This window comes from Malus sylvestris, chromosome 1 (assembly GCF_916048215.2).
Source record: "Malus sylvestris chromosome 1, drMalSylv7.2, whole genome shotgun sequence".
Lineage (NCBI taxonomy): Eukaryota > Viridiplantae > Streptophyta > Magnoliopsida > Rosales > Rosaceae > Malus > Malus sylvestris.
The window spans coordinates 3,421,431-3,482,378 of NC_062260.1; the positions used below are offsets into that span (position 1 = coordinate 3,421,431).

The 60,948-nt window shown below is 38.8% G+C and overlaps 1 protein-coding gene across 3 annotated transcripts; it reads right to left on the reverse strand.

The window, feature by feature from the left end:
• Positions 1 to 33,154: 33,154 nt before the first annotated feature.
• LOC126624043 (uncharacterized) lies at positions 33,155 to 42,304 on the reverse strand. 3 transcript variants are annotated; one of them, XM_050293215.1, is made up of 9 exons: positions 42,108 to 42,301; positions 41,842 to 41,972; positions 41,037 to 41,117; positions 40,836 to 40,924; positions 40,664 to 40,738; positions 34,892 to 34,953; positions 34,742 to 34,801; positions 34,369 to 34,542; positions 33,155 to 33,514 (listed from the first exon to the last, which is right to left on the reverse strand). In XM_050293215.1, exons 2-9 carry the CDS (start codon positions 41,965 to 41,967, stop codon positions 33,438 to 33,440), a joined length of 744 nt encoding a protein of 247 aa, XP_050149172.1. In that variant the 5' UTR covers positions 41,968 to 41,972; positions 42,108 to 42,301; the 3' UTR covers positions 33,155 to 33,437. The 3 variants fall into 3 exon arrangements, with proteins under 3 accessions (XP_050149172.1, XP_050149100.1, XP_050149029.1); XM_050293143.1 differs by having other exon boundaries at positions 33,155 to 33,523; positions 42,108 to 42,298; XM_050293072.1 differs by lacking the exon at positions 33,155 to 33,514 and adding an exon at positions 33,719 to 34,047 and having other exon boundaries at positions 42,108 to 42,304.
• Positions 42,305 to 60,948: the final 18,644 nt, after the last annotated feature.

Sequence of the window (60,948 nt, forward strand, 5' to 3'; positions counted from 1 at the left end):
CTCTTTAATCTGTCTCGAGCTCAGAGTCAGCCAACAACTTCCTGCTTTTCATTAAATCCCGAGCCAAACGGCTCTTTATTTCCCTAGTTCAAAACCACGTTCTCGGACAGACAAGAAAAATGCCAGAATTGGACACGTGTCGTGCATCCGTGTGACCACTCCATAGGATTGCTAGGTGATGGTGGAACCCTAGTGCTTTCTTAATTTGATTCTTCCAAAACTGTTTTCTTTTCTCTCTAGTTTTAATATTGCAAATTGTTTATTTTAATTCATTAATTTCGTTTTTTATTTTAATTAGGTTACAAAATCAATCACTTCAATTTCTACTTTACAATAATTAAATGGAATCTGATTAGTTCGAATTATTTAATAATCCCTGTGGAGATGACCTTGCAAAATCCGTTTATACTACAATAACCTTGTGATTCTTGCAAGTAAAATAGGAGATTTAAGCCCAAAAACGTCATTTTCCAGCACTGCGCACTGCTTCTTTATTTCATCGCCAGAAAATAACCGCTTGGTGAAAAAATCCCAAATTTTGATACGATCAAGCTAAGTGACTCACGAACGTCCTCCAATTGGATTTACTCCAAATTTCGTCCATTTGGTTCTGTTTTGCTCCAGAGGAAGTCGAAAGTCCTATATTGAAAATACAATTCAAAGTATCAAAATTCTTCCAATATATTAACCAAAATATACTAAGATTAGGGTAAAATATATAATATAAAATCTACTCATCACTTCTTTCCTTGATATCTTTCAAGGAAACTGTTCTAAAGTGTTACCTTTCCTTGGATCAAATCTAAGGAGGTAAATACTTTAGACGTCTTACTCATCAACTTACATTCTTGAATTCTTTGAAACATTTTGCAAAGTATTCGGACTTGTGTTTATTCAAAATAAACAATAGTCCAACCGAGAGCGATCTTCGGTGAATGTCATACAACATGAGTAGTATTATGTTGTGGACAAGTGCCACTAACATCTAAGTGAATAAATCTCAACAACTTTGTGATTCTTTTTTCCTTTTCAAAAGAATAAAGATTCAAACATTTTGCCTCTATACAATTTTAACAAGAAGGCATTGGATCCGGATCTAACGATCCAAAGCATCCATCTATGACCAACTCGTAATTTATGTTTTAGAGGTATCACAACTCAGTTGGGATTAGTCACTACCTTGCAACCTTTTGGGTTTTAACCATCGTTATATTCTAAATAGTTAACACTACCATATCATCTCTACTATACAGATAATCAATTACATTACAATAATCTAATCATTCATTAATAAAGAACAATGTTTTGTCAAACAAAACATTCATCCATCTCTCATAGTGACGGAATTAAGTTCCTTAAAATTGGAATGTAAAGACAATCTTTGGTTTTTCCAATTTTTTTGGTAGTTCATATGAGGAAGTAAGTACGATATGTTTTCGCAGAGATCTACATTTGATTCACGTTCCGAATGTGAAGTACTTTCTCTTCTCTCATTAATCTTCTACTTCTTATTAGCCACACTTTTACAACGATTGTAAAACATAGTTACTAATACAGAATCAAGCATTCAAGTAGAAGAACCAACTGTTTTGAACTTTTCAAGAACAATTTACAACACCTTCGAAAGGTGTATTCTTGACACTTGCAAGACATTTCTTGCAAATACCCCTTCCAATGTCCATCATTTCATAAAGAAAGTTTGTTCCCTTGGAGTTATTTCCCCTTCTTCATTTGACTTCTCCTTTGACTACAATAGTCATGGTCCCTAAACTCCCACTATCTCTCTTGAAACTTATTTCAATTGTGTTATACACATCAAACGATTTGGAGAGCGTGCGGTTATTGTTCACTATATAGTTTACAATAAACTTAGTGAACCATTTGCATAGGGACACAAAGGTGAAGTCCTTGCCTAGTTTCCGTCTCTAGAAGTGGTTTAACACTTCAACACTCAATTATTCAAAATCATCATAAGTCCATGTTGATGGACTATTTTTGTCAACCAACCATTATGTTCTAAACATAATTACAAACTTTCAAGAGTTGTTCAAGGCAACTCTCATTTCTTCATACAACAATTTGTAAGTGAAGAATCATGGCACATAAAGTGTACATGCCCTTGTGCTTACTTCTCAAGTTCCTTGTTCATGTAACAAAGAAACAAGCACTAATGTTTGCGTTAACTAAGAGTTGTTCAAAGCAACTCTTACTTCTTCATACAACAATTTGTAATTGAAGAATTATGACATTAAAAGTGTTGTCCTCTTTATGATAGACTTATCTAACATGTTCTTCCAATGATACATTATCAATAGGAAGATTGTGAGGATGAGACTACTTAGGTACATATACAATCCATTTAAGACAATCTATGGGATTATGGTACCAAGTCCGGAAACTAAAGCTTTCGGCTTTTTCTTTGTCAAGTTTTGGATAGCGTTTGCAAATATATTGGCAAATAAATACATAACGAATATAAATTGATTGATTTTAAGCCATTTGATCCGGGTCTTTAAATCAAATAGCAGCACCCACTAATTTTGGCAAATTCCATATCCCTCATCGGAATTTGAGATTTTTGGAGGAAACTCTTAGTAGGGTATGAGAGACTCATCATTACCAAGCCCACCTCACAATGATATGATGTTGGCTAGCATGAATAATAATGAGAGAGTACGCTTACTCATTTGCATCTCTTGCAAGTACCCATCTTATTTGACCTCTAGAGAATGAAGCCTCATAATGATATGATGTTGGCTCCATTGCACTTAGTTAAGTCACTCCCACCATGCAAGTTCGAGTAGGGGTTCAAGAACAACCTCACAATGATATGATGTTGATCATTCTCGTTGCCTACCTTCACAACATCATGTATGCATATAGAACTCCTCTTGAGTGTAAGCACGCACTTTGTACTCCCCCATGATAGGGTGAAGTCGGTGTACGAGTCACAAACAATTGGAGCCTACCACGGTGGAAGGCCATGAAAGAGTGTTCAAAGCACTCTCGCGCTTATCAACTTAATAATGGTTTGGTTGAGGATTTTAGGTCTCATCACATATAAGCATGCATTTTAATCTTATTAAAACAATTTGGTCCTATTACAACTATTGGTCCATGTGATTGATTTAGTTGTATATAATACTCCCACTATGCTTGTAAAATGGTTTTTATAGCAAGAGTATATGGTACTACTAACATAAGGTTTGCATTCATTGATGGACTATATAGTTGCCTTAGGGTCTTAGGATGACTATGAACCTTTGATTCGATCCAACACGAGCCTAGTGTTGAATCTCGGTCTAGGGATGGTGATTGATTTTAGTTATTCGTTTAATCATATTAAGGCGTCTTTTTCCTATTGGGAGTTGGACCCAACTACTCCAATTTCATGCATATCAAATAAAACAAGAAATGAGTACTTCAAAGTAAAGAAGAGCTTATGCTCTTTTACAACATTTGATCAAAACAAATTACTTGTACGATTCTCAAATGTTTGTAGTCTAATGAATGCCAAAATGGAAAAGGGGACATCGGTCCATAAACATGGACAAAAGATGGAAAAGATATTTAAAGATCTTAAAAGTTTAGGAACTTCCATCGATGGGAAAATGGCCCAAGACTTTTTCCTTGCATCTCTCTCGGATGATTTCACTAAGTTTATTGTAAACTATAAAGTGAATAGATTCGATCATGCTTTAACCGAGATGATTGACATGTGCTGTAAATTTGAAAAAGGTTTCAAAAGGGACAGTGGGAGTGAGAATGCAATCACAAGGAAAAGGTTGCATAAGAAGAAGGCAAAGAAATCCAAAGGAACATGCTTTCATTGTGGAAAGGATGAACGTTGGAAGAAGAAATACAGGGTGCGCATTGCGAGCCTTATGACACGAACTTTTGAAGAGACTATTTCTATCATAGAGAGTGCTTTTACAGTAAGCTCCAATTCCTGGATATTTGATTCAGGCGCTAGTCAACATATCTGTAATACGATGCAGGGACTAGCGGGGAGCAAGTCACTGCGCAATGGGGAGATGGTTGTGCGAGTTGGGAACGGCACTAAAATCTCTGCAAAAGCAATAGGCACCTACATGCTTAACCTACCCTCTGGGGAAGTCCTGGAACTTAAAAATTGTTTATATTTTCCTTCATGTATAAAGAATTTGATTTCCATCTCTAAGCTTTTACGAGATGGGCACTCATTATTGTTTGACAAAATGAGTTGCACTTTATACTTGAACGGTCGTATTATCTCTCATGGTAATATGATAGAGGGACTTTTTCACCTAGGGACAAATAGTGGGATGCACTGTATTGCAAGCGAGAATACCTCAAAACCCAAAAGGGCTAGAGAAGAAGTTAACCAAGAAAAGATGTGGCATCTTAAACTTGGACATGTGAACCTTGATAAGATTCACAAGATGTCGAAAGACGGATATATCCGCCCATTAGGTAATGACCAGATGGGTACTTGTGAATGTTGCTTGAAAGGGAAGATGACCAAATCTCCATTTACTGGAAAAGGAGAGCGTGCCACTGAAATTCTAGGGTTAATCCACACTGACGTATGTGGACCTATGTCTACTACGTCGAGAAGAGGCTTCTCCTACTATATCACATTCACCGACGATCACTCTCGGTTTGGCTATGTGTATCTTATGAAGTACAAGTCAGAATCCTTTGAAAGGTTCAAGGAATTCAAGAATGAAGTTGAGAAGCAAACTGGGAAACAGATAAAGATCCTAAGATCGGATCGAGGGGGTGAATATCTGAGTAATGAGTTCCTAGATTATCTCAAAGAGTGTGGAATAATATCACAGTGGACTCCACCAGGAACTCCACAACTTAATGGAGTTTCTGAAAGGAGAAATCGAACCTTGATGAACATGGTTCGTTCTATGATGAGTTCCGCTAATCTACCAGTAACATTCTGGGGATACGCTCTATATACAGCAGCTTACTTGCTTAATAGAGTACCTTCTAAGTCAGTTTCACAAACGCCCTATGAGATATGGCATGGAAGAAAGCCAAGTCTTAATCATATTAAGATTTGGGGTTGTGAAGCATATGTCAAGAAGCTTGAGGCTACTAAGCTTGAAGCGAGATCAGTAAGATGCTATTTTGTGGGATATCCTAGAGAAACTATGGGATATGAGTTCTACCATCCAGACGACCAGAAAGTCTTTGTCGCCAGAACTGCTAAGTTTCTAGAGAACGAATTTGTTCTCAAAGGAACTATAAACAAAGAGATGGAAATTAATGAGATTAATAATGAACCACAAACAAGCACTCGACAAGTTGACAACCCTGTTCCTGAACCCTTAGCTCCACATAGATCTAAACGGGTTAGTAAGCCACCTAAGAGGTATGGCTTAGACAATGACTTTGCAGAATTGCACCTTCTAGGTGACAATGACACAAAGGATGACCCTAGGGACTACACTGAAGCAATGTCCGACATTGATTCAAGGAGATGGCAAGAGGCCATGAAATCCGAGATGGATTCCATGTATCAAAATCAGGTCTGGACTCTTGTAGACCCTCTAGAAGGTATTGTACCTGTTGGAAACAAATGGGTCTTCAAGAGGAAGATAGGCGTTGATGGGAACGTGGAGACTTATAAGGCTAGATTAGTAGCCAAGGGTTACAGGCAAAGAGAAGGGATTGACTATGAAGAAACTTTCTCTCCTGTAGCCATGATTAAGTCCATTCGGATTTTGCTTGGTATAGTTACGTACCATGATTATGAGATATGGCAAATGGACGTGAAGACGGCCTTTCTGAACGGCTACCTAGAGGAAGAGCTTTACATGGCTCAACCCGAAGGTTTCGTGTCCAAGTCTGAAAAGACTAAAGTATGCAAGCTTCAAAGGTCCATTTATGGACTTAAGCAAGCCTCCAGGAGCTGGAACATTCGTTTGGACACTAAAATCAAAACGTTTGGTTTTACTCAAAACGAAGACGACAATTGTGTTTATCAAAAGGTCGTTGGGGATGCAGTTGTATTCCTAGTGTTATATGTAGATGACATATTACTATTCGGGAATGACACTGCAGTACTTTCTTCTGTAAAAGTGTGGTTGTCCAAAACCTTCCACATGAAAGATTTAGGAGATGCATCTTATGTACTTGGGATAAAGCTCTATCGTGATAGATCCAGAAGACTAATTGGATTATCCCAATCTATGTACATTGATAAGGTGCTAAGTAGGTTCCAGATGGAACAATCTAAGAAAGGTTTTCTTCCTATTAGACATGGAATTCACCTTTCTAAGTCCATGGGACCTAAGACTCCTGAAGAGATACAGCAAATGAATATTATTCCTTATGCTTCCGTCATAGGAAGTCTCATGTATGCCATGATATGCACAAGGCCTGATATCGCATATGCTGTGAGCATTACTAGTCGATATCAAACTAACCCAGGATCAGAACACTAGGCAGTTGTCAAGACGGTCCTTAAGTACTTAAGAAGAACTAAGGACATGTTCCTCGTTTATGGAGGAGCGACAGAGTTGCGAGTGGAAGCCTATACAGACGCAGATTTCCAATCTGACATCGATGATAGAAGTTCCAACTCAGGATATGTATTTACTCTGAATGGTGAGTCTGTTAGCTGGAAAAGCAAGAAACAAAGTGTGATTGCTGATTCCACGACGGAGGCAGAATATGTCGCTGCAGCTGAAACCGGCAAAGAAGCGTTCTGGATGAAGAAGTTCATCACTAAACTTGGAGTGGTTCCAACCATTACATCACCAGTAACTTTGTACTGTGATAATAGTGGGGCGATAGCTCAAGCCAAGGAACCCAAGGCTTATCAAAAGAACAAACATTTTGACAGGCGCTTTAATATCATTAGAAGATATGCTGCTGAGGGGAAAGTAAACATCCTCAAAGTTGCCTCAGCCGATAACGTAGCAGATCCACTGACGAAGCCAATGTCTCAAATCCAACTTGACCGCCATATGGAAAAGATGGGTATTAGATACATGGGAGGATGGCTTTGAGTGCAACTGGGAGATTGTTGGAAGTATGCCCACAAAGCCACTCATTTGATGTAATAGCTTTTGGAATACTTATTGTATTAAACTTTTATATGTTTAATGAAGGGCAAAGCTTATTGTTAATCACTATTTATTGTATCATGTGTTTAAGCAATAAGGGAATCCAAGGAATGTATTTGATCTAAGAGATAAGTGATTTAAGTAAGTTAGATTAACGAGACCTTTCTCTTATGTTCATTCCTAAAACGTTCCTAGCCATAGGATTGCCAATTGGGCATTGACAATCCGCTAAGGTTAGTATGTGTTATGTTGACTTAAGCGCGAGTATGACAAGTCTCAAGTCATTTAGTGTTGGACACTAAGACAAACACATAGGTGCTCGAAAGAGTAATCGAGTACACTGAACTACGATCAAAAGAGAGTTCAAACATACATGTCATGTAAGAACTCGATAGTTGCAATATGCAAAGTAGTCCTTTGACCTGAGGCATCATAGATGTCTAATGGTTAGGTCCTTGATCTTTGATCATGTTAAATGGCATTCCATTGGAGTGTCCACGGCATTGTTGGGATCAAGCTATCTAGTCATGTAGGCATATGAATGCACAACAAGGGATCTCTAACCTTCTATGGTGGAAAGAGAATACTCTAAGATATGATTCGGGAGTCTTTGGCCAAAACATTTGAATATGACTTAGGAAATTTGTTTCAAATCATATTTAATCGAATCATATAGAGAAGTATCACATTGGATAGTAGACATGAAACAAACTATCATTCAAACAATGTGATTAAGAGTATTGTATTAGAGAATGACCGTATTGCATTGTAGTTGTAACTGGATAGGTTCTCCAACCACTTCTACTTAGCTTAGGTAACCATGATATGCTGCTAGGTGTCACTCATGGTTTGTGGAAGCCTTGAAGATTAGCCAACACAAATCAAAGGGAGAATTGAAATGTTGTTTCAATTCACAATCGATCGTTAAGAGTAACAATCGCCCACTGCCTCGCTAATTGGAACCTAATGGATCGTACACCGAGTAAGGGTGAAAGTGAAGAAATATAAATGAGATGGATAAGCAATTAAATGGTTTAATTGAGAATGGTCAAGATTAATTAATTAGTTAATTAATTTTACGAAAGGTTCGTATTGGGCTTTTAAGTTGGTTTTGGGCTTCGAGGCTCAAAAGCGTTTTGGTCCACAAGGCCCATTATGTTTAAGTTGTATGACAACTAAAACAAAATGGGCAATTAGCCCAATAACAAAGGTAAGGCCGGCCATAAGGGTGAGGGTAGCAAACTTGGATTAATTACAAGTTTGCCACTCACTTGAAATGAAGTATAAAATCAACTTTATAGCTTTATTTCTGATTAGGGTTTTTTCTTGGTGAAATGAGGTGAAACACTTTCTCTCATTTTCTCTAAAGAGGCCGGCCACTTAGAGGGGAATTAGCTAGCAATCTTTTCTTCTCTAAGTCATCCATTTCATCTTCACACTTCATCCTTGGTGTGGAGACTTAGAGACATCAAGCTTTTGATGTTTTTGGAGAACTAATCCTCAAATCCTCAAAGAAGCAAAGGAGCACTAAAAGGAGGAAAATCACAAGGAAGATCCAAGGAGCAAGGAGGTGACTTGAAGGCCCTCCACTTGGGTGAATCCCTTGTGTAAACAAGGATGAGCTTCAAGGGTAAAGAAACTCTAAATCTTTCCTTCTCTTTAATGTTGTTAAAGAGTTTATTGGTTCACCATATACTAGGCTTTGAAAGTCATGGGTTTAATGAATTGTTTTTTAATGCATGCCTACTTTAAAGTGTTAATAGTTTGCATATGTATTCAAATGTTCTTACATGTTCTTAGCTAGGACAAAATTTTTCCTTCACCAACATTATCATGGATTGATTTGTGAGTCATGCAAGTTGCATTATACAACCCCTACTCATGTGTTATCATAGATTGATTTATGAGTCAAATAGGTTGCGTTAGGCAACTCCAACTCGTGTGTTATCATAGATTGATGAGCACCTGATTTTTTTTATGCTGCTGCTGATTTGTAGTGATTTGGAATATTCCTGGATTTACTATTGATTTACATTTGATTTCATACTTATACATAGTATGATTTCCTGGAAACTATACAGGTATTACAACGAGTGATTATAACGTTTAGAAGGTCTTTATTAATGCATTATTTTCAGGCCCACTCACTCTTGTTTTTATCCCTCCAGGTTTTAGTAGCAGAGTTTTCATATCGACGAGGATTAGTGGAAAATCTTGGTATTAGAGATTTCCTTCGATGGTATAATTTTCAATCCACTCTACTGTACTTTACTTATGCTCTAACGTCACGTGTAAAATGGGTTCTTTTCCGCTCATAGCGCACTGTCGTATTTACGCACTTTTAGGTTTAAATTTATTCACATATTCCACATCACTATACTTTATGGCTTCGTCACCTTCCAAGTGTCGGCTAACACAACTCGATCCGAAGTCTTAGTGGACAATCCGGGTCGGGATGTGTCAGTTTGGTATCAGAGCATAGGTTAGACAGTATCGCGTTCATCGCACGCGTGATGTAAGCATTCTTGATTCTTGAACCTAATTTCCGAATCTTGCCACCTCGTTGAATACAAAAAATGTGTTAGTTTTTCCTAAGATTTGGGCAGCTTTGTTGACTTGTCAACGTTTTAGAAGATCATTTTGGCGAATGCCTCTAAACTATAAGAGAAGAATTTTCCTGCCAAGGAAAGATATTGATTTGATATCAGTTGATACCCCTAAGGTAGGGCTACTATATTGATAGTTGTGTATCCCGGGGGAGAATTTCCTACCAATTCCACTATTATCTGGTCATTTCTTCCAAACTTTTCGAGTTAGGAAGCCATCGATAGTCTTGATTCCTTGGTAGTACCCGTTAATGTTCCACTTATTAGAATCCTTACGAAGTTTTAATTTTTGTCAAAATTTCCAGATAGCACTCGATGATAGAACATCTTGGGATAAACACTTCTGGTCCCCGATAGCACAAATTTTTCCAAACACACTAGTGATCATTCCAGATCTTCAAGAGTAGATTACTAGAAAATTTTATTTTCTTTAGAACACTTCAACCAATACAAATTTCCCACATTACTTTTGGTGCTATACTCGTCATTTTGATGAGCATTGGCATGGGACTAAGAATTATTATATCTACGGTCAGTAGAAATCTCCGAAGTAGAAAGTATATTCCCTAAAATTATGTCACTAGTTCCTAGTACTAGTTCTTTACCAAAAGACTGACTAACAGTTACTGCTAAAGCTTAAGAAACTAAATCTCGGAAAGTTAGGGGCAAACTCTATTTTAAGACAGTAAACCCATAGTTATGTTAATCATATTACCTATTTGGGTAATCAAACCTTCTTCAACTAGCCACCTCTTGATCACTTCCATAGATAGACAGTAGAATTGAAATATGAGTTGATGTCTCACTGTTAGGGTGATTTGAGTGTTGAGAAAGCTGCGAAGACCTTTTTAGTTCGTGTCGTAAAGTTGGTTAGTAATATAGTACGTTTTGAGGATGTATACTGATAGGAGCATATTTATGCGACTGAGTTAGCTTGTTCTCATGCATTTATGTTGTTATTTCTTAGTTAATTATGTATTTTAAGCTATTTTCATGTGTTTGTAGGTCCATAGGCCTTATGAAGCAATAAGATGCATTTTGGTGCATTTTGGAGCAGTTTTGGGCTTGGAATGAATAGCACATGCATGGAGCAAGGTGGATGGACGGAATTGAAGACTAAAGAGGCTAGGAATGTGTTAAAGAGAAAGAAGAAGTAATGTAAAAAGGACAAAGAGCTCAGCCACAAAGGGGTGTCACTCCACCATTCACCTTTCCATCATTGTCGTGCACCACCATTGCACTCCCTTTGGATTCCTATGCCATGCATCATCATCCATGTTCCCTCCATTGACTCATTTGTTGCATCATTCCACCTCCCTTTCCTTTCTCTACCATGTGCACTATCATTCATGTTCCTTAGCTGCAACGCTACTCCATTTTACCCTCATGCTTTGCATCATCACTTCACTTTCACCTTTGAATCATTTCAAACACCACTCATTGCACTCAATTGCTACACCATTCCTTGTTCCCTCCATCATTTCAGATTCATGCATCATTACATTGAATCATTGCACTTAATTGCTACAACATTCCTTGTTCCCTCCATCATTTCAGATTTCATGCATCATTACATTGAATCATTACACTCAATTGCTACACCATTCCTTGTTCCCTCCATCATTTCAGATTTCATGCATCATTGCACTCAATTGCTACACCACTCCATGTTCCCCTCCATTGCCATGCACTTCCTCTATAAAAGGAAGTGTGTGTAACATAAATTGAGTTCATACTTGGTTAGATCATTCACTCCCATTTCAACACAACCTTCATCCAAACACATCCATTCATCTTCACACCCATTCCTCCATACAAACAAACCTTCAAACACTCACCAACACCTTGTGCCGTAGCAAAGGAAGGGAAGGAAAGTGCTTGGACGTGCTTGCTGTCCAACTTGGATCGTTGGAGCGTTTAGGTGTTTTCTTTCTTTTGTTTCTAATGTTTAAATTCATTTCCTTTCGTTTTGTTGTAAATATGAGTGGCTAAACCCCTCTTGGCTAGGGGTGATTTGAAAGCCATGATTATGTGTGCAATATAATTTGACAAATTCCAGTTATGAACTCTTGAATCGTGAATGCAATTGGCTTAACTATTTGATTCATAACTTATTTGTATTTATTAATTAAGGGTCGACACTTAATTGGCACGCATAAATCTGTTGCTAGAATATAAGGAAGTTTCACATAATTGTTACAAACTTATATTCACATATAGTGAAGGTCGCTTATAAACGATCGCGTTAAGTTCAATTCCTAGCATGAGTGACATGATGTCATAGTTGCAAGTGCTTTGTCAATGCTTATGATTTTCATTAAACGTAATGATCTTTGATAGTATCTCTATTATGATGTCATGTAGGGAACTTTTGAAGAATGTTTTGGGTTGTCGAATGATGTCATCCAATCCAATAAAACAAGGAAAATCTGAGAGTTAACTAGTGATGTCACGATTAATTTGGGGCATTGTCATTCATAATTCAATGAAGTAGTAACTAGAAATCGAGTTATTTGCATACATGTCATGTGTGGAGAAAAAGCCTCTAGCTATCCCATCCATATCTTATTTCTCAAATTTGTTTTACAATCTGTCTAGTTTTTCATACTTGTTTGTTTGTTTCAACTTCGTCCAAAACTCAATCCCCCTTTACTTTAGTGTGTCTAATTAGTTAGAATCTGTTTTAATTTGTGTTTTTAAATGTTTTGATTCAAGTAAAAGTCAATTTTCGTCCAAAGTCATTCCTAGTGTCTAGTTTAAGTTTATTTAGTTGTTTTAAGCTGTTTTGAGTATTTTAAGTTTGCATTGAGTCTTGTGAGTCTTGTTAAGTGTTTTTAAGTTTAGTTTTATGTTTTTGAGTCAGTTCAGAGGCTATTAGCAAGCCTTCTTAATCGTCGATCCAGAACGATCCCTACTTATACTTGTACTACAATTGTCAAAAGAGGGTTAAATTTGTGTGTTAAGATAATTGACGATCAGACCGTTCGATCGTCACCAAACCTTAGTACCTTATAGTACGTAATATTTGAGGACCATAGGAACTTACAAATCAGGAATCCGATATATGGATCTTTCCGAATCAGATTTGTAAGTTCTTAAAATAAAACATCGGTCGCCAGTTAGTTTTAGCAATTACCGGAGATCTGACTGTTGGATCGTTCCAAAACTTTAGGATGTTGTTCTAGAAGCATAATGTGGATCTTTGGAAGTTACGGATCGGAAATCCGAAGTACGGATCTTCTGGATCGAGTTACGTAAGGTTGTGGACCCTACCATTGATCTTTGACTGACGGTTGACTCTTCGTGAATGGGTCTCAAATCATTCTAGAACGTCCTTGGGATGTGTTTTATTCATAAGAGTTCTGAGATGCGATTGAATATTTTTTCTAGGTCATGATCGTTCGTGACGTCTCAATATTTGTGCTCGGGAGTCGTAGCGCGAACCTCAGATGAGTGGATCTTTTCCTTTTTATTGTATATATATAACTGATAGTTCCACAAACGCTTTCAAATTGATTTATGCATTTTATGCCATGTTATATATATATATATATATATATATATATTCTAAAATACTATGACATGGTTAAGTTTTAGATTGCATCATGGTATATCCATATGCATATTACCTATATATAATTGTTGTGAATACTTTGAAGTGTTAAGGTGAACGCAAGACATGCAGGTAAGTTCAGGTGAGTTTATGGTGTTATCTGAAATGATTGAGTTATGGCATGACTATATTTGTGTTTTATGCAACTTCCACACTATCTTACAGGTTGCAATACTAGGCAACTCCGACACTGTCATACAGGTTGCAAAACTAGGCAACTCCGACATTGTCATACAGGTTGCAATACTAGGCAACTCCAACACTGTCGTACTGGTTGCCTATGAGTCGTATAGGTTGCATTAGACAACTTTGACTTATGTGTTATCATAGATTGATTTATGAGTCATGCAGGTTGCATTAGACAACTCCGATTCATGTGTTATCATAGATTGATTTATGAGTCAAATAGGTTGCATTAGGCAACTCCGACTCATGTGTGATCATAGATTGATGAGCACCTAATTTTGTTTTATGCTGCTGTCGATATGTAGTGATTTGGAATATTCCCGTATTTACTATTTATTTACATTTGATTTCATAATTATACATAGTATGATTTCCTGGAAACTATACAGGTATTACAGAAAGGGATTATAACATTTAGAAGTTCTTTATTAAAGCGTTATTTTTAGGCCCACTCACTCTTGTTTTTATCCCTCTAGGTTCTAGTAGCAGAGTTTTCGTATCGACAAGGATTCGTGGCAAATCTTGGTATTGGAGATTTCCTTCGATGATTTGATTTTCAATCTACTCTACTGTACTTTACTTATGCTCTGCCGTCATGTGTGAAATGGGTTCATATCCGCTCATAGCGCACTCTCACATTTGGGTACATTTAGGCTCAAATGTATTCACATATTCCACATCACTATACTTTATGGCTTCGTCACCTTCCAGGTGTCGGCCAGCACAATTCGATCCAAAGTCCTAGTGGACAATCCAGGTCGAGATGTGTCAGTTTTATTTCCCCTCTCTTTCTCTCTTCTCTACAACAAATCCCATTTTCTCTGTAGCAAAACCCCATCATCTTCTCAATCTACTTGAGGTGTCGTGAATTCTTGTTTTCTTCTTCAATTTTTTTTTTAATATTAGTAGGTTTATCGATTGATGTTGGGTGCAAGAGTGCGGGTTTGAGGATTTGGGTTGTGGGTGGTGGATCTTAAGGATGGGAGGTGAGATTTGCAACAACATTGGGAGTTGCATCATCTGGCCCTTAAACCACTAGCTAGCGCCACCTTGAGTGCCTAGGCAGCCGCCTAAATCCTCCCCACCTTACCTAAACATCTTAGCCTAAATCGGGTCGGAGCTCCACCACCGAGAGCCTAGGCGCCACCTAGGCCAATTTTTAGAACACTGTTATTTCTTAAAATGAACACTGACTAATTTCTTAAAATGAACACTGACTATCTCTAGAACTAAACATGGATACTATCACTATTCTTAAACTGAACATGGGTACTATCACTAGTTCTTAAACTGAGCAATCAAATCAACTAGCAAAACTGCTTACCAGTTGAGCAATCATGAAAGCTCCAAGTTAGGGAAGTCATGGGCGTTCAACAAAAGATCAGCTACGAGACCTTGTGATAAAATAAGGCTTGGCTCACAATATTCACTTGTAAGTACAACGCTGCCATCATTTGCTTGGGCCTATTCCTCAAAGATCTTACATGAAATTTGTCCTACATTATGAAAAAAAGTAAATAAAATCATAAGAATGAACATACTTACTAAAATAACTGTGAACTGAATAGCTTATATATTAATGGAACATAAAGAATTATATTCCCATCAAGAAGAAGTCAGTATAATTCATAAGCCAGAAGAAGAGTACTATTATTAGTGCCATGTAACATCTAAGGACAACGCCAATAGCAAAGATCTCCATCAATTTCTAGTTGTCTGGCTGTAGAGATGGCTTTACTCGATCCTTTGATATTGTCATGACAGTTCCTAGCAAAACTGTAAAAACATAGTCAGGCTCATTTAGAACTATAGTGTTCTAATGGTAACCTATGTTTGTACCATACTTGACCAATCCCGAAACTACTAAGCACCGGTCAATGTCATACCTTAAATGACCCACTAAGGGGTTCATGATAAGGCACCCCTGCTGAAGCACAAGAGTTTCCCTCTAACCAGGAGGTCAATCACAGCACGACACATGTCAATGTCAAAATAAAGCTCATAAAGTCCAACATCGACTGCAGATAAAAGCTGGAAACTCTCTTCAACTATAAAAGAAGACCATTCTCCTACAATTAATCCATAATGTCATTATTGTACTTAAACTAGTCATTAAAACCCACTAATGATGATTATTCTTGAACCTATGTATTTGTGTAAATCCTTCACTATTAATGAGAATTCCTCTACTCCGTGGACGCAGCCAAACTTAGGGTGAACCATGTACATCTTGTGTTTGCTTCCCTATCTCTATCGCTTTACATAATATCTTCACTAGTCGATCAGAGCAGTCGGGTGAGGTCATAAATTTGACACTTTACGTTGTTCCAAAGTCACATCGATTTTGTGCATCAACATTTGGCACCATCTGTGGGAAGCAAAACTTATTCCTACTTTATCCAGCTTTGTCAAGCTAGTTTCCATCGTTCGTATACACGCCTTTGATCAGGCATCCCTCTCTAACATGAGGAGTGAAGGAAGCCACAGCACACAGGATAACACTCCCCTCGTGCCTAGTGTGAAGCAGGGAAGGAATGAACGAGAGAAGTTTACTCTTCAAACTAAGGTCGAAGAGCTGGAGGCTCAGAACAACAAGATAGCAATGAAGAATAAGATCCTCCAGGAGTAGTATAAGAAGCTCTTCTAGATGCTCCATGAGGCTAGGCAAACTTAATCACATGAGCCTATCACCCTTATGGATGTCAACCATCACCTGGGTGCCCCCCAACATGGAGGGTCACCGGTCTTCAACATGTATATTCCAAGTGAGAAGCGAGCTACTCATCAATGGTTGATCAACGCGAGACTTCTCTCAACCCAGCTACTTTGACTCGAAGTAGAAGAAGTGGAGGGAGTCACCTCCTTGCAAACGGAGAGGAAGGATCGAAGGCTGTTTATCGTGACTGTCGAGACTTCTTGAGGAAGCATTGAGAGAACCCTATCCACATTAGGTCAAAGATCAATGATCCAAGGGTTTCTAAAAGACTCGGTCATCTACCATGGCCCAGGCTAGCTACCAATGTATGGAATGAACAACAGGTCCTGGAGGAACATAAGGTTGTAGGAGAGTTGAATGACTTCCGACAGACACGCCCTAAAAGCCAGTATTATGAGTCCAAGGAAAAATGACATGCCCTTGATCAAACTTCCCTACTTCCAATAGGTAATGGAAGCTTACAAAGGAAGGCTCCAGTAGTACATGACTCTACTCAAGACCCCCTTGTCCTGCAGCTCCTTAAGGAAGTAAACAAGTTGAAGGCCGAACATCATACCGAGATACCTGATTGGAATCGACCAAGGCCCAGCCCTCTTACAAGAAGGATCCTTAACACACATCTCCAAGCAAAGACAAAGCAAAAGCTCGGCTTACAACTATATATTGGAATAGAGGATCCGATTGAACACCTTAACCTCTTTGAGTCCATCATGGCATACTGGATGCATACTGGTGAAGAAAGATGTCTTCTCTTCCACTCCACCTACTCTAGTGGAACCCTGAACTGGTATTGCCACCTTCCACCTAAGGCAGTAGATTCCTTTTACGAGCTAAGGAAACTGTTTATCTCTCAACACATTTTCTAGACCAATTGCTTGTACTCTGCAGATGACTTGTACATTATTTGCCAGAAGTCAAACGAGTGACTCTGTGAGTATGTCGGCCACTTCAGCCATCAGTATTCTCGTTATGCTGAAGCAGATGACAAGACTACCCTTAAAGCCTTCACGGCAAGCCTATGTGACTGTTTCTTTAAATACATGATGAATGCCAACACTTTGAAGACTTACTCTGAGGTGATGGCACTAGCTTACAACCATGCATCTGCCGAAGCAAGGACATATCAAGGGAAACCCTTGCGGCCATCCCTTACCAACAAAAGGGAAGTGCGAGCCAAATCCAACCAAGTGAGAAAACCTCAACATTCTAAACGACTGTTGCATCTCCCCCTGACTTACTTAATGATTCACTAGGATAACAGACATATCAATCTTAGGGTAAGATGAAGGATTTCCATCCTCAACAATCTCATTTTAATAAGAATAGTAAGGGACACTATCGCGATAACCAAGGGTATCGCTATGATAATGCCCGCCCTTAGGCAGTCAATGTAGGCTTGGTAAACGAGTCGTGCTTGTCATGTTCGTGTTGTTTTCGTGTAACATCTATTATCTTAACTGGTCGTGGGTCACTTTACCCAGGGTAAAGTGACCCGACCTGTTATGGCCCATCATGACCTATTAAGAAAAATATATTTTTTTCCTTAAATTTGCACATACCACACATTGCCACATAAATATTACTTCAAAACATTAAAACACATTTGTCGTTAAGTACTACATCTACACTCCAAAATAAGAGCCTAATAAAAAAACATCCATACACTGCTACTCTATTACAAAATATTAAATGTGCAAGGATATGCAAAATGAAAGAGTTTTTGTTTTCAAGGTTGTGAAGCCTTTCTCAAAAGTTTAAACCTTGACAATGGAACTCAAAGCTTGCATGTTATTCATTTTACAAAATCCTCAATTTTCATCAATCATCATGAGGAAATTGTATTGGAACTTTGGCTTGATCTATTGCCTTCAAGAGTTAGGTTGAGGATGTTTTCAGTAAGGTTTTTCACGTCAGAACTCTCTTCCGCATAAACTAAGTATAGAAAAACCAAACATTAAAAACCATTCAAATTATGAGAAATTTACCAAAATAATTATGAAAAGAAATAAAACAATAGTACTATACCATATAAAAATATATTACCTCATTTCCCAGCCATTAGTTTTAATTTTAACGAAAACCCCAAATCACTAGTTTTTGAAAAAAACGTGGAATACCCAAAAATACAAAATTCATACATTTAGCTTGTGCTTGCCTGTGTGTGGTTTTCTTGAGGTTACTAGAGTCGAGTTGAAGGAAGTTAACGGAGGAGGATGCGAGAGAGATACCGATTAAGGAGACGGCGTAGGAGTAAATATGGACTGGAGAGATCATAGTGAATGAGAGAGAAAAGAAGGATAGCCTCCAACCTAATGCACAATGGACGGATGAGATTAAATCTCAGCCAATCCAATGGTCACCAATTTTTTAAATTTAATATATATATATATATATTCTATTGCGAGCAGGGTTTGTCAACTTTTTGCCCCCTTTTTTTCAATTTTTTCCTCACTTTTGAATACACAATGTTGACATTGGAGGGTAAAATAGTAATTTTGTACATTTTCACAAAATGACAATCATATCCCCATTTATCTTATTTTGCCCTTACTTTTGATACACAATATTTTCATGAGGAGGGCAAAATGGTAATTTTGTATCAAAATATTTACATAAGATAAAAATATGCACTTATTAAGAGAAATTGTCCCACCATCATTTTTTCATACAGGTACGTGAAATCATGATGTTTTTTGGATAGTTTTAATGAACTGAAGCGCTTGCGCTTGAGTAGAACGTGGGAGGAGGTGGGTGTGTCAACTTTTTGCCACCTTTTTCCAATTTTGACCTCACTTTTGAATACACAATGTTGACATAAGAAGGGAAAAATAGTAATTTTGTACATTTTGACAAAATGACAATCATATCCCAATTTTCCCTATTTTACCCTCTTTTTTTTTCCAAAATGACAATCACATCCCTATTTTTCCTATTTTACCCTTACTTTTGATATATTTACATAAGGAGGACAAAAGACAATAAAATGTGCACTTATTAAGAGAAATTGTCCAACCATCATTTTTTCATACTCCTTTTAAAATTTTAAAAACTAATCACTGTAACATCCCACATCGCCTATGGGTAAGGATCCTGTAAGCCTAATATGTATATTCTCATCTCTACCTAGCACGATGCCTTTTGGGAGCTCACTAGCTTCGGGTTCCATCGGAACTCCGAAGTTAAGCGACTTCGCGAGAGAGCAATCCCAAGATGGGTGACCTATCGTGCTACAGTGGAGTTGAGTCTGGGATATGGTGGGGGTCTGGGCCGCGATGTGACAATTTGGTATCAGAGACAATCTATGGTCGGATGTGTACCGACGAGGACGTCGGGCCCCTAAGGGGGGTGGATTGGAACATCCCACATCGCCCATGGGTGAGGATCCTATAAGCCTTATATGTATATTTTCATCTCTACCTAGCACGAGGCCTTTTGGGAGCTCACTGGCTTCGGGTTCCATCGGAACTCTAAAGTTAAGTGAGTTCGCGCGAGAGCAATCCCAGAATGGGTGACCCACTGGGAAGTTCTCATGTGAATTCCTATAAACAAAACCGTGAGGGCGTGGTTGGGGCCCAAAGCGGACAATATCGTGCTACTGTGCAGTTGAGCATGGAATATGGTGGGGGCCCGAGCCGGGATGTGACAATCACACTCCTTAATAAATAAACAAAACAAAATGAAATTGTTCACACACACAGAGTGTGTGCTCACATATATATACATAATTATTATAGTTTTTTGGGGTATAAAATTGTCGAATTAATATATATATAATCATTATAGTATTTTTTTTAGGGTTATAAAATTATTAAATGAATATTTTGCTTATCGTGTATCGTGTTACCCACGTGTATATCTGAACCAACCCGTTATCTTAACAGGTGCTTATCGGGTTACCCGATAACGACCCGATTCATTATCATGTCGACCTGAACACCTGTTAATTTTGTGTCGTGTCGTGTCGTGTCAAGTTATCGAGTCGTGTCTGGAATTGTTAGGCCTAAGTCAATGCAGTAGACCAAGCGATGGTCAAAACAGGCCCTACCCCAAGGTATGAGACATACACACCTTTGAATGTCACATACGCAGCCATTTACCCCATTATAGCTCAATTGATACCAAAGCCAAAGCTGAGACAGCCAAATTATAAGTCCACGAAGAACACAAGCATGTTTTGTTGTATCATGAGTATACTGGCCATGACAACGAGAAATGTATCACCCTCCATGACCATATTGAAGTTTTGGCACGCAAAGGGAAAATTGATCAATTCCTTTTTCACCCTCCAAATGATAACCATAACCAACATCAGGTGAACGTGATATATTCTATCAATGGTGGCACACCCATCTCTAAATCTTCCAACATGGCCATGAAAAATAGTGAATGAACTTTGAGGTCTAGCCACCAAGTGTTTCATGTGGAAGACATCAGGAGAGGCAAGTATAAAAAGCCTAACTGGGATCCGATCTGTTTCCACCCAGAGGAGGAAAGAGGCATCATCTACCCTCATAATGACCCACTGATCATGGAGGCTCACATAGCCAACTTTGATGTGCAACAAATCCTTGTAGACATAGGTGCTTCGATCAATATCATGTTCGCTGAAGCTTTCAAGGTACTTAATGTAGCTTAACACTTGCTCAATACCTCAATTACTTTCCTGATAAGCTTTTCTGGTGATATCATATAACCTTAAGCATACACTTACCACTCACCATTGGTACAGGCCCTTACATAGCTACTATTACCAATAACTTCCATGTGGTCGACTGTCAGACGACATACAATGTCATCTTTGGGCGCACGGGCATCAATGATCTTAAGGCCATGGTACCCACACATATGTTGTTGATGAAGTTTTCGACACCTTTTGGCAATGGTTACATCAGAAAATATCCACTTAGTGCATGATCATGCTACAACACTTCAATCAAGCAACAACACTTGCATATGCCCAAGGAAACCCTCTCTATACATGACCAAGTCATCAAGACCAGTGATAACTCATATATTTCATGCATTTATACCATCCATTTCTAGTCTCTTTGTGGTGTTTTTGAGTTAAATTGGTTGCATTTTACCCAATTTTGTGTTAGTGTGCAGTTACATGTACTTTAGGATCAATTTGAGGGAAAAATAAGTGAAAACATGCCCTTTTTGGAGCTGATCCTTATTCAAACGTGGAGAGAAGTTTTGTGGCCTGTTTTGGAGCCCAAATAAAGTTGTTACTTGTTTTGAAGTCCAAATAAAGAATCCAAGATGAATCTGGCTTATTAGAAGATCAGGAACAGAATGGGAAAGGAATTGGGATATCTAGCCTGATTTGGAGGTGCCAAAAAGGCAAAAACATGCAAAATAAAGGCTAAGTTGCTGGGATCACTTTGGGATATCTTCCAGCCTTTTTTACCCCATAAAAACTTACCTTTTAGCCACTTTTACATGCCTTTTTTATTCTAGGCGAATTACACAATTCTGGTTATCTTTTTTTCCTCTCTTTTTCATTCACTCTTAAAAAACCCTAGCCGTTCCATACACTTTCACCACTACTGAAGACTCATTGCAAAAGGCTATTCTTGGAGAAGTTCTACATCAGAATTGCTTTAAGGGTTTCCTCTCCTGAATTTATTTTCACTCATGTTGTGTATTTTTGTTTTAATTTCTGTGAACATGATATGTAACTAAGTTCATAGCTAGGGATTTCAATGTAGCCTTGCAAAATTGATCCATGTTTTTAAGTTGAAGTATTCAATTCATCAATCTGCTTCATGTTTCATTCACTGAATCTATTGTTAAATTTGTTTATTGATTTTAATGTTTGATCACCACTAGGGTTGACTACAGATCATTTAATCAAGATTATAGTAAACTTCATGCTTAATCTTGGTAAACATGTGAATGAATGAAGAGAATGCTATGAAAACATCCTGCCATGTATTTTCTTTGGTTCTTTAATGTTTTCTTGCATGCTAAAGACTCTTAATTAGGAACCAAAGTTGAACATCCCAATTAGGTTGCAGATTAGGAGAATTTGATCAAAACCACACATCATATGGCTGATCATATATATGTAAAACAAACTCAGGAAATAGGTTGGTAGTTGAATACGACATAACTTTATAAACATGGAATTGGTTTTGTAATGATGAATTCGAATCCCTAGCCTTATCTCCATTACTTTTGCATCAATATATTATTCGAATACCCGACCTTATCTTCACATCTCATCCTTGGTGTGGAGACTTAGAGAGACCAAACCTTTGGTGTTCTTGGAGATCCTTTCCTCACATCCTCAAGGAGCAAAGGAGTATCAAAAGGAAGAAAATCACAAGGAAGATCTAAGGAGCTACGAGGTGACTTGAAGGCCCTCCACTTGGGTGAATCCCTTGTGTAAACAAGGATGAGCTTCAAGGGTAATGATTCTCAAAATCCTTTCTTCTCTTTAATGTTGTTAAAGAGTCTTGTGGTTCACCATTCACTAGGCTTTGAAACTCATGGGTTTTAGAATTGTTTTTTAATGCATGCCTACTTTAAAGTGTTATTAGTTTGCATATATGTTCAAATGTTCTCACATGTTCTTAGATAGGACAAAAATTTTCCTTCAGTACTCTAAGTCGCCACTCAGCGCTCACTTTCCAATTCAACATGACGTGAGATGTCATGAAAGTTCTTAATTTGATCATTGTGTGTCATGATCTATTTCAGGGCATCCCACGAGTCTATGAGGGACCTAATCACAGCTTGAACTTGCTACTCATCAGTGAGGATACTCCCAGCAGCTTTCAAATCTCATATCATACTGGACATCTTTCTCAGATGTTCAGATGCAGAGTGCTTGGGATCCATCCTATAAACCTCAAACTGCAACACCAAACTTCTTAGCCTAGTAGTTGAGGTACCACTGAAAGAAAATTTCAGCTGGTCCCGCAACTCCTTGGCGGTCGAGTACCCTTCATACTTACCAATAAGATCATCCTGCATGTTGCTTAACATAGTAAAGCGCGCACTTCGATCTTTCTTGAACTAAGCATCATAAAACCTTACTCTAGTCATATGTTGAGTCGCAGTGGTTCCATCTATCTCCATGTCATGTTCAACCAGCGAAGCCTCCAAAGGCTCCAAGAGCTCTTGTTCATTAAGAAGATATCAAATCTTCCTATGCCAGATATCATAGTTGGTTCCAACCAGCTTTTCACCTTTGGTCAAATCAGCAACAACATTCTTTGCAACCATTTCTTTCTACAAGGGTGAAATAATTTATAACATCATTTTACACATCCTTCGTTTATTTATTTCAAAACCCCATTAGAAAACATTTCACTTTTCTCCTAGGTTGAAATCCAAAAATCCGCTAAGTCGCTCGTAATTACTATTCAATTTTAAGAGTCAAGATCATATTTTCCTAAATTATTTTAGCAATAAATCTTAGTTAAAACATAATTACATTTTATGTTTTAAGCTAATCCAATTTCATGCATCATCCAATTGAGTGCAAGAAAAAATAATTATATGCAAAGACACAAACAATCACATAGTATTCATTCAAATAATGGACCTTTCGTTGGGATTAAGTTAGAGTTTCAGACAATAGGCTCGAAAGTGGGCCTCCGTAAGTGTGGCCAGGTCAAATCCAAAAAGGGTGGTTGCGCAAAGCTTTTAAAAACCGACCCTCTTTGCCACCGAAAATGTCTCCTTAAAGATTTTTCCTAGACACTACATCAAGTAAGAGGTGACCATTAGTGAATGGTTTAATTTTAAAACAAAATTAAAATTAATATAATAAAGTAAAAATGTTTCTTTAATTTCGGCAAATTAAAAAACGTCTAAAGTATATCCTATTAGATTCGACTGCCTGAGACGAGTTCAATGGTGTAAACAATATCCCCGTATACCTAGCGGTACCAGTGTACTTGCCTAGCCCAAGAGTGGAAGAGAACAAACCACTATTCATCTTCTTCCTCATGAAATCTGGAATTTTCAGATTTCGTGTTCTCACGAAGCCTATTTACAGAGGTCATAACTTTGTCAATATTAACACACCCCGACCTAAATTGAGGCATGTTGGCCGTCACGTGAGGGTGACGTAGCCATGTGCACAGTGCGAAAGTGAAGGTGATAAGATCATATGGGTAAATAAAAAATCAAACTAACTAACTTACACTAGACTAGTATATAAGTATGAGTGAAAGTGTTAAGAGTGTAGATACACATAATTAGAGTGTAGGTACCAAAGTGCAGTCCAGCAGGCTAAATACTAATTATACAGGATATGAAAGAAAAGCCTACATTGATGGATGTCTATCAGAATCGCCGTAGAGTCCTCATGAGCCACCAACACGAACTTCTAATGAGAACATGGAGGGGCGCAAAACAGAAAACGTGAGTGGACAAAAACAAAGCTTTTCAAAACCATTTCTCTTTTCAAAAGTAATAACCCCTCACCGTAAAACCCGTATAGTTTCCTAGAAAATAATAATACATAAGTATATAAAAATCACACTCGAGAGTAGTGAAAATCAAAAATATATATACCATGTCAAGTGTCTCAACATGGAAATAAGTAAGCCAAGTGAAATAAATCAATGTGAAATGATATGCTAGCCGGAATCACCTAACGTGACCTATACGGCCGAACCTATAGCTCATCAAGTATGTCTACACACGAGTCGGAACCACTTATTGTGCTCTGTATGACAAGACTAGGTGCAAATAAGTACTCTCAAGTGCTACGATCACATGAAGGCTGTGCGAATAATTGCGGGTCACCTACGAGTCAGAACCACCTAATGTGGTTTTTACAACAGGGATGTGCACCAAACTTGGATCCAAGGTGAGCGTGCTGTGCGGGAGGTGAACATCACATGAAGGACAGTACCCTGGCCACGAGCAGGAGCAATAGCACCGGGGTGCAGGATAATGAGCTCTAAATGCATCTACGTAAAACCACAAACAATGCATCCATTATCATTGATATATACTCACCTGAACCTTACCTGGGCATCCGCAGTATCAAGCAACAATATGCATATTTATTATTATACTAATGCATACTTTAAAGCATAATGCAATTGACATGGCATTTAAATCCATTTAAAACAAATTTCTGGGAAAATGCAAAGCATATATATACGTATATATAGAAAACCAAAAGCCCACTCACTGGTATGTAGCTGGATCGTAACCCCTGAGTCTCGCCTGGCTGCGCTCGTTCTCCGGAAACGTCTCACCTATATGTGAAACCACTATTTTAACATTAATTTTAAGTACATAACCAAAACTGTGTAATAACTTCTCATACGTTGTTCAATTGGGGTGTTTGAATATACCATCGTGACCTACTCAACACCATGAGCATATCCAAATTTTTAGAATAATTTTCTGACGTCCCACATACCCTCACGCACCGGCCAAGGCACGACCACACGCGCCGACCACACACAAGCACGTGCCTGGCACACTGACGGAAGGTATTGGATCCGGATCTAACGATTCGAACATTTCGCCTCCATACAATTTTAACAAGAAGGTATTGGATCCGAATCTAACGATCCAAAGCGTCCATCTATGACCAACTCGTAATTTATGTTTTAGAGGTATCACAACTTTAGTTGGGATTAGTCACTACCTTGCAACCTTTTGGGTTTTAAGCATCATTATTTTCTAAACAGTTAACACTACCATATTATCTCTACTATAGAGATAATTAATCAGATTACCATAATCCAATCATTGATTAATAAAGAACATTGTTTTGTCAAACAAAACATTGATCCATTTCACATAGTGACGGAATTTAGTTCCTTAAAATTGGAATATAAAGACAATCTATGTTTTTCCAATTTCTTTGGTAGTTCATATGAGGAAGTAAGTACCATCTGCTTTCGCAGAGATCTGTATTTGATTCACGTTTCCGAATGTGAAGCACCTTTTCTTCACTCATATATCTTCTACTTCTTATTAGTCACACTTTTACAACGATTTGTAAAACATAGTTACTAATACGGAATCAAGCATTCAAGTAGAAGAACCAACTGTTTTCAACTATTCAAGAACAATTTACAACACCTTCGAAAGGTGTGTTCTTGACACTTGCAAGACATTTCTTGCAAATACCCCTTCCAATATCCATCATTTCATAAAGAAAGTTTGTTCCCTTGGAGTTATTTATCTTCTTTATCTGACTTCTCCTTTTTGACTACAATAGTCATGGTCCCTAAACTCCCACTATCTCTCTTGAAACCTTTTTCAATTGTGTTATACACATCAAACATTTTGGAGAGCATGTGGTTATTTTTCACTACATAGTTTACAATAAACTTAGTGAACGATTAGGATAGGGAAACAAAGGTGAAGTCCTTGCCTAGTTTCCGTCTCATTAAGTGGTTTTATCACTTCAACACTTAATGATTCAAAATCATTATAAATCCATGTTAATGGACTATTTTTGTCAACCAACCATTATGTTCTAAACACAATTACAAACTTTAAAGAGTTGTACAAGGCAACTCTTATTTCTTCACACAACAAATTGTAAGTGAAGAATCATGGCACATAAAGTGTCCATGCCTTTGTGCTTTCTTCTCAAGTTCCTTGTTCATGTAACAAAGAAACAAGCACTAAGTGTTTGCATTGACTAAGGGTTGTTCAAAGCAACTCCTATTTCTTCATACAACAATTTGTAATTGAAGAATTATGACATTAAAAGTGTTGTCCTCTTTATGATAGACCTTTTCTAACATATTCTTCTAATGATACATTATCAATAGGAAGATTGTGAGGATGAGACTACTTTGGTACTTTTACAAGCCATTAAAGACAATCTATGGTTTTGTAGTACCAAGTCCGTAAACTAAACGTTCGGCTTTTATTTGTCAAGTGTTGGATAGCGTTTGCAAATATATTGGTAATCAAATACATAACGAATATAAATTGATTGATTTTAAGCCATTTGATTCGGGGTCTTTAAATCAAATAGCACCACCCACTATTTTTGGCAAATTCCATATCCCTCATTGGAATTCGAGAGTTTTGGATGAAACTCCTAGTAGGTTATGGGAGGCTCACTATTACCAAGCCCACCTCACGATGATACGATGTATGGCTAGCAACAATAATAATGAGAGAGTACGCTTACTCATTTGCAACTAATGCAAGTACCCATCTTATTTGGCCTCTAGAGAATGTCACCTCACAATGATATGATGTTGGCTCCATTTCACTTAGTTAAGTCATTCCCACCATGCTTAGTTCGTGAAGGGGTTCAAGAATAGCCTCACGATGATACGATGTCGGCCATCCTCGTTGCCTACACCAACCTCATCATATGTATATGGATTCCTCCTGAGTATAAGCATGCACTTTGTACTCCCCCATGATAGGGTGAAGCCGGTGTACAAGTCATAAACGATTGGATCCCACCACGGTGGAAGGCCACGAAGAGATATTCTAAACATCTCTCGCTTATCAACTTAATATTGATTTGGTTGAGGGTTTTAGGTCTCATCACATATAAATATTCATTTTAATCTCTATTAAAACAATTTTGGTCCTCTTACAACTATTGGTCCATTTGATTGTTTTAGTTGTATATAATACTCCCACTATGCTTATAAAACGATTTTTAAAGCAAGAGTATATGATACTACTAACATAAACTTTGCATTCATTTGATGGACTATATAGTTGCCTTAGGGCCTTAGGATGATTATGAACCTTGGTTTAGATTCAACACGAGCCTTGTGTTGAATCTCGGTCTAGGGATGGTGATTGATTTTAGTTACGCGTTTAATCACATTAAGGCGTGTTGTCTTAGGGGCGTTGGACCCAACTACTTCATTTTCATGCATATCATATAAAGCAAGAAAGAAGTACTTCAAAGTAAAGGTGAGTTTATGCTCATTACAACATTTGCATATAACAAATTACTTTAAAGTAAAGAAGAGCTTAAGCCCTTTTACAACATTTGATCAAATCAAATTACAACCAAAATCTAATCTACACATTCCCATGGTTCAAACAAATTTGAAATGCCTTTCACATAGCTCAATTATATTAGGCTTAGGTTCATAATCACCCTTTAATTAATTAACACTTTAACTAATTAATTGAATGCAACATTTTCATTTGGTTTTTTTATCCATAAAATTGATTTAAATGGAGCTAAACAAAATGAAAATCCAATTCTCATTTAAAGAGACAAAACAATTTTGTTCTCATCCTATTTGGGCCATCATGCAATTAACCTCAACTTTTGGGCCATATTGCAATAACAAAAACTTTTGGGGTCACTTTGTACAATACACAAAAGTCACAACTTCATGTAAATACAACTAGAACCCAAACTTTTAATAATGCAAAAACTTCATTAAAGGAACAAAACAATTTGTCCTTTAGCGTTTTTGGACCTAAACGTAAAAACGTAAACTTTTGGGCCAAAGTGCAAATACACAAAAGTATCAAAACTTTATGTAATTGCATAAAAGCCCCAAAAGTACTCCCTTTGAGGGAGTGGCTGGTTTTGGGGAGGGATAAGATTGGTGTGTGTGTTGATTTGTGAGTTTTGTCAAAAACAATCAAGTGGTGTAAGATAAGAAATTCTTATCACCATTATTTCTATCACCTTTCATAAAAATAATATAAGTTTTGATGATAGATTTTTCTATTGCCATTTAATCAAATATTTAACACTTTAAATACATGATAAATCATTTGAAAAACATATCACATAAACTTTATGAAATAAATCAAAACTTTGAATCAAAACACCAAACCTTTTTGTTCTTGGCAAGAACATCAAGAACAATGAAGAACATCCATGAAAAACCCAAATTTTTCCATGAACCTTTTTCACCCAAAAACATTCCAAAACCATTCTTACTTAAGGGAAATAACATCTAACCAAACTAGGGTACTTAGGGGTTCCAAAGAACACATTAAAACACTTTTAACAAATCAAACAAGAACCCAAAAAACCACCCTTTGGTTTTGGCCGAATTTTCCCAAAAGCATGGCACCAAATTTTAGCTCCAATATTCATGCTCATATGAACAACATCTACAACATTTGAGATAGCAAATTTTCCAACAAAATTTACTTTCAAAGAAGCAAGAATAAAGCTTGTAACAATTACAACTTTTAAATCACAAACTTATGAACTACAAAACACAAAAGGATTCACCAACTACTAGACCTAGGCTCTGATACCACTTGAAGGAAATCTTTTGGGAAAACATGTTCATTTGAGCAACATCATATAGCATGCAATTAACAATTAAAAGGCGGAATCATGCTTGTATGCACTCAAAAACAAAACATTACCATGAAATTCAAAGCCTAGTAGATTGGTGAACCAATAATCAACTCAAAACAAAGTGAGTTGAAATTAATACCTTTGTAGATTCCTCTTTGCATAAGCAAAGGCTAATCACCCAAAGAGATAGGGCCTTCATTCCTTGCTTCTTAGATCCATGGATTTGGATGGAAGAATAGGTTCTCCAAGTTCCCAAAATTGAGAACCTCTAAGTCTCTTCATCAAGGTTAGATTGTAGAAGAAATGAGTGACCTTGGAGTAGTAGGATTGCTAGATGTACCCTCCAAGGTGTTGGCCTCTTTAGAGAGAAAATGGAGAGACAATTCTCACCAATTTTCCCCCAAAATAAACCCTTTTAATCCTTAATGAATATTTGGCTATAAAGTCATTTATATAGTCACTTCTTTAAGTGACCTAAATAACAAAAACCCTAATTCATTCCATATGGCTGGCCATTTAGGGATTTTTGGGCTTTTGGGCTTTAATGAATCTTTATTCATTAAATTGTCATACAACTTAAGTTAATGGGCTTGACGTTCGAAGCCCATTGGGCCTTAAGGTCCAAAACTATCCCGAAGTCATTTAACGAACTTATTCGTTTGATTAATTAACATATTAATTAATCCTTGCCATAAATAAATGATTAAACCATTTAATCATTCTTACTCATTTCCGTTTAATCTCCAATCTCTACCTTTTATGGTGTGCGATCCATTAGGTTCCTTTTAGCGAGGTAGTGGGCGATTAAAACCATTTTACATCGATTGTGAATTGAAACTATTTTCAATTCTCCCTTTAGTGATTACACACGTTTAGGGCTTCCACAAACCATGAGTGACACCTAGCAGCATATCATGGTTACCCAAGCTAATCAGAAGAGGTGGAGAACCTATTCAGTTCGAGATTACAAATGCAATACGGTCTTTCTCTAATCTAATACTCTTGACCACATTGTTTGGTTTGATAGTTTATTTTCTCATGTCTACTATCCAATGTGTGTCTTGTGCTTATATGATTTCCTTGAATGTGATTCGGAACGCATTCCCTAATCTCATTCATACTCTGGCCAGAGATTCAAATCATATCAGAGAGTATTCTCCCTCAAACGGTTTGAAGGTTAGAGATCCCTTGTTGCGCATTCACTTGTCTCCATAGATAAGTGGCTTGACCCCAACGATGCCGTGGACACCCTCCTGATGGAGTGACTTTGACATAATCAAAGATCAAGGACTTAACCACAAGACAACTATGATGCCTCAGGTCAAAGGACTACTTTGCATTATCCCAACCATGAGTTCTCATGTGACATGGAATATAAGAACCCTTCGTTGATCGCGTTCAGTGAACTCATTCTCTATTGAGCACCTACCGTACTTGTCTTGATGTCACACACACCAATGACTCGAGACTAATCACTCTCCCTGAGAGAAGACATAGTACGTACTGATCTTAACGGACTGTCAACGCCCAATTGGCAATCCTATGATCAGGAACGTTTAGGATGTGTCTACGAAAGAATGGTCTCATGAATCTAACTTCATTAGATTACATTCTCCCAATCACATATTCCTTGGACTTTATCGTTTAAGCATATAACATTTATATGAGACGGCTCAAACAATAATCTTTGCCCTTTATATGTAAAACTAGATTAGTTTAACATGTGAAATGTCCGTAAAGTATCATCACATGATTGGCTTTAGGGCACATTTCCAACACAACCCTCCTAGACATGGATCCGTCAAACCTTTGAGACATTTGGTGCTGATGGAGAACCCTAGACAAAGCTTGCATGTGCAACCAGTCTTCCTCCGCCGCCAGTTTCCTTTGCGAGCGACTTATTCTCTTCTCGGTCCAGTTTATTCGGTGTCCTTCCTTAACATGCAAATAAATCGATTACCCCTTGTTGGTCGTTTTGGCAAATTTTCTAGGAAAATGGAAAGTCAGTACATTTTCCCAGAAAATGATGTCTTGGTGAGGGAAGATGGTACTGTCTGTCCGTAAAGATGTAGTCTTCGGTGCCAAAGCTGATGAACTTTCTATCAGTTTTTCTTGTTCTTCACTTACAGAAAGAGAGAGAAGGATTAGATGAGGGTAAGTAAAAAGAGAAGGTGATCTGTAGAGAGAGAGAGAGAGGAGAGAGAGATGGGACTGGTTTCTTGGGTTTTTCTGGGAAAGCTTTGGGTTGTTGGGTTTTTGCAAATTCACGGTGAAAGTGAAAAAATGAAAGAGAACGGACACAACGTTTTGTATCGTTTCCCACAGACGGCGCCAAATGTTGATGCATAAAACCGGAGGTCTTGGAACAACGTAAATCCGATCGTGAATCTGCATGAAATGTAAATAACACAAGATATATCGTGGTTCACCTCAAGGTTTGGGCTATGTCCACACTGATTATGTATTTATTTGAGGGAGAGAGAGCTCTGAGAGTGAGAGCTTTGAGAGGGGGTGAGAGGGCCTAGAAATTGGCCTCTCCCAATTGTGAGGGTGAGGGGTTCTTTTATAGAATACGGACTCCTCACTTATTACATATTTGCCCCTTTCTTTATCACATAATTACATTTAAGTCTCCCGAGTATTTGTACGAGATCTAAATACGAGGCCCTAAATATGGTATAAACACAAAACATCAACTAATTGTTACAATACTTGCAAAACAAAACAAACAAAGGCCCAGCATTTGTATCACGAAAACAAAACTTTTTACAGAACAAAACCTTACTCTCAATTTTCTCACCAATCAAACAGAGTGATTAAATTACCTGACGAAAGACGGTGGGTTTCTTACTGAAGATGTCCATGGCAAGATAACGAGAGCCTAACCGAAAAATCACAGCAACATGAGGCCGCAACAGATTTGGGCTTCAGCCAGTATGTCGTAGATCGAGATGCTGCATCGTCTGTCACTCCAGCATCGGAAACCTATACATCTAGATTCTTGTTCTGAATTTGCTAGTTGTGATGAAAGGAAAATATTGTTGGAGAGGGGAGATAGAGAGGAGTTGAATCTTAAATTATGTTTCTGAGATATGTACACCTTTTCTCTCTGTGGAACCGACTGTTCACCCTCGAACCAAACTCGTCTGAACTTCTAAACTTCTGTGTGAAAGTGCAGTGAGGCCGAAGACGACAAACTACAACTGCGTTTTGAACGGGAAGGATGTTTGAGGGCTGGCCAGAGATGGAGAGTTTTGAGAGACGTGTTTAAATCCCAAAAATTTTGAATTGATGCAGGGTACTGTTTTCAATTAGTGACGGGTGCTTTATGATCCAGTTTCACCTTAAGCTCATTTTTATGGATTGATATTCAACCGTTCAGATTTCATCCAACGGCACACATTCCGTCCCCATGCAACGTCCGCAAAGTGCTGTCTGCCCCTTAGAAAACGCGAAGCTATTACATATTTTTTGTCAAAATTCGAAGTACCCCAAGTCTTTTTCATTAATTTTCTTTTTCATTTTTCTCATAAAAAAGGTAGGGGAGGGGAGTTTCGAACTTGTGACATATTTTTATACTAAAGCCCTTAAAAGGATAAGTGCCTACTGACTAGTACGTTACTATTAATAAGTTGTTGAGACTTTGCAAGTATTTGACTGAAAGGAGGGCAGACTCAGACTGAATGTTCTGTTAGGTGGAGTTAGCATGCAATATTCATGTAAGAATAAGAGAATGTACCGCTCTATTATTTCTATGGAACAAAAATATCATTTTACAACCTTATAACACACTTGATTAGCAGCAATAACTACTAAAGTATTCCTACCTCACGACCTACAAAACAAAACGTCAAGCATCACGACCGTTGCAACACTTAGAATACTCAAAGGGAAAGACGGTGCCCATAGCTATCAGCAAACTTCGCCAAGACATAAGCAAGCAGAGCAGGCATCCCATATGTCAATTTTTTCAAGTCCACACATCTTGTAATCAAACACCAGCTCAAGCAGCAGGTGCTTGTCCATCCAATCTGGTATTACGACCGCGCCCACGGCCCCTTCCCCTGCCTCGACCACGCCCTGCAAGACCTTCAAATGGCATTGATTATCAGATAACTTATCGACATTAGCAGCATTCCCACATTCCAAAGATTCAGTGCGCACGATACTTATGAATTAATTATTTGAGAACGCAAAAGTTTCCACTTTCTAAGGGCCCGTTTGATAACCATTTGATTTTAAGTTTAGAGTTTTCAGTTTTTTTCACTAGGTATAGAGAGAAAGTAGATGGCAGGGTAGATGAATAAGAATGCGGAGAGTATTGTAGGAGGGAGGGGGAAGAAATGCACATCATGTTACAAACAAAATCAAAATAAAAAAATACAAAAGAAATTTCTTTTCAGTTTTTGGTTCCATGTTGTGTACCATTCCATGTGCATTTCTCCGTTTCCTTCCACCACCCTTCCTCTATTAATCCTCTCCTTTCTTCCTCGTAACCTACTAATTTCTGACCAAAAAGTGAAAACTAGAAGCTGAAAACCAAATGGTTCTCAAACAAGCCCCACCAAGCAAGTAGAGAGCTAAATGCATTGTGTCAAAACCATCGGTATTAGCTACAATAAAAGCACACTAGTCAAGGATACGGTAGACCGTAAGCATAAAAATTAAAACAAAACAAAAAAGTATGGAATGAACTTAACTGATCATATATAATGTCCTTACAACCAGGGTAAAAGTAAAATCTAGTTTAAAAACCAAATGAATCCAATATTGATAAACTACGTTATTAGTGACATGGAGGCAAACATAAAGCTGCTAACATATTTGCATTCATAGATTTCCTGTTACTACTGCAAGCCAGAGAACTAAATTTAATTGGAAGAAACTTAAAGGAAATAAATTAAATATAACAGTACAGAGCATAGAAAACCTACCACGGCCTTGGGCAGGTGCACCTTCAACATAGTCATAGTATCCACCTGACTGACCATAACCTCGTCCTCGACCCCTAAAAGAACCACCTCTTGAACGGCCTCTACCTCTGCCACCATAACCACGCCCACCATCCCAACCATCTCCATTATAATCCCCAACTCCATTGTAGTTTCCTGCACACAGGGTACCATGAACCAGAGCAAAACCCAATGAGCAATTTTAGCCACTTGTAACAAAAAACTCAGTAAATTACCATGGGTACTGGTATAATGGTACTTGATGTTTTTGAAAAGCAAAATTTTAACTCCACTTCACGATTACAATGACGCCGTAAACAAAATATATTCATAATTTTAGAGCAGAGAGCGATACCTCTACCCCGGCCTCTTCCTCGGCCACCACGACCCCTGCCTCGGAATCCAGGTGAACCGTCTGGCTTGCATGTAATTAAATCAATATTAATTGAAGCGATTATAGTATAGAAGTAACCTCAGAAACATGAACAAAGACATAACACATCACCTCCATCGTCCTCAAAATCATTCAACTGTTTCACTTGGTCAACTGGAAGAGGGGATTGATATCTGTACCGTATCAAATAACAGAAAATGAAAGATAAGGATAGACTTCCCACCTTTCAAACCACATACTCATATGATCACTGTGATTTTTATCGCATAGTTGTGCACTTCTGGGCTCTACCGTGCATCATAATGTAATTAGCATTTTAGGAACCAGCACTAAAAGCATTCCTTAGAATTCATTCAACTACATATGGTTCAAATGCGATCGAAGTTATAAAGTTTTTAGCACCCTTTAAAATCCTAACAGAAGTAGCACAGTTCATCTGTCAATAATGTTGATTATTGACTCAAACATGTAGTCAAAGTCCAAATCTTTGGGCTACTTTTGTGGTCAAAATTGTTGGATGGCATGCTACATGTGGGAAACCAAAATTGGATGCACTTATGCCTAATTCTTTTTGACTTGATGTTAGGCCTTTGGCCATTGATGTCTTTGAGAAGCTTTTCTTTGGCTATAAAAGGAGAGCAAGGTGTAGCTCATAAGCATGGAGAAGTAGAGAAGAACAAGGAAGAGGAGAAAGAGCAAGAAGCCATTTGGCATAGAGAAGAATTTTCTCAAATTGTCTTGCTTTGTATTTTTGGTTTTCTCTTCCTATTGTAAGTGTGAGAGCTTGGGTTATTTGGGTCTTTGGGAAATTGAGTGATAAACACTATTGTATGTTCTCATTGATTATAGTGGAATACTCCATCGTCTCCAAACTGGATGTAGGCATTGCCGAACCAGTATAAATCTTGGTGTTCTTGTTGATAGTGGTTTTATTCTGTTCTATTTAACTATTCACTTACAGTTGAATGCCGCTTCCGCACAACAAGTGGTACCAGAGCCCAGTTCCGTGAATAGTGTTGGCGCTACAGTTCCGTGAACAGTGAACTGCTACAGTATCTGTGAACAGTATTGTACCTGTGAACAGTGCCGTATTTGTGAACAGTGCCGAGTAGATGGCTGGAGATAAAGACGAATCTGTAAAGAAGGGGTCAACATCGTCTTCGTCTACATCCAATAGACATCCAACCACTACTACAAGGTTAGAGGTTGATAAATTCAATGGCTCTAATAATTTTGGTATGTGGCAATGTGAAGTTATGGATGTGTTGTATCAACAAGAGTTGGATATGGTTCTGGAAGATAAACCAGAAGATATTGATGACAAGCAGTGGACGCGAATTAATCTTCATGCTTGTGCTGCTATTCGATCGTTCCTTGATAAGGAGTTGAAATACCCGTATATGAAGGAAACTTCTGCTAAGGAGTTATGGACGAAATTGGAGGAGAAGTATATGACCAAGAGCGCAGAAAATCGCCTCTTCTTGAAGAAGCGACTCTTCCGATTTCAGTATCGTCCAGGTATCTCTATGCACGAACACCTCAATGATTATAATAAAATACTTGCTGATTTAGCAAACCTTGATGTGAAAATTCCTGACGAGGACAAGGCACTATGTTTGTTAAATTCATTGCCTGATGATTATGATCATTTGACAACTACTCTGTTGTATGGAAAATCCGAGGTGAAACTTGATGAGGTGTCTGCGGCATTGGTGAATCATGAGTGTCGTAAGAAGGAACTGAAGACTCACAATTCACAAACCGAGGCATTTGTTGCAAGGGGTCGAATAGAGGAAAGAAAATCTGGGAAGTGGGGAAAATCTCGTTCAAAGTCACGAGGGAAGTTTCCTGCTAAAGATGAATGTGCTTTTTGTCGCCAAAAGGGTCATTGGAAGAAAGACTGCCCCAAATTGAAGAACAAAGAGAAGGAGAAAGCGGGTTCTGAAGCAAATATTGCAAAATCTGGAGATGATGATGATTTCGAGTTTGCTTTGGCTAGTTCATATGCTGATGGTCACTCAAATGAGTGGATTTTGGATTCAGGTTGCACCTATCATATGTGTCCCATTCGGGAATGGTTTTCTAATTTCAAGGAGCTGGATGGTGGAGTTGTTTTGATGGGTAATAATAATGCCTGCAAAACACAAGGGATAGGCAAAATCTGTTTGAAGATGCATGATGGAACAGTCAGAGAATTAAGTGATGTTCGGTATGTACCGGATATGAAGAAAAATCTTATCTCACTGGGTGCATTGGAATCCAAGGGTCTCAAGATCACCATGGAGGGTGGAGTTCTTAAAGCTGTGTACGGGGCACTGGTGGTGATGAAAGGTACAAGACGAAATAACTTGTATTTCTTGCAGGGGAGTACAGTTATTGGTGGAGCAGCTGTCACCGAAGCTGCTGACGCAGATAGCACAGACACCACGAGGTTATGGCATATGCGTCTTGGGCATGCTGGTGAAAAAGCGTTGCAAGGATTGGTGAAGCAAGGCTTATTGAAAGGTGCAAAGGCATGCAAATTGGAATTCTGTGAGCATTGTGTGTTGGGTAAGCAAACTAGAGTAAAATTTGGCACTGCTATTCACCACACTAAGGGCATTCTTGATTATGTTCACACTGATGTTTGGGGACCTTCCAAGAATGCATCTTGGGGAGGTAGCCATTATTTTGTCTCCTTTGTTGATGACTTCTCTAGAAGAATATGGGTGTACACCATGAAGCGTAAAGATGAAGTCTTGAAGATATTCCTGAAGTGGAAAAAGATGATTGAAACGCAAAGCGGTCGAAAGATCAAGACTCTCAGATCAGACAATGGGGGTGAATATAAGTCTGATCCTTTCTTGAAAGTTTGTCAAGATGAGGGTATTGTGAGGCACTTCACGGTTAGGGAGACACCGCAACAGAATGGGGTGGCGGAGCGCATGAACCGTACTTTGCTTGAGAAAGTTCGGTGTATGTTGTCTAATGCTGGATTAGGCAAGGCGTTTTGGGCTGAGGCACTCACTTATGCAAGCCATCTCATTAATCGATTGCCAGCTGCTGCGAATGAGGGCAAAACGCCCATGGAGGTATGGTCTAGTAAACCTTGTACTGATTACAAGTTTTTACACATATTTGGTTGTTCTGCTTACTATCATGTCAGAGAAAGCAAGTTGGATCCAAGAGCAAAGAAAGCTCTATTTATGGGCTTTAGCATTGGCGTGAAGGGATACCGACTCTGGTGTCCAGATGAGAAGAAATTTGTTGTAAGCAGAGATGTGACTTTTGATGAGGCTGCTATGGTTAATCAGAACAAGCATGAAGGTGAAACTGAAGCGACCAAAACCATGAGGAGCTCAAAGCAGGTGGAGTTACTGAAGACTCCAGTTGTTCCAGTAAGGTCTGATGTTTCAAACACTAGTCCTACAGTTAATTCTGATGATGAGGATGAGGATGATGAAGAGGAGGCACCTACCCAAGAGCCTCCACAGCAACAAGACTATATTGCAACCAGAAGATCGAGAAGGGAAATCCGAAAGCCTGCTCGATTTACTGATATTGTGGCATATGCACTTCCCGTTATTGAAGATGATATTCCATCCGCCTACAAAGAAGCTGTCATGAGTTCAGAGTGCGAGTTGTGGAAGAAATCTATGGATGAGGAGATGAAATCTCTTCATAAAAATGAGACTTGGAATCTGGTTCAGTTACCAAAAGGGAAGAAAGCAATTGGTTGTAAATGGGTGTATGCCAAAAAGATGGAATCTTTGGGAAAAGACAATGTAAGATTCAAAGCCAGATTGGTAGCTAAAGGCTATGCTCAGAAGGAAGGCATTGACTACAATGAGGTATTTTCTCCTGTAGTAAAACATTCTTCTATTCGTATTCTGTTGGCTTTGGTTGTGCAGTTTGACCTTGAGTTGGCCCAACTTGATGTCAAGACTGCGTTCTTACATGGTGATTTGGAGGAAGAGATTTATATGTCTCAGCCAGAAGGTTTTAAGGTTGCTGGAAAGGAAAATTGGGTTTGCAAATTGGAAAAATCATTGTATGGCTTGAAGCAGTCTCCAAGACAATGGTACAAGCGATTTGATAGATTTATGATCGGGCAGAAGTACACAAGAAGTCACTATGACCATTGTGTATACTTTCGCAAACTACAAGATGGAACCTTCATTTATCTGCTTTTATATGTTGATGATATGCTTATAGCATGTAAGAGCAAAGTGGAGATTACAAGGTTGAAGACTCAACTAAGTAATGAATTTGAGATGAAGGACTTGGGAGAAGCTCGGAAGATACTAGGTATGGAAATTGAAAGAGATAGAGCGAAGGGCAAGATTAGTCTGTGTCAGAAGCAGTATTTGAAGAAGGTACTACAACGTTTCAGGATGAATGAAAATTCAAAACCGGTTAGTACACCTCTTGCCTCTCATTTCAAACTTAGCGCTTCTATGTCTCCTAAAACTGTTGAAGAGAGTCAGTACATGGCTCAAATTCCTTATGCAAATGTTGTTGGTAGTTTGATGTATGCTATGGTGTGTACTAGGCCTGATATTTCACAAGCTGTTAGCATTGTCAGTAGATATATGCATAATCCAGGAAAAGGGCATTGGCAAGCTGTGAAATGGATTCTACGGTATATTCTGGGTACTGTGGATGTTGGTTTATTGTTCCAGCAGGATAAAGTTACTGGTAAATGTGTTGTTGGATATGTGGATTCTGATTACGCAGGTGATTTGGACAAGCGTAGGTCCACTACTGGTTTTGTATTCTCTATTGCTGGAGGTCCAGTAAGTTGGAGGTCGATTCTGCAATCTACAGTTGCTTTGTCGACTACTGAGGCAGAATACATGGCTGTGACAGAAGCTATAAAGGAAGCCATCTGGCTTCAAGGGTTGCTTGATGACTTAGGGGTTCAACAAGACCATGTGGATGTTCATTGTGACAGTCAGAGTGCTATTCATTTAGCAAAGAATCAAGTTCATCATGCACGTACGAAACACATTGACGTGAGGTTCCATTTTGTTCGTGAGATTATTGATGAGGGAGATATTCTTCTTCAGAAGATTGGGACCGCTAACAATCCTGCAGATATGTTAACAAAGCCAGTTTCGTTGCACAAGTTTAAGCACTGCTTAGACTTGATTGGCATTTGTAAAATTTGTTGATTGCCCCATGGGGGATTGGGAGACGACTATTTGGAGTTCTACTTAGAGGGTTTGAGTCAAGGTGGAGATTGTTGATTATTGACTCAAACATGTAGTCAAAGTCCAAATCTTTGGGCTACTTTTGTGGTCAAAATTGTTGGATGGCATGCTACATGTGGGAAACCAAAATTGGATGCACTTATGCCTAATTCTTTTTGACTTGATGTTAGGCCTTTGGCCATTGATGTCTTTGAGAAGCTTTTCTTTGGCTATAAAAGGAGAGCAAGGTGTAGCTCATAAGCATGGAGAAGTAGAGAAGAACAAGGAAGAGGAGAAAGAGCAAGAAGCCATTTGGCATAGAGAAGAATTTTCTCAAATTGTCTTGCTTTGTATTTTTGGTTTTCTCTTCCTATTGTAAGTGTGAGAGCTTGGGTTATTTGGGTCTTTGGGAAATTGAGTGATAAACACTATTGTATGTTCTCATTGATTATAGTGGAATACTCCATCGTCTCCAAACTGGATGTAGGCATTGCCGAACCAGTATAAATCTTGGTGTTCTTGTTGATAGTGGTTTTATTCTGTTCTATTTAACTATTCACTTACAGTTGAATGCCGCTTCCGCACAACAAATAATTTTGTATCCCAGTTCAGAAAACCATTAGTAAATACTAAAATGGGATATTCATGAGATGCACGAGAAATACATAGTTGCTTCAGCATGCAAACAGAAACCAAAATCTAAATTATTTACCCTGTAGAGGATGTAAGGAGCTCCTTCTTCGACAAGGTAATAGTGATCATTGAAACATGCCGAGTACTCTCGACACTGCAGAAAAACACAACCAATTATATCACTTAAGTGAAACAAGAAAGGAAATCATATGTGCATATGCATAGTAGCATGGAAGAGTATGGTTTCATACGGAAGCAGGCCTTCTTCTAGGGGCTCGTACACGTCAGTTATATCAGTTGATCCAATAGACGTATTCTGATGAAGACCAAGAATCCTTCTCTGGAAACAGAAAAGCTTTATCAGAAAATGCGTATACACAAACACTGTTACAGACATGAAAGTGAAACACATGCACATGCATATGCCTACGAAGAGGTCACAAGTCCCTCACCTTTATTAACTCAGCAATCATAACCGTTTTATTGATAGCTCGGCCCATTGCCTTTAGAACAATTTCGTCAGATCCTTTCTCCTACATCAGATACAATCATTTATGTTAAAGCCTAACGGAAAAAATAAAGGATTTAGTGCACCATTAGAAAAAAGTAATAATAATAATAACGATAATAAAAGAGGAGCTAAGGGCAGACAAAAACAAATTAAAACCCAAAGGATAAACAAAGACAAAACTAAGGGGACAAAAGCAAAAGGAAAATAAAAGGCAACAGACATCTCGTACTACGGTTTAATAGTATTTCAGTATTTCTCTTCACTCTCGTAAGTGAGAGATTTTAAGTTCGATTATCGCCAAATACAAATTTGAACAACATTATTATTAGCCCATTGTGAGGTTAAACCCACCCCTTCTTCTTAGTATAGATAATATCATTGTTAAAAAAAAAAAGCAAGGGACTGGGGTCTGGAAGTTGCAACTTGTACCTCATATTAAAACCCAACATAAAATAGTGACTAATATGTACAGAGCAAAAAGGAAATGCGAATTAAGTGGGTAGCATCAATTCAATTTGTGGGGTGAATAAATCAACCCAGTATGATGAGTAGGAAGCTGGCTTTCACACCTTTTCTAGCTTTCACACATCCTTTTTATCTGGTCGAGTAAATTAAATAGAAACAACCGACAAGATTCAATACAGGTGCGTGAGAGGTTAAAAAGATACAGCGTGTTTATCATTTTCCTTTTAACAAAACACAAAACATGAAATGGAGAAAAGAGGAAGAGGAGGAGGAGGAGGGACCTGGAGGAGAGTGGTGGCGTAAGTAATATAGTTCCTCATTCTGCCTTGAGCCGTTATACGAATCTCATTCTCGTTTATGGGCGTAGCCTCCGCCTTGGGCTTCTCCACCCTCTGAAACCTATCCATTTACTCTGCACCCAAACACCAACGCCAACGCCAACACAAACAAATCCTGATCAAACCCAACGGATACGCACACATATGTACACACAGAGAGAGAGAGAGAGAGAGAGAGAGAGGAGATTTAAATTTGGGTTTGGTTTTACCAGAGTTGGGAGGAGGGAATCTGAAACAAACACTGGCAAAAGCAAGGGCAAACGCAACGACGTGTTTCTGCACTAGGGATAATATTTAATTTGTGACTTTAATTTAATAAATAAGAAATGAAAATTAAGAAAAACCGAGAGAGAGACTAGGGTTTCTGGTGACGGTCTTATAGGCGGCAACACCGCCGAGTCCTATTATCTGCCATTTTATTTTCGGTGACAGCAGCCCAACACTTGTAAAACGCGTTTCCTATTTTGGTTCCCACTGGGGATGGGAAAATATCCATTGGTTATGGGTAACCACGGTTACCCATCCATTTAAATTAAACGGTTACGGTTATGGGTAACCATTTAGATAAATAAACGGTTATGGGTATAACCGTTTACCCGCGAAATTTAAATAGGTGGTTATGGGTATTAACCACGGTTATAAACGCGTAACCGTTTACCCATTTATTTTATATATGTAAAACCAACATAAACCATGTTCTCGATCCAATAATACTTAGCACCCAATAAATTAGCAAGGAATTCATCGGTCCTTCTCTCAATAACACTACTACAGGAATGATGATTCTCATCATCAAGGAATTGGCCAAATTAATTTAAATTCCATGCGGGTAACCGTGAAATTGACAGAAATGTCTTCTAAACAATTTTTGTAACCCAATAATACTTAGCAAATATTATATTTACCTTCATTGGTAACAGTTAAAAATATCGTCCGTAAACTAGTATTTCAATTATTGGAATGATATAAGGACTTAAAAAATTAAAATATGGATATGTATGATAATGTACCTATAACGGTGTTTAATTGTCAAAAAAAAATTATGACAATTTTTTTTTAATTTTCAAGTTGTTAAAAAACATGTAGACGGATGAAAAAAGGGTAATGGTAAAAAAAAAAAGATAAACGGGTTAAAAATGATAAATGGGTAAACGGGTATTAAACGGTTACGGTTAAATGGGTATGGTTAACCGTTTATAAACGGTTATGGGTATGGGTATAACCGTTTAGGCAATTACCCAACGGGTAAACGGTTATGCGGGTATGAACATAAACGGTTATGGGTAAATTAACCGTGGTTACCTGCCCGCATAACCATTGCCCATCCCTAGTTCCCACTCTTGGCCTAGGTAGTGTTCCCTCCTACACTTGGTTCTCGTTGGGTAATGTATTACTCTTTGCTTAATCTCAGTTATTACTTTAAAATTTTTTGGTTTTTAATATTTGGTGCATCAAGTTTTTTTTCATTCTAGAGTGGTATCTAAATTCATAATTTTGAGACACTTTCATACACTCGTTAAGGTGGTTGTTAAATCAGCCGTTAACATATGAGTTGCACGCTTAGTTACTTACGAATCTAAAAGAGTTGCACGCCCTGAGGCCCTTCATTACCTTATCATATTAGTTGGTCACTTCTTAGACCATCTCCAACCGAAGGGTTCAGAGGGCTGAAAATAGCCCGAAAACTGTCTCTAACCGATGGCTAGGCCAAAGGGCTCGTGGGCCCCACAGGACAAAAAAGGTCCAAAAGGCCAACCGACTGGCCATCTTCAGCCAGCCCGTTGGCTAGCCCACTTTTTTTTTTTTTTGGTTCTTTTCCATTTGCCCAACTAACACACCCCGACCCGAAATGTCCACTAGGACTCCGAATCGAGATGTGCTAGCCGTAAAGTGTAGTAATGTGGAAAATGTGAATAAATTTAAACCTAAAAATGCCTAAATATAAAAGTGCGTTGGTGAGCGAGAATGAACTCATTTCACACGTGATGTCATAGCATAGCTAAAGTGTAGTAAAGTGGATTGAGAATTATACCCTCGGAGATAACCACTTATACTGAGATTTGCCAATAGTCCTCATCGATACGAAATCTCAACTACTAAAACCTGGAAGGGCGAAAAATAAAGATGAGTGGGCCTAAAAATAAAGTTTTATAAAAAATAAAATAAATAAATAAAACCTTTATGAAAACATTGTAACCCCTCGCCGTAAAATAAGTATAGTTTTCAAAATATACATACTACGTATTGTATGAAAATATTTACCATAGCCTGCAAAATATCAAGATATCAATACGGCACAAATCTCGTACATAAACACATTATGTTAGTAAGCACATAATCTAGCATAGGCAAATATATCATAACAAGTGCTCATCGACATATGCTGACACACGAGTTCATGCAAAGGTAGTCTAACATGAACAGGATGACATGCCCCGATCCCAATATTTCCCCGAATACCAGAATAGGCACATGTTGGCCAACACCCGAGGGTGACGAAAGCTATTTATTGTGTGCAAAGGCTGAAAATAAGGAATAATTAAGACTTATAAATATAAAAGAATAAAGAATATGCATTTAAGGAACATGTTCAGAGCATACAACTAACCAAAATACTAAAAGAAATAATATAAAATTGAATGAACAAATGAGCAAGTCCTACACCAAGAGGACTCGAAGATGCCGCTACGAAAGTGCCTTGACGCCGGGATTATATGCCTCGATTCTAAGTCCTGAATGGGGCCGCAAAACAAAGGTGAGTGGACCAAGTTCATATATACAGTAATAATAAAACAGTTATCAAGATACTAACCCCCACAGTTTATATACAGAAAACTACTAGCATCATAAATGATAGGTTTACTGAAAACCCTAGCATGCCAAAAAAATCTCTAAAGACATCACGGAATAACATCGCGGAAATTAAAACATCAAACATCTCACAGATTCTCTCGTAAGCGCGGTTTGCTGCCAGTAAGATCACTGAATAAATATAACTCCAGGCCCTATGTCAGCACAATGGTCTCTACGCCCGTAGCCAGAGATCACCAACTCCCGGCCCAATGCCTGCTCCGTGTCCCTCAGCCCGTTGCTAGGGATTATTTCTCCTGACCTATCTGCCAACACCAGATTCTCGCCCCAGGCGGCATAGTGTCCACTAGGTACGCACAAATAGTTACGCCTTTCATAAATAACCACTTCATAGTATAAAGTCATCCATCATCTATACTATAAAGAAGGGTTTTGAAAACATGTTCTAGCATCCTATCGTCATCCATCAAATAGTCTACTAGTTCATGGTTTTTATATAAAATACGATATATTAAAATATAGCTCAATATAGGCCAACAATTAATTCCTCACCAAAAACAAGACGATAAACAACATTTTCCATAAACATGCTTAACATAAAATCAGTTTATAAACTCGTAAGACATGCTATTCATTTATGCAATTAAACTATGAAATCATGTAATTTTAAAAGGGATCCACTCACAGATACTCCGTAGCAGCAGAGTTGTGAGGAAAAGGATTAAGGAAATCCCCACTAGCAACTTCACCTAAGCACAAAAATGTACAATTTATCAAACTACCCAACTATAGAATTTCAAGAAATGGAAATGGGTCTTGGGTTTGGATCCGGATTAAGGTTTAGGTTTAGGTTAAATATGACCTATTGGGTTTTGGGTTTGGATAGTTTATGAACAAAAGGGGTGGTTTGGGCTTGAGCTCAAACTCACACAATACACATACACACACGCTAGCAAACACACATGTATGCACAGCACACATGCACAGCACACACAGTACATGTCATATACACACATATACACTCACATCATATACACATACACACGCACACACCCATACACAACAACATACACACACTCACACGGGTGCACAATACACACATCACACACACACGACACAATACACACACACACACACACGTGCACCACACTCACACGGGTGCACAGTACACACATCACACACACACACACGTGCACCACACACACACATGTGCACCACACACACACATACACGCTTACAAACACACACACACACACATACACACACACACACGGACACACACCACACACGAACTCGCCAGAGTTCAACAGCAAGCGTTACCGGAACAAATCAGGGAATCACCAAAAGTTATACATAGGTTAGCACCTCGAAATTTAGGTAAATTCAAACATGTAGAGCATTAAATGTTTTCCTGAGGTTTAATGAGGACCCATTCGAGCTCAAGCGACCTTAAAATTATCGAGTTCCTTGCGGAGCTCCACATCGGAAATTGAGGTGAAGAACAAAAGGACTACAGGAGTTAGAATCTCGGATTTGAGTCCAAAAGTTATGAATTAAACCTAGGAAAATACCTAGGGTCGAATAGGAATGATTCTCGTGTAAAATTAATGATTGAAACGTCGTTTTTTTTAGTCGGACTTCACCGGCAAACATAGAGCTCCCCGATCAGCCCCCCATCTAGTTATCAGATTGAACATGCAGAGCCACTGATGATATCTTCAGGCAACCCAATATCTATTTCTGGTGATTTTGTGTTAAACCAAGTCGTAAGAGATGGTGGTTGTGAGTGGTGATGCTCGGGAAATTAGAGAGAGTGAGGGTGAGTTACAGAGAGCTTCAACGAGAGAGATAAGAGGGAGAGAGAGAAAGAGAGAAAGAGTTATGGGAGAGGTGAGGGAAATGAGAGGGAATTATGTGTGTGTGTGTGTGTGTGTGTTAGAAATCAGAAAAAGAAGGAAAAACCAGGGACACAAAAACAAGGTGGCCCCTCTGGGCACACCTATTAAGGCCTTAAAAAAACCATTTTTTAAATAAAAACTCAAAATTACCTTTATAATTGAGGGTGCGGTTTTACAATCTACCCCCCTTAAAGAAATTTCGTCCCCGAAATTTGAAATAACTGACTACACTAAAAAACTTGAAAATAGGAAGAAGAATTTATGTATAAAGAGAAATCAAGTCAGAGTGGGTGCATCAAAGAGAATACGCCACACCATCGCGAGCGGTTTGCCAAATCCTCTATCATGCCTCCGAGCTCTTACTTTCTTTCCCCATCAATGGAAAAGTAGAAACATACTTTAATGAAATATAAAGTCGAAAACACAAAATAGCTTAAGGCCAAAAGTAAGGACGTAAAATACGACAACATCAAAATAGATAGGTAAAAACATATAGGTTGAAAACTCGTGCTAAACTTAAAACTGAAAACGGAAATCCTTCCCCCAAAACATCTATAACGTCAAAATAAATAACTAGTAACGTAAGTTAAAATATTTATACTGAAAATCCAAAATCGGAAATGAAAGTGGGTCTTGCCCAAGAATTCAAAACGTCACGTACTCCGAGAATATATGTGTTTTTGGATCGAGCCCCAACAATAACAAATCTGTAACCACTGTTGAAGACGGGTCTTCCTGCCCACTTGCTTAACAAACCCAACGAATAAGTTATTGATATCACAGTCTGCAGTTCGCGATATCGACAACACATTGTTGTCTCGATAAGCAGGCAGTAATTTTCTAAGGGTGCACAATTTCACATGTCCTAAATTTAATCATCCGAATACCAGTTCACAATACTCCTCTACCAACCAGTGTTGCATGTAGAAAACTTTCATACTATGTCACAAAAGTGTCGTACCCAACCAAACAAAATAAAAACTATCGTCGTAACAACTGCATCTAGCACCAAGCATCTTATTCTCCTCCGTTCTTCCAAATGTGACCAACTACTCCATAGTTTCACAAATAAAGAACCCATTTGAAAACTATACCTTGAGATTCAAGAGAAGTGGCTACTATGTTAATAGTAAACCCAAAAGCTCAAACCAAGCAAGTAGAAAATGATAAGTCATCTTCCTCGACAAGCTGTTGTAGTGCTCAAACCACTTCTCCATTTTTGCATAGTTGCAAATATCTAGTCAAACAAGGCCAAAGTTGGTGGAAAGAAGAACAACTCGCAAATGATCAACCTAAAAACAAAAGAGGGCACACACCTTTTGAGAAAGGTGTAAAGATTATCCAATTTTCGCCTCAACCGTGCTGTAGTGCCATCCCAAAGTGCACCAAACAGATTTGCTAGAAGTGTTTCGACATCCGCCTACTCACAACAATAAGGTTCAAAAGTGAAGCAGTGAAAAGATGCTTTGAGACAAACACATAACGTTGGAAAAGAACCGATGTGATGCCTATGAATTATAGTAAGATGGTGATACAATCTGCTGACCTTCTGTACTAAAACCTTCATCCAACTCTTACTAAAAGACCGCCTAAACCTCATGCCCATGTGCTCTCGAACTGAATGATCCTGGTGAGAGGTAGTGGAAAACTGCGTTGAGGCGAACACATTACATCATCGAAAAGGTCTACCAGAGTACGATATGATGGTGATGAATTGCAACAAGACAATGAGTGGTGACCATTCAATTCAGCGTGAAGATAGTGATGCAATCAACTGATCATTTACACTACAATCTTCACCAATCTCTTACCAAAAGACGACTTAACTTCACACCTACATGGAACTGTTTCTGGTAAGTTTGGTAAGCTTGTGAAAGGTTATGCCCCTAACATTCCTATCCAAATTGATAAGAATTGGGCGCACACTTTCGCCAAATCGATTGATCGTGAATTCCTCACTGATTGAGCGAGAAACCATGTCGAGAAGGTTGAAAGAACACTCAAGAATTTAAGGGTTAAAACAAGTCCATTAGAATCTAGAGTACAAGATGTTAGGATTTGAACTAGAAACCATGCCGAGAACAAACGTTTTTTTTTTTTGTCATCCTCGGTGTATTGTTCCAGCATGATCCAGATTACATTGAGAAACAAACAAGTGAATGAAGGTGAAGATGCAGAAATAAGAGTCACTGTCTATGATTATTTGGTTAATCATCACAGTAAGATTGACTAGTTTCTTAGCCAAAATAAAATAGGTTTAATCTCAAGAGTAGTTAAGAACTGTTAATAAGATTTGACGAGGCCAAAGACAATTTGAAATTCACAATACTTTGTGAGAGTTGTTTCAAAGTTCAAAAATTAAGCATAGAACCTCTGAATTAGCAGAATGACGAAGAAGAAAGATACAAAGCAGCTTGCAAATGTATGCAGTGGCACTATTGGTTACCTTAAAGTGATGCCCTTGAAGAAACCAAAGTTCAATGAGTCCAGAGAAGTTCAGAGTAAAGCTCGATCTTCGTAGAATGATGAATATGGTAGAGCCTCAAGCCATTACACTGAAAATTACAAGGCTGAACAGGTAGTGGACAAAAGCACTAGTCAGTTGGGCTAAAAGTAAAAGGCTAAATTCAACTTTACCGAAAAGTACATGGACAAGGAGTTAGGGTTTACCATCGAGTATTAGACCTAGGTGAAATTCAAGAAGCTTGTTTATCCAAACAAGTATGGATCTTCATCATCTAAGTCTAGTTACAACAATAATAGGAATCACAACTCCCATTGGAAAAATTGATAAGAATATAGTCTGCTACCAAGGAGTTTCCCAAGAAAAGCAATTATTGTAAACGAAGTCAACACTTGAAGAATTTGATGTGAAGCTGACGATCAAAGGTCAATGAACTTGACTTCGTCGTTGGAGTAAGCAAGAAGGTTATCGATAGAACAATCACCGAAGATTCATTCTAAAGATTCACACAAATATCCTCAGTGGAAACGAGTCCGAGAACATTGATTTACTCCCACCAATTACCACCTACTAACCGTCGTCACCACTAGCACTTACTCGCTTCTTTAGCACGCACTTCGAATGTTTCGAGCAATTTCCAAGAGATATGACTATGCCTGCCATTCCTAAGGAATGCATGTCGCAGAGTGATATCATCGCTTCAAATCTTCCAAATTCAAACCACTTAGGTTTTTCCGTTTCCCAACGCTCTTATGTAGATCCACTCCGCCCGCAAGTCCTAGGGAATGCATGTTGCGGAGTATCGATCTAATGTTGAAAGTCATCCAACAATCCAATTCATCACTGCTGAGGTACAATCCCGACAAGAATTCTTGTATTTCAACCAGAATGTGACAATTCAAATAGAGAAAGGTTAGCACAACTGCGCCGACTGGCACCAAATCTAGAAGTCCTGACATCCAAATGATGTCAAAACTGACACTTTACGAGAATAGAAGAGAATCATAAGTATGCTCTGAACAACCCACGCTCTGATACCAATCTGACACCCCTCGATCCAATATTTCCCCGAATACTAGGATAAGCACATGCTGGCCGACACCCGAGGGTGACGAGAGTCATTTATTGAGTGCAAAGGCTGAAAATAAGGAATAATTAAGACTTATAAATATAAAAGAATAAAGAATATGCATTTAAGGAACGTGTTCAGAGCAAACAACTAACCAGAATACTAAAAGAAATAATATAAAATTGAATGAACAAAGGAGCAGGTCCTACACCAAGAGGACTCGAAGATGCCGCTGCGGAAATGCCTTGATGCAGGGATTGTATTCCTCGATTCTAAGTCCTGAATGGGGGCGCAAAACAAAGGTGAGTGGACCAAGTTCATATATACAATAATAATAAAACAGTTATCAAGATACTAACCCCACAATTTATATACAGAAAACTACTAGCATAATAAGTGATAGGTTTGCTGAAAACCCTAGCATGCCAAAAACATCTCTAAAGACATATCGCGAAATAACATCGTGGAAATCAAAACATCAAACATCTCACAGATTGTCTCGTAAGCACGGTTTGCTGCCAATAAGATCACTGAATAAATATAACTTCGGGCCCTATGTCAGCACAATGGTCTCTATGCCCGTAGCCAGAGATTACCAACTCCCGGCCCAATGCCTGCTCCGTGTCCCTCAGCCCGTAGCTAGGGATTATTTCTTTCGGCCTATCTGCCAACACCAGATCCTTGCCCCAGGCGGCATAGTGTCCACTAGGTACGCACAAATAGTTACGCCTCTTATAAATAAGCACTTCATAGTATAAAGTCATCCATCGTCTATACTATAAAGAGGGGTTTTGAAAAGATATTCTAGCATCCTATCGGCATCTATCAGATAGTCTACCAGTTTATGGTTTATATAGAAAATATGATATATTAAAATATAGCTCAATATAGGCCAACAATTAATTCCCCTCCAAAAACGAGACAATAAACAACATTTTCCATAAACATACTTAACATAAAATCAATTCATAAACTCGTAAGGCATGCTATTCATTTATGCAATTAAACTATGAAATCGTGTAATTTTAGAAGGGGTCCACTCACAGATACTCAATAGCAACAGGGTTGTGCGGAAAAGGATTAAGGAAATCCCCACTAGCAACTTCACCTAAGCACAAAAATGTACAATTTATCAAACTACCCAACTATAGAATTTCAAGAAATGGAAATGGGTCTTGGGTTTGGATCCGAATTAGGGTTTAGGTTTAGGTTAAATAGGGTGAGGACCTATTGAGTTTTGGGTTTGGATATTTTAGGAACAAAAAAGGTGGTTTGGGCTTGAGCCCAAACCCACACAACACACATACACACATGCCAGCACACACACATGTATGCACAACACACATGCACACATGCACAACACACACAGTACACACCATACACACACATATACACTTACATCATATACACATACACGCGCATTAAATACACACACACACTGTACACTCACACACCCATACATAACAACACATACACCCTCACGCGGGTGCACAATATACACATCACACACACACGGCACAACACACACACACATACACACCACACACACTCATACACGCTTACACACACACACACACTCACACGCTTACACACACACACACACACACACACTCACACGAACACGCACATACACACACACACCACACACGAACTCGTCGGAGTTCAACAGAAGGCGTTACTAGAACAAATCTAGGGAATCACTGAAAGTTATACATAGGTTAACACCTCGAAATTTAGGTAAATTCAAACATGCAGAGCATGAAATGTTTTCCTGAGGTTTAATGATGACCCATTCGAGCTTAGAGGACCTCAAAATTACTGAGTTCCTCGTTGGAGCTCCACATCGGAAACTGGGGTGAAGAACAAAAGGACTACAGGAGTTAGAATCTCGGATTAGAGTCCGAAAGTTATGAATTAAACCTAGGAAAATACCTGGGGTTAAATATGGAATGATTCTCGTGTAAAATCAATGACTGAAACGTCTTTTTTTAAGTTGGACTTCGCCGGCAAACATGGAGCTCCCTGATCAGCCCCTCTATCCAGTTATCAGATTGAACATGTAGAGCCACTGCTGAGATCCTCAGGCAACCCAATATCTATTTATGGTGATTTTGTGTTGAACCAAGTCGTAAGAGATGGTGGTTGTGAGTGGTAATGCTCGGGAAATTAGAAAAAGTGAGCGTAAGTTACAAAAAGCTTCAATGGGAGAGATGAGAGGGAGAGAGAGAGAGAAAGTTACAAGAGAGGTGAGGGAGAGGAGAGAGGGAATTATATGTGTGTGTGTGTGTGTGTGTGTGTGTGGGTGTGTATGTGTGTGTTAGAAATCAGAAAAAGAGGGAAAAACCAAGGACACAAAAACAAGGTAGGCCTCCTGGGTACACCTATTAAGGCCTTAAAAAAACCATTTTTTAAATAAAAACTCATAATTACCTTTATAATTGGGGGTGGGGTTTTACTCAAGACTAGGTGTAATAATGATATACGCTATAGTGCTACAATCACATGAAGACTAGCGTTATTCACAGTCACATACGAGTCAGAGTTGCCTAATGCAACCTGTACGACAAGACTGGCACCTAATTAGATCCAAGGCGAGCATGCGATGCGGATGTGAACAAACACGTGAAAGACTGGCCTTGGCCCTGGGCGAGCACTAACACCAGGTGCAGCAAACGATAAGCAGATAACACAAATATAGTCATGACACAGTGATTTGATAGTTCTAATCAACATACTAACATTCTTAGCCATAGATATAATTATGGCATCAAAGATTATAAGCATACCTATGCATCCGGTAGGATGTAGCATATTTCATAGTTTCTAGTCGATATAACATTCATCAAAGTCGTATCTTGGATTAAGGTATCCCGCAGGATCCAGAATAATTTCATAAATTTCGTCATTTGGCTAATTCTTATAAACTTTGGTCTAATTCAAACGTATGCAAGAAATTCTTTTCCAAATGCATAAATGGAAACTATCAATCATATATATACACACTATAAAAAGGAAAAGACCCACTCACCTGAAGTCCGCGCTATAACTCCCTAGCACGAATATCGAGGCATCACGAACGATCTTCTCCTAGAACAAATATCAAATCACGTCCTAGAATTCTTATTGATAGAACATGTAACTAACATAAAATACATCCTTAAGGATGCTCTAGAATGATTTGAAACTCATTGACCAAAAATCAACCGTCGGTCGAAGGTCGATGGTAGGGTTCACAACCCTACGTAACTCGATCCGGAAGATTCGCACCTCGGATCTCCAATCCGTAACTTCCCAAGAGTTTCAATAAGCTTCTAGAACAACATCCTAAAGTTTCAGAATGATCTCAACGGTCGGATCTCCACCAATCGTTAAAATTAAGTGATGGTCAACGTTTTATTTTGCGAACTTACAAATCCAATTGGGGAAGATCCGTAAGTCGGATTCCCGATCCGTAAGTTCCTAATATCCTTAAATATTATGTACTATTACGTACTAAAGTTTGGTGACGATCCAATGGTCGGATCGTCGAATCATATAATAACCAAGTAGCGGCCTTTAACAGAAATATAACCAAACAATGAAATTTCATCAATCGGATGTCTAATATGAAATTGAGGCACCCATTTTAGCCTAGGGAGGTCAAGGGGTGTCTCTGCCCACGCCATCCCGACTCACCGGAAAGTTCAATTATTTCAAAAAATTCTCAATTTTTACAGGAATGAAGATCTCAATGAGAGCAACAACTTTCATACCTGTGGCCAAGTTCAATTGGCTGGAAAAAGCTCGAATTCCCCTCGAAGTCGCCGGAAACCCTAGAAATGGGTGGCTTTGATCTGTCACCTTCGGTGTTTCGCCGCCCCTACAATTTCTTGGGCTTTGTTCCAGGCCTCAAGATGAGTGTTTTGGTGGTGGTGGTGGTCGACCAACTTTCCCCGATCGACAGATTTCTACTGTGGCACCCTCAAAACCAAAGGTTCTGTTCTTCGTGATACGGGGCCAAAACCCCAACAATCTTGTGTGTAAACTAAAGAGGGGATGATGGTGATTGATTTCCAGGTGATGGCGAGCCTTGGATAGTTGGAAAAACATCAAAAAAGTTATGAGAAAGTCGCAAGGTCACGCGGGTCCGGTGGGGAAGAAATGGGTCAACCCGGTTTGGGTTCCCTCCTGTTCTTCTTCTCTCCTTTCCCTCATGTTCTCTTTTCTGATTCATTCCTCACCTCCCTCTCTGCTCCTCATTGGCCGCCCATTTCCCCTCATTTCTCTCCTAATTGGGCAAACCTTCCACCCCCAACTCTCTTCTCTTTTTTTTTCTCCTCTAATATTAAATAATAATATAATAACTATGAGAGATATATATAAAATAATAAATAGTAATCCTTTACAAAAGTACTTTTCGAATTTGTAATTCCGTAAAATTTTAATCGTAACTCCAAATTCACTTCCGTTTGCACCAATGCGTCCCTATCAGCGAGTACTTCAGGAATACGATAAAATAATAGCCCATTCGCTTCACAAAATAGCGGTCAACTAAAGTCAACGATCTCGCCTCTAAGGGCATTTTCGTCAATTCACTCATTTAAAACATAAAATCAGGGACAGGTTATCACACTAGCCCACTTTTTTTTTTTTTTTTTTGTTCTTTTCCATTTGCCCAGCCCACTTTAGGGGTTTAGGATTTTTTTTTTGGCCCAGCCCTTTTTTTTTTATGCCCAACCCACATTTTTTGTTTTAATTTCTATTTTTTCCTACACCATTTCTCACATATTTTTCACCATTCCATACTATCTTACCTCATTTTATTTCAATTATTCACATTCCATACTATAGCCCTTTGGCTCTCGGTTGGAGATGGTTTTTTGTCACAGAGCTATGTTTGGCATATGGCCCTCTGGCCCCTCGGTTAGAGATGGTAAGAAATATGGCTCTGCACTGTTCATTAAAATATTAATTTCTTGGAGGACCAGAGGGCTAAAACGAGTCATATGGCTGTCATTCGGTTGGAGATGGTCTTAGGATCCCCAAAAGAAACTCATTTGCCAAAGTGTGACTTGACTTAATTACTTTCACAACTTGTAAGTTTGTAAATACTTAATCTTTCTGTTTTTAAATTTCTACTCCCAATTTATAACTTTAATTTAACATGTGTCTTCTCAAGTAAAGGGGGCTTAATGTATCTTCAAAATACGTTTGCGTATTATATTCTCAAGATATACGTTGTTGTCAACTTGTCATGTATCGTAGAGCTTTCATTTGTTCCAAATTTAAAAATGGTAACTATTTAAATAAAATTAATTTCTTAAGATTTTCTTTTAGTCGCGATGTATTGTCATTTTAGATGGGTTCAATAAGGTACTACATAACCGTAACATGTAGACATAAGATAAAATCCTTCATTATAATTGTCAACTTTGTTTGGCATAAAAAGTTAAAACGATTAAAAAATACACTTAAATTTTGATGTGCTTCAAATAGAAGACTTTCAACCTTTCTAAGTGTTTTTCTTTTTTTTAATAAAACAATTTCGAAACGAACCCTAAGTTTCAAGTTTATTTCTTTGACCAAACACATGATATTCAATTGAGAGCTTCTCCAATGGTGAATGTAAATGGAGATGTATAGGCAGATTTACGTCTCGCTTGATCATAACAGCTCCAATGAGAGTTGTATTTGGGTTGTCAAACCAGCAAGTGGTCGACAAAATTCAAAGGGAAGTAATTTTCACACCTTTTAACCTTTTATACACCCATGTTTAATCATGACTGTCGATTCCGTTTGATTTATTCAATCTGATGGGCAAAAATAAAGAAGAGTATGAAAAGCTAAAAATGAAGTATAAAAATGACGTCCAATGTACAAATAGATGTGAATTTGCATCAATTTTTGCTCCTAACATTGGTGGGCCCTACAATGAGAGAAAACTACTGCAATGAAGAGAAATGACTTAGGCGATCCCCATAAGTAAAAGAGAACTTTAATAATAATGACTTCTCCAAACTTTTTCTTAACCAAAAACATCCTAATAATCTCTATTAATTAATGAAACTCTTTTTGTCAACCAAAAGATGGTGAAAAGATAACTTAGTCTTCTATCACACAAAAAAAATGATGGGCAATAATGTAATTTCACATGTCCAAATTTTACTGTTTTTATTGAAGCCTCACCTACATGTGATGTTAAAATATCTCTAATATTTAAAATAAATATAAAAATTAAAAACAAAAAACCAAAAACAAAAACCTTTCACTCCCCCACGTTCTCTTTCTCTTTCTTTCCCTCTCTCCTCATTTTCCAAAAAAATGTGTTCATACACACAAAGTGTGTAGGCAAATGTTAGTTTTATTTAATGAAAATGACTTTAAATTAAATAAAATGACAAAATAAATAAGGACGTTTTCCAACAACAACAACAACAACAAAGCCTTTTTCCACTAAGTGGGGTCGGCTATATGAATCCTAGAACGCCATTGCGCTCGGTTTTGTGTCATGTCCTCCGTTAGATCCAAGTACTCTAAGCCGTTTCTTAGAGTCTCTTCCAAAGTTTTCCTAGGTCTTCCTCTACCCCTTCGGCCCTGAACCTCTGTCCCGTAATCACATCTTCGAACCGGAGCGTCAGTCGGCCTTCTTTGCACATGTCCAAATCACCGGAACCGATTTTCTCTCATCTTCCCTTCAATTTCGGCTACTCCTACTTTACCTCGGATATCCTCATTCTCAATCTTATCCTTTCTCATGTGCCCACACATCCCACGAAGCATCCTCATCTCCGCTACACCCATTTTGTGTACGTGTTGATGTTTCACCGCCCAACATTCTGTACCATACAACATCGCTGGCCTTATTGCCGTCCTATAAAATTTTCCCTTGAGCTTCAGTGGCCTACGACGGTCACACAACACGCCGGATGCAATCTTACACTTCATCCATCCAGCTCGTATTCTATGGTTGAGATCTCCATCTAATTCTCCGTTCTCTTGCAAGATAGATCCTAGGTAGCGAAAACGGTCGCTTTTTGTGATCTTCGCTAGATTGCTCCGGTCATTAGTGTGGATAAGTATATAAATGGATAGAGATAGGAAAGCAAACACAAGATGTACGTGGTTCACCCAGATTGGCTACGTCCACGGAATAGAAGAGTTCTCATTAATTGTGAAGGGTTTACACAAGTACATAGGTTCAAGCTCTCCTTTAGTGAGTACAAGTGAATGATTTAGTACAAATGACATTAGAGTACAAATGACATTAGGAAATATTGTGGGAGAATGATCTCGTAATCACGAAACTTCTAAGTATCGGAGTGTGGTATCATCTTGACTTGCCTTATCTGTCTCATAGGTAGATGTGGCAGCTTCTCTGGAAGTACTCTTCCTCCATCCAGGGGTGGTATCTTTAACTGGTGGAGATGCACAAGGTAATGTATCAATTTCACTTGAAGCTTACTTGTAGTTTCAGGCTTGGTCAAGCGCGATACAAACCATGTAGTAGGAGTCCCCCAAGTCGCCGAGCTAGGGGATCTGCTGAAAGAGGTGACAGACAAGGTAAGCAATCAGAGCTCCGGCTGATTGTTCACCTTCTCCCCATCTTGCAGCAGCATGAAGGATAAAGAGAAGAAAAATGAGAAGAGATGATATGGGATACTTTTGCTTTTGAAGAAGTAACTTTCCACAGGCTTATTCTTGAACTGAGCTGGAGGGTTTTCTGGTTTCCTCCAGAGTATAAGGCCGACTGAAGAATTTGAGGGTCAAAACAAGTCCATCAAATCTAGAGTACGTTCGACCCTGCTGATATGGGATACTTTTGCTTTTGACAGAGTAATGGATGTATCGGCACGTGTGCTGTTACGCTTGTCTCCACATGCTTCCTTGTATCCTTCGCACTTGCCCTATCTGTTCCTCAAGCAGATGCGGTATCTTCTCTGGAAACATAAGATGTTGAAGATGAGTACTCGTGAGCAATGCCAGGTAAGGGGTTCCAGGCAGTCAGTTCCTGGCTGGGAGCTTGATTTCAAGTGCTCCCCGATTGCTCTCTTTCTCCTTGTCTTATAGGTAAAAACAAGGCCAAAGGAAAAGACAGGGAAAAAGCATGATATGGGATACTCTTGCTTTTAACCCTGATGATATGAGATATTCTTGCTCTAGTATAGCTTGTTTGCAGAGGTATTATCGGGGGGAAAGAAAGCTGAATATTTCAAAGGGCTTCGTTGGGAGTGCCATCTCCGATATGAGGAAGGGTTGAGCATTTTTGCAGGTCTGCCTGTCCGTTGGGGATGGAGGTCGACATATATAGGAGTCTCCCTAACAACAAGTAGTAATGCTATTCCTTTACCCTGTTTGGTCAAAGCACGGTAGTGGGAGCTGCCAGCTTCACATGTTTTAACTCTGTCAGAGCACTTTGAAAAAGTGTATGTGGTATCTGGCTCTCGAGATTCGGAGAACGATGCTTCTTCGATTTTTGAGAAAGCAATCGTGCTGGGGGTCTGGCTCTCGAGATTCGGGGAGCAGTGTCTCTTCGATTTTTGAGAAAGTAATCATGTTGGGAGTCTGGCTCTCGAGATTCGGAGGGCGGTGCCTCTTCGATTTTGGAGTAAGCAATCTTGTTGGGAGTGTTTTCTCGGATGTGAGTAAAGGTTGGGCATGTTTGCTAGTCTACCTTGCCCCGAAGCACGGAGGTTGGCACACAGGGACTTTCCAATTATCCAGCAGTGGTACTGTTCCTTTACCCTTGTGGGTAATAATATGGTAGCTAGACCTTCAAAATTTATGTGTCTAAACTTTGTTAGTGCTGTTTCTTTGCTATTCTTTTACCTTTCTTGGTCAGAGCGATGTAGTGGGAGCTGCAAGCTTCACGTGCTCAACTTTGGCAGAGACTTTGGCAAAGTTATCTGTGGTACCCATGAGCTATTGTTGCGTGTGGGAAGTGGGTGATTGAACAGTAAGATTCATGTGCTTTCTACTTCACCAGAAGTCTTCGACAGAATGCCCATAATTTCCGCAAAGCTGAGTGTGCGTGTGACAGGTGCTGACAAGGCTAAAAAAGTAGGTGCCTCTTCGATTTCTGAGATCGGCCCTCGTGGTCTCTGAGCAGCCCAGCTTTTGAGAAAGCGAGCGCCTCTTCGATTGATTCGGAGAACGATGCCTCTTCGATTTTTGAGAAAGCAATCATGCTGGGGGTCTGGCTCTCGAGATTCGGGGAGCAGTGTCTCTTCGATTTTTGAGAAAGTAATCATGTTGGGAGTCTGGCTCTCGAGATTCGGAGGGCGGTGCCTCTTCGATTTTGGAGCAAGCAATCTTGTTAGGAGTGTTTTCTCGAATGTGCGTAAAGGTTGGGCATGTTTGCTAGTCTACCTTGCCACGAAGCACAGAGGTTGACACACAGGGACTTTCCAATTATCCAGCAATGGTACTATTCCTTTACCCTCTCTTCGATTTTTGAGAAAGTAGTCATGTTGGGAGTCTGGCTCTCGAGATTCGGAGGACGGTGCCTCTTCGATTTTGGAGCAAGCAATCTTATTGGGAGTGTTTTCTTGAATGTGAGTAAAGGTTGGGCATGTTTGCTAGTCTACCTTGCCACGAGGCACAGAGGTTGACACACAGGGACTTTCCAATTATCCAGCAGTGGTACTGTTCCTTTACCCTTGTGGGTAATAATATGGTAGCTAGACCTTCAAAATTTATGGGTCTAAACTTTGTTAGTGCTGTTTCTTTGCTATTCTTTTACCCTTCTTGGTCAGAGCGATGTAGTGGGCGCTGCAAGCTTCACGTGCTCAACTTTGGCAGAGAACTTTGGCAAAGTTATCTGTGGTACCCATGAGCTATTGTTGCGTGTGGGAAGTGGGTGATTGGACAGTAAGATTCATGTGTTTTCTACTTCCCCAGAAGTCTTCGACAGAATACCCATAATTTCCGCAAAGCTGAGTGTGCGTGTGACAGGTGCTGACAAGGCTGGAAAAGTAGGTGCCTCTTCGATTTCTGAGATCGACCCTCGTGGTCTCTGAGGAGCCCAGCTTTTGAGAAAACGAGCGCCTCTTCGATTTCTGAGATCGGCTTTCGTGGTCTTTGAGCAGCCCAACTTTTGAGAAAGCAGACACCTTTTCGATTTATGAGATCAACCCTCGTGGTCTCTAAGCAGCCCAGCTTTTGAGAAAGCAAACGCCTCTTCGATTTCTGAGCAGGCGCCTCTTCGATGGCTGAAGCTCCGTCGAGTGCAGCTTTTTATAGGGGCTGGCATTAAGTTCCAAAGCACACTTGAATCTCCACCTGTAGAAGCTCAATTCTTGCACTTCTAAGATCTTGATTTGTCCGACCTCTTCTCTCTTCAACACCTTTGAAAATGTCTGGCCCCTTCGACCGTCGTTTTGACTTGAACCTTGTTGAAGAGGCAGCCCCGCCTTCTCCAGACAACCTATGGCGCCCATCCTTCGTCTCCCCTACTGGTCCTCTTACCGTTGAGGATTCCGTGATGAAGAATGATATGACCGCTGCGGTGGTGGCCAGGAACCTTCTCACTCCCAAAGATAACAGACTACTTTCCAAACGGTCTGATGAGTTAGCTGTTAAGGATTCGCTGGCTCTCAGTGTTCAGTGTGCAGGTTCTGTGTCTAATATGGCTCAACGCCTATTTGCTCGAACCCGCCAAGTTGAATCATTGGCGGCCGAAGTGATGAGTCTCAAACAGGAGATTAGAGGGCTCAAGCATGAGAATAAACAGTTGCACCGGCTCGCACATGACTATGCTACAAACATGAAGAGGAAGCTTGACCAGATGAAGGAAACTGATGGTCAGGTTTTACTTGATCATCAGAGATTTG

What these genes read in the sequence shown, in the direction of transcription:
- LOC126624043 (XM_050293072.1), bottom strand. Translation starts at nt 41,967, where the DNA reads ATGGATAGGTTTCAGAGGGTGGAGAAGCCCAAGGCGGAGGCTACGCCC. An exon ending in ACGCCACCACTCTCCTCCAG is followed by an intron (nt 41,118 to 41,841) that starts GTCCCTCCTCCT and finishes TATCTGATGTAG; the next exon opens with GAGAAAGGATCTGACGAAAT. An exon ending in TGATTTTGAGGACGATGGAG is followed by an intron (nt 34,802 to 34,891) that starts GTGATGTGTTAT and finishes CATGCAAGCCAG; the next exon opens with ACGGTTCACCTGGATTCCGA.